Genomic DNA, 72,089 nt, shown 5'->3' on the forward strand with positions numbered 1-72,089 from the left:
TTCCTGATTTCAGGTTAAACATTTGACAATTATTAAAGCTACTCCTCACTGTTATGTCCTCAAATTATTCTGATAAGTACATATATATTAATAATTTCAATCCCATCAAATTCTTTAAAAATAATTTCAGGGTAACCCTAAGACATGTTTCTTTTTGCTTGCTTAGCATTCATAGAATCAAGGCAGGGAAAAATTAGCCAAGTCCCAAAGCCTTTGACTGTGGATCACAATAAACTGGAAAATTCTGAAAGAGATGGGAATACCAGACCACCTGACCTGCCTCTTGAGAAATCTGTATGCAGGTCAGGAAGCAACAGTTAGAACTGGACATGGAACAACAGACTGGTTCCAAATAGGAAAAGGAGTACGTCAAGGCTGTATATTGTCACCCTGTTTATTTAACTTATATGCAGAGTACATCATGAGAAACGCTGGACTGGAAGAAACACAAGCTGGAATCAAGATTGCTGGGAGAAATCTCAATAACCTCAGATATGCAGATGACACCACCCTTATGGCAGAAAGTGAAGAGGAACTGAAAAGCCTCTTGATGAAGGTGAAAGTGGAGAGTGAAAAAGTTGGCTTAAAGCTCAACATTCAGAAAATGAAGATCATGGCATCTGGTCCCATCACTTCATGGGAAATAGATGGGGAAACAGTGGAAACAGTGTCAGACTTTATTTTTCTGGGCTCCAAAATCACTGCAGATGGTGACTGCAGCCATGAAATTAAAAGACGCTTACTCCTTGGAAGGAAAGTTATGACCAACCTAGACAGCATATTCAAAACCACAGACATTACTTTGCCAACAAAGGTTCATCTAGTCAAGGCTATGGTTTTTCCTGTGGTCATGTATGGATGTGAGAGTTGGACTGTGAAGAAGGCTGAGCACCAAAGAATTGATGCTTTTGAACTGTGGTGTTGGAGAAGACTCTTGAGAGTCCCTTGGCCTGCAAGGAGATCCAACCAGTCCATTCTGAAGGAGATCAGCCCTGGGATTTCTTTGGAAGGAATGATGCTAAAGCTGAAACTCCATTACTTTGGCCACCTCATGCGAAGAGTTGACTCATTGGAAAAGACTCTGATGCTGGGAGGGATTGGGGGCAGGAGGAGAAGGGGACGACAGAGGATGAGATGGCTGGATGGCATCACTGACTCGATGGACATTGAGTCTCAATGAACTCTGGGAGTTGGTGATGGACAGGGAAGCCTGGCATGCTGTGATTCATGGGGTCGCAAAGAGTCGGACACGACTGAGCGACTGATCTGATCTGATCTGATAATTCTAGGCTATCTCATCACAGGATAGATTCTGTGTTTTCTCCCTGGAGCATGCTCTAATTCTTCTGACAGATCTGATGACACTAAAAGCGTAGAAAGCAGACACGAGGAAGATCAGCATTGTTTTAGAAGGTTTCCACCTTGGGTGAGACAGTGACTGCAGCCATGAAATTAAAAGACACTTCTCCTTGAAAGAAAACCTGTGACAAACCTAGAGAGTGTATTAAAAAACAGAGACAACACTTGGCCAACAAATGTCTGTATAGTCTAAAGCTATGGTTTTTCCAGTAGTCATGTATGGATGTGAGAGTTGGACCATAAAGAAGGCTGATTCTTTTGAACTATGGTGTTGGAGAAGACTCTTGAGAGTCCCTTGGACTGCAAGGAGATGAAACCAGTCAGTCCTAAAGGAAATCAACCCTGGATATTCATTGGAAGGACTGCTGCTGAAACTGAGACTCCAATACTTTGGCCACCTGATGTGAATAGCTGACTCGTTGGAAAAGACCCTGATGCTGGGAAAGATTGAAGGCAAGAGGAGAAAGGGGCAACAGAGATGGCTGGATGACTCAATGGACATGAGTTTGAGCAAGCTCCAGGAGACTGTGAAGGACGAGGAAGCCTGGCAAGCTGCAGTTCATGGGGTTGCAAAGTCGGACAGGACTTAGGGACTGAACAACAACAACCTTGGTTGAAGTCATTACAGGATCTCAAGTAATCAAGGACTAATATCTGACCAGGAAGAAAGTGCTGCTTTTCTTGGCTAGAGATATTCAATGGGGTTTAGAGATTCAGGTTCTCGGATTCATCCAAATCCATCCAAATGTCCCCATTCCAATTCTTTGGTTCCCACTCTTTCCTAATTAACACCGCAACTTTCACTTATTGAGGCTGTGAACTTCAGTGGTTCTGCCACCACTTTGGACCAAACTTTGGACCTCATTTTAAGGTGAGATCTCCCACTACAAGATGTAAGAGGGCCTCTTAGGGCAGCTAGGAATGAGCCATTTTTCTTTCTGATAGCTCTGCAGGGCAATCAGAAACATCCATCTCACTCAAGTCTTTATATTCCTCATTTCTATCACAATGCTTCAATAATGCCACCACTAGGTCTGCCAAAGACTTTGCTTTCAGTAGTTATTTTGTTCTAGGTGACCATGGTGAAAATGTCAGCTATCTGCTACATGGAAAATAGTATCTCATTTCCCACTGGTCATGAAATTGTCACTGCCTATAAACTCAACGAGGTCAGATAACCAATGCCACATTCTTATCTCAAGCAGCCTGTTTCCTGACTACATTTTGGTACTGAATACTTCATTATGTAAGTAATGTAATACTTACATGAAGTATGTAATACTTCACTGCATGCAATAGATATCACTCAATGTATTTCAGGCAGAAAGGGCTGTAATTCAAAGGATTAGATACTTACACTATTACTGATAACTTGGAGGAATAAAAGTCAGGAGGCCACCCACTAAGTCTTTGACTTCAAATTCCCATGACCACATCTGCCATGACTGTTATCACCACTTCCACTGCCTGCCTTCACCAACTTGGTGCCAAGATAGTAGAACATGCAGTTCAGCTATTGCCAACATATATGTCAGTAAGAAGTCTATTCATACAATTGCATTACTACAGAAAGATGGCATCCACCTCCCTTCTGCCTTTCAAAAGTTTCATTAAGTGCCTCCCTGAGGCTTCCCTGGTGGCTGAGATGGTAAAGAATCCACCTGCAATGCAGGAGTCCCCAGTTTGATTCCTGAGTTGGGAAGATCTCCTGGAGAAGGGCATGGCAACCCACTCCAGTGTTCTTGCCTGGAGAATCCCAGGGACGGTGGAGCCTGGTGGGCTGCCGTCTATGGGGTCACACAGAGTTGGACACGACTGAAGCGACTTAGCAGCAAGCAACTAGTTAACCTGAATTTGTCAGGGAGTCTGAGAAATGTACTCTTTCATCCTCCAGACTGTTAACACAAAGGGAGGAAAGGATGGAAGGAGAGCATTTCAAAGGGTTAGGAATGGATTCATAGAGTTGTTAACATCCAGCACACAAACCTAAAGATGCAGCTGGATTTCCTAAGTAGTTAATATGTGCAGAAGACTCTGGGATGTAAACTCCAAATTTCAACCCTGAGAATAAATTAGAAATTTTTTCCCCAAATCAAGTCCCATACTCCCATATGGTACTAGCTCCCATACTCCTTTTCTTTCTGACAAAAAGACCAGACACCACTTTTACGAGGGCTGGTGATAATAATTCAAGTCTAACGTAAACATGTAAACGTTGTCAAATAAATATATCTTTAATGAGCAACTATCTTTGTAACCAAATAACATCTTGAATTTTCACTATGAGAATTCAACATGGAAAATATCTGAAATTCACATATATGTATAGTTGATAAACCCTAACTATATATAATCTGCTTAGAAAAATGTTAAAATGTGTTTGGTTCCCAGATTTACTGAGGAAATTAGAACATAAATCATATTCAAAGGTGAGGTGTGAATGTCACTAACATAATACTGTGCAAGACTAATAAGCTACCCACCCTCTCATTACCAAATAGCTTGGTAATCATTCTTCTTGCAAGACTGGTTCTTAGGATAGCTACCTCACAGGGAGGAGAATCTCAGTCTAAGCCTACAGCATCAGAGATGACAAAGAATGAATCTCAACTGCACACTTTCCTTTCTCTTCACGGCAAATGAAAAAAAGGAAGAAAAAAAAAATTAAACAGAGGAAAGGAACTACCTGACTGGCTTCTCTAAAATTGAAAGAAAAGGATTCAAGGGTATGTGGAGACTGACAGTGGATACAGAACATGCCTGTAGGCTGACAAATACTCTTTACAACGCACAGTCTTGTATTTAAAGTGGGATATCCAGTAACTTCAAGACCTTGTCTTTTTAGAAATGGTTGTATTATTTAAACCTTCCCAGAGTTTTTCATCTTAGAATGGCTTTTAATGTGGACATATTCTTTGTGGAGATGTTCAGTTACAATGTGACTTTCTGATAGCTGCATTAGATTAGGTAGATAGATATCAAATGCTGTGTTTCAGCATGCATTTATTCTTAAAGAAGATACTGCTTTAAGGACAGATTCTTTGGGGAAACCTCACCTACGAGGATGCTAGTGGTAAAGAGCCTGCCTGCCAATGCAGCAGATGTAAGAAATGTGGGTTCTATCCCTGGACCGGGGAAGATCCCCTGAAGGAGGGCATGGCAGCCCACTCCAGTATTCTTGATTGGAGAATCGCCACACACAGAGGAGCCTGGTGGGCTACAGTTCATAGGGTTGCAAAGAGTCAGACACAGGTGAAGCGAGTGACACGCATGCACATACTTATGCGAATAGAAAAAATAAAAAAAATTCTAGTTGAATTTCAATTTAAGATCAGATGGATCTCCAAGAAATAAAAGTATGAAGGAAACTTCGGTCACATGTGGACATGTAAACATGTCTCTATGTTGTAAAATGAAAAAGACAAAAAAGGAGACTTAAGTTCTGGGATTTCTTTTAAACAGATAGAAGAACATTTAATTTCTCAAAAGATACAGCAAAATTTAGACCTGTAAGTGCAAAAGGACACCAAGAGATAATTCAGATCATCCCCCTGCCAGGATGGTAATTAGTCACCATCCAAATGAAGCTATTACCATCTTTTCATATGTCATAGTCCTCACCTGGTATTTGTTCTGTATGTCAATTATAACTTTTAACTTAGACTTCTGAATCTTCAGGAACACAGTTATGTTACAGCCTCCTATTATAAAAACTTAAAAAAAAAACCGCTGTGCCCTTCAACTGACACTTGTGCATTCCCTCTATATTACATCAGGAAAACCGACCTGAAAAACACTTGTGTGATCAGTGTTTTCACACAAGAAATGTTTCTACATTTCTTCCTTTTCACAAAGATCCTTCTGGTTCAGATGTCCTCCGCCTAAAATTGTTGTTGCTGTTAGTCACTAAGTCGTGTCCGACCCTTTCGCTACCCCGTGGACTATATAGCCCACCAGGCTCCTCTGTCCATGGGACTTTTCAGGCAAGAGTCCTGAAATAGGTTGTCATTTCCTCCTCCAGGGTATCTTCCTGATCCAGGGATCGAACTCACATCTCCTGCATTGGCAGGTGGGTTCTTTTAATGCTGAGCCACCAGGGAAGCCCCTGCCTGAAGTACCTAAGCTTAATTTAAGGATGGATTTTAAAACCCAGTAGTAAGGACTTGCTTTCTGAGGTTACCTGTCAAAACTGCTTACATGCTGAGTGGCAGATGATTGATTTCATCAAGCAGCTTTTGTGTTTCCTGCTCAGATGCTGTGTGCCTGGGCAGGTTGCTCACCCTCTCAGCTCTTTGACCCTATTGATCATCCAGCAAAATCCTAACTCTGAGTCACCCAGGTCTGTAGTGAGGATGCCACTTACAGCCCATACATCCAAAGTCATCTTTTTCTCAGTAAGGACAATGTTACAAATACGGCTGGCTGAGGTTAAGGCGATAATAAGGCAAGAGCTGAGAGACTGAACAGTTCAGCATGCTGTCACAGTCTACTGAAGGTGAGATTCAAAAGCTCTGCCCCAACAGTCAACACCCAAGGCTTCAACTACATTATTAACAGATATGACAGCAAAATCACCTCCATCTCTAGGTTCTCTTTCTCATTTATAGGGTATCCCTCTATGAAGCACTTCTCTGATGACTCAGATGTGTCTGCAATGCAGGAGACCCTAGTTCAATCCCTGGGTCAGGAAGAACTGGAGGAGAGAATGGCAACCCACTCCAGCATTCTTACCTGGAGAATCCCATGGACAAGGGGAGCCTGGTGGGCTACAGTCCATGGGGTCGCAAAAATTCGGACATGGCTGAGCAACTAACCTATATGAAGCAAGCTTTCAAATTAAAATATTCCTGATAAATAAAAAAGCACTGCTAGATTTCATGTTCTAAAATGTGAATATAATAATCTATAGGGAAATATTTTTGAATGCCTCAGAGTATGCGTGGAAAGGGTGAAAAAGAGAATAACTAAATTAATAATGCTAAAACTGGAACTAGTCAGCGTCCACCAGCAAAACAGAGCCAGGAGTAACACAGAAAAGAGAAGAAAGAGAGACATAGTTATCAATTCAATGGGAAAACACACTGCTAACACATCTCAATTATTTCTAGTCAATGCAAATATTTCAGAAATTCCCTATTTTCTGTGTTAGAAAACTTTTCTTAAGTTAATGACAAAGTTTTACCAGAAAGAGGATGCAATCCTCCTCACTGATTTTTACATATGAGGCATGTGTATTTAGTGGGGTGATAGAGAAATTATGAAAGCGATCAGAAAAGCCTGTATTTATTATATCTTAAAATTATCTTTGGTAAAAAAAAAAAACTTAAAGTATAGTAAAGAATGGAAGATTTAAATATCAGCACAGGAGAACTTGCTAACTTTATTTTTAGAACAAAAAACAGCACACCATTAAATAGTGTTACCATGTACACACTGCTATATTTAAAATGGATAACCAACAAGGACCTACTACTGCATAGCACAGGGAACTCAGCTCAGTATTATATAACAACCTAAATGGGAAAAGAATTTGGTAAAGAATAGATACACGGATATGCGTAACTGAATGTCTTCACTGTACACCTGAAACCAATACATTATTAGTCAACTACACTCCAATATAAAATTAAAAGTTTCTTTAAAAAAAAAAAAAAAAGCTTACATTTGAAATGACAAATGTAAGAATTCACAACAAAATGATATGTCAGGATCCAAAAATTCTTCCAAAGATACATCTAAGTTTTAAAGTAAAAATATGCTACCATGTAAAAATAAGCTTTCTGCCAGAAATTATTGACACCCAAGTTCTAGTTTCATTTCTTGTCTACATTAGAAATTGGCAGCAGGGAATAATTTAGAATATTAACAACTGAATTAAATAAATAAATATCTAGCAGATTTATATTATAACAAACTGAGTAGCCAAAAAAATCATTTTTCCCACAGCAGTAGTATATTTATTGTGCTGAAATCAGGCAGCGGGGAATGAATAGCTCTAGGGAACCAGTACAGAATGTTCACAAGATTTACAAATCTCTAGTCATTACAAACTGAGCGGTAAAAACAAAAGTGTTGAATCCTCCTAGATCAAACTATTACGTGCTGCAAATTTTCTGTAGTTCTCATGTCTGCATGCCTTGAAGGGGGAGGGGGGGAGTGTGTAATTTGAATGCACAATAAATATTTCATAGTTTACAAAGTATTCTGAAATAGTCTGCACAAACAGCATTACATCCTGCACATGCAGTTTTGATATCTTAAAGATACTTAGAAATACTCATGCCTTTTTATTTTTTGGTCACAAGATCTCTGTGCAATACCCACTAGCAATTTAACCTATGTAATAAGACATAGTACATGTTCTTTCCCAGTGAATTTCCAGTTGTGTTTTTACATTACATGAAATACTTCATTGGTAAAAAGCAAATTTAATTTTCTGGTTCTGACTACTCTCACTTTTACTCACTTTATGTCTTAGCAATTAACACCTTGTAATAATCAAGCATTGAATTTAATGATCTTTAGCACCAAGGAGTCAAGAATATCGCACCAAAACGGGTTTACACTTCGTATCTAGTTACAAATAAGATCTTGCAACTCTGACACAGAGAAATATCACTCCAAAATTAAACACATTGAAAGAGAAGGATAATTTCACAAAAAAGCTTGCTGTACGCTATTTGTAAAAAAACAAAAAAAAAAGTTAGTGAATTTGAAAGTTAGTATTAAAATTTACATTAGAGGACTCCTTGATTTTTTAATTAAAATTTATTTAATTTTAAATGTTCTTTCCAACAGAAGAGGTAGGTGTATTTCCACATATGAAAAATCGGTAACAGCCACAAATCAAAACAAGGAAAGCCTGATAAAAATCAACATATTCTCTTCTAACAGCACATAAATGTAGAACTATTTTATGATGTTACTAGTAGACACATAAATTGTTTCATGTTCCAATCAGACAGTAATCTTAATTTTCATAATATATATCTAGTAGTAACAGGAGTATTGAAAGGCTGCCTTTTAATCACAAAAATTGTTTCCCACAGTGATTTGTGCTGCAGGTCACAGTGAACTTTGAGCCACTGGACAGGATTTTACTGTAATTCTATTTTCACCAACACCATCATCATAAAGCCTCTAAGAGTCTACAAAGATCATCAGATTTTTAAAATTTAATTCCAACCAAAAGGGTATCTTCAGACTACAGGTGGAGAGACTTGATCATTCCAGTCAGCAAATGAATTCAAATGTGCACGTTTTAAAATATCTGCATTTTCAGTTTGGGACCAGAAAAGATAAGGTAACTGATTTTCATCAGTACTTAAGTTGCAATTTAGCTAAAAAAAAAAAATGCATAAAGACCGTGTTTCTGTGATCATCACACTGAAGGATGAAGAGAAATGAAAAATCTCATGCACTGTTGATGTGAATGCAGGGGGAGGGGCGCGGGGGAAGGGTCTCCAAAGTCACGTGATGATTGCTTTGGTCTGACAACATCAAGGCTGATAAAAAAAAAGTTTAAAATAAAAACTTCATAAATAAAACATCTGGGTGTTGTATTTAACACTTTACTCAATCTAAAGGTTACTAATAATACATAGAGCACATTTGCCTTTTTGCTCCCCACCCTCAAACCCTCATTTGCTTCTGTTTTCCCTGAAATCTTAAATGAAGTGGGAACTTCCTCACTGTCAACCCCAGGTAAGGCCCAGTTCATTTTACTCTCCTTTTGCTTTTCCATTTTTCTGCTTCTTGCCATTTTCTACCACTAGGTGGTTTTCGGATTTGTTCACACCATTAGCTGAAATACCATTCGTTGCTGTTTTTCCGGGTTTTGCTTTCTTAGGCTCTTTGTACGTCCGCACATAGAAGTTAAGGAAGAGGAATATGAAGCTGACTGCATAGACAATGAGAGCCCAGTGCATCCACTTGGGGAAGGGGCAGTCGGTGTAAAGGGACAGTGCTGTGTGCCCAATGGTCACGTGGAACTGAACCTGAAAAACAGAACAGCACAGGTGCGCTTACCGTGGGGAGCCAACAGCTTGTCACGACCCAGACAGGCCCGTGCGTGCCCCCAGCGCCCAAGACCTAAGAGCTCTCTGGCTCCTTCTCACGTGGGCCGCATCTCAAAACCATGTCCTCAACGAGGGCTTCCTGCTAGGACCCAAATACCCCCACCCAATGGGGTCCTCCATCCCTTTAACCAAAGGGTTCTGGTTTGTGCTGGTTTTCTGTTTCATAGGAATTATGTCTTTTGCATCTGCTGACTTCTGGACTGTCCGTCTCTTCCCTCGCGTACCACCTGAGGGTAGGGCTCCGCATTGATCCCCACGATTCCTGGGCCCTTGGCCTCTGGACCCTGGGGATTATTTTTTGGATAATGCTGAATAACATTATCTAATGAGAGGGACTATCACTGGCCTAAGAGAGTGAAGGCACTTTCGTTTTTGTTTTCCTCCCAAATATATTGCTTTCTTTCCACAAAGTTGTTAGCAAGCTGGTACATATACTTTTAAAAATACTTTTAAAAATGAGTTTATCAGAATGGTTCATTATCTGTTTTCTTATAGGAAACAGGTAAATATGCATTTTAAAATTAATGAAAAATTAATTTAAAAATTGACAACACAATCCTTTAAAAACTAAGATTCTTGGTAAAACTTAGTAGGTATTTGATAATAAGTATAAAAGGAGAGGATGGTTCTCAATATAAGAGTTTATGAATTCCATGGGGTTAATTCCATGGGGTTAAACACTTAATTTTTTACAAGGTTAACATACAAGATTCACTGCTGTGAGAACTTCTGCCTTGGAAATACACTACCCTTCACAAAATTAACACCCTATTTAAAATGGGCAATTGCAGCTTCTCTGTTAAGGATAGCATTATCAATATTATATTAAATATTATTTTAAAATTTTATCCCATATATAGCTCCAAATTTCTATCAGACTAAAAAACTTTAAAAGTTTCCCAAGGCAAAATCCAGGTTTTAGGGACTTTTGATTTCACAGTGATTCTTAGAACCTGCAACGCTGGAAAAGGGTGTGTCTGGGGGGTGACTGAGTGGGGCATCGCTCAAGGAGAATCAGGTGCAGTCTTCCCACAAAGTAGATTACAACAGTTCACATGATTTCTGTCTTCATCTCATTTTCTTGGGTCCATTTACTAATAACTGAGAGAAACGAATTATACAAACTGTGTAAACAGGTTACACAAAAACTGGAGGAAGCTTCCTGTAGCATTTTACTTACAAATGAATCCTGCGCACCCAGCACTCCCCAAAAGCTGTGCTTCCTGTTTGGGTAGCCTGTTGTTTGGCAACTTAAAACAGAGATGAATGATATTTCCAAATGTGATTCCACTGATAAAATTGTGCACATGCTATGATTAAAGCAAATTATAATAAATTCCAAGGCTTGAAGAATAGCTACCAGGCTGGTTTTGGATTTCCTGAAGATTGCACTCAGTCACCCAGATGCTACCAGAAGTCCTACTAGGGGCTGGTGCTGCGAACTGTCTGCTCTGAAGATGAACATTTGAGTATACCAAGCTCTGCTCTCTAAGGATTGTGTGTTAGAGAAATAAGAGTTCTTTGATCTTTCGTCCTTTAACTTATTTATTTTTTGGCCACATAGCGCTGCATATGGGATCTTAGTTCCCTGACCAGGGATCAAACTCACACCCTCTGCAGTAGAAGCATGGAGCCTTAACCACTGGGTGGCCAGGGAAGCTCCCCTTGGTCCCATCCTTTACCCCACCCCTTCCTTGGCTCTGTGACTTCTATACAACTTTCCTATTCTAAATGTATAGGATCTGTTCACAAGGACGGAAAAATGGGAGTAAAAAACAGAAAATTTATTTAAGGGCAGAATGAAGAGAAGTAATAATAACATTTTAAGTGGGAAAAAACTAAGAAAGAAGTTATTTTTCTAACTGTCAGACGAGTGTATGCTCCTTGGTTCTGTCTCATCCACAACAAAGATTTGGAGTGACGGACATTAAAGCGCTTGGCGTGTCACAGCTCTCGGGTCTTGGACAGACCGTGTTCTAGCTCTCAGGGTTCAAATGGACCGTGTTATAGCTCTTAGACAAATCAGTGTTACAGCTCCTTTTTATTTAGATAATAGCAGGAAGATCCATCCTCGAGGCGCGAGGGCATGTTGACCCAAAGACGCGAAGAGAACGCCCCACCATGCGGGGTGGAGGGGAGAGAGAAAGAGAGAGAGAGCCCTTTGGCTCCTCTTTTTATATGTTTTTCCCTCCCCCTGGGCCTGCCCTATGCAAATTGGGCTAGCCAAGAATGCTGTTTGTTTTACCTGAGGTCCTCAAACCTTCCTTTGTTCTATCTTTGCGGGCTTTTCCCTTCCTTGTCTTTCAGCCACTGCCATTTTGGACTCCTGTTTCCTATTCTATCAACTTCAACTCCTATCGTTGGAGCACAGAGAAAGCCAGTTTGGTAACATAAAATGGTTGAAAATAACTCAGCACTTCACAATTAATGAGAGTCTAACATTCTCAGTGTTTTAATTGAGAACTTACCAGCTGCAACATGGTCAGGTATCGTTTCCACCAGAGATATTTCTGAATCCACGGGCCGAAGGCAGCTAACCCATAGTATGAATACATAATCACATGGATGAAGGAATTTATCTGGGCTCCAAAAAATGCTTTAGAAAAAGAGGTAGTTACAAGACACAGAAATCTTTATTTAATAGGTGATAAACCATTTGAACGTAAAATAAATCAATCTACATTATTTTCCAACATTTAATTCTGAGTATAGATGAGAAATAAAAGTTGTAAAATAGTTCTAATGGACAAGCCTTCTCTTCAGATAATGCCAAATATTTTTACAGTTTAGACTCCAGCTTTTACCATATAAATAAAAATGGGTGTTCTTCAAAGTCAAAGGACTTCCCAAGTGGCTCAAATAGGCCCTAATATACTTAAGTAGGTCCTAATACTGCCAATATTATTTTTCATTCTGTTGCTCTTGGGGGAATAAAAGCCAGGGTACATATAATGGTTTAAACAGACTTGTAAATCCTTCATTATTGTCTTTACACGTGCCGATACACATAGCTACAACAAAATAGTACTCATTTCTTAGATTTCTAAATAGTTTAAAAGTAAAGTAGCAAGGTGAAGTGTAGTATGACTTGTACCCTGGGTCCCCATCAGAGGAACGGTCTGTTTCCAGCTCAGTGATGTGAATTATCTCCAATGTACAGGCATCTGAAAAGCTGGAGGCAGATCTTGGCCAAACTATGAGTTCAGATTCTCTTCAATACTGAGAAGGCTACATACAATTTCCTTTGAGTAAGAAGCAGTAGGTACACTGGGGCCTATTTGAGAACAAGAGCAGGCTCTGGGCTTGGAGAAGAGACGGAACCTTCAGATGGAGAAGTTCTATCTTGGTATCCTCTGGATCAGAACCACTAGAATTGCTCCCTCTCAAAATACTGTTTGCTACACTTGGGATTCATTTATGCTAATCTCTGGGGTAAATCTTTAGGTGTCAAAGTAGTCACAGATAAACAGCTAAAGCTCTACTTTCTTCAAATTTCTTTAAAGTGACATTAACACAGGAATAATTAAGCCTAGAAGTAAGTTATATATTTGTGTGTGTGTGTGTGTGTTAGTTGCTCAGTCATGAGCCTCCTCTTTGGGATCTCATGGACTGTAGCCCGCCAGGCTCTTCTGTCCATGGAATCCTCCAGGCAAGAAAACTGGAGGGGGCTGCTGTTAGACCAAGTCAAATTCTCACCACTCTCCACCCGACACATTTATGTAATTTAGTACCCGGGGACACATTCCTGAAGATGCTCACCCTGTCCTCCTGCAACCCACTTAATTCCAATCCACCACAACGTAAACATGGTACAGTGATGATACACGTGAAGAAAAGAGACTTGGTTGTTTTTCTTCCTCAGGATAAAAAACACCGTGTCCAAATACTCAATTCCTTTAGATATAAAGTACCACCACAGAGCAGCAGCTATCTGCAGAAAGAAAGGGAAAGCATTTTATAAACACCAGGATGATACTATCACATGGTTGTCTACTAAAGTTAAGTCTTAAGCAATTTTTACTGCACAAAATGTATGAGGCATAGAATCATTTTTGTTTAAGTGGGTGTGAAACGTAGGCATTTATTCATGGGGAAAATGATGGGAAATAAAAGAGTCCAAATCTATATCTACACTGTGCCAACAGTTCAGAGGAAATTTTCAGTCTGTTTCATAGCCGATGTCATGGGTACCAACCTGCTGATTGCAGTGCTGTGAACACTTTCAACTGCTATGATTTTCAATGTGGTAGAGAAACTGAGATATTTACTCTATAAAGGTATTTCAGTTGTTCATGCCTAGCCTATATTCCAGCCTCAGATATTCTTGCAAGTATGCTTGAGTAGCAACTGGTCTCTCTTTCTCACTTTAACATGTGCAACAAAATACTTAACCACATTATTTTTTATTAGGCAGTGAAATTTTTAAAATGATAAACTGCAATAAACACACACACGCAACAAATATTTCCTAGGTCATAAATATAATCCTGCTTACATGAGTAAGTCTTTTCTTTTCCTGAGCTCTAATTAAGACACCAGATGGTGCAGAAAGATTACATTACACGCTGAGATTAAGGATCCAAGGATCCAGTGAGAGGTGACCTCTGTATATACATTTTAAAATATTTCACAAGAATCCCACTAAAATAGTAATCTAGATTCATCTTTCTTATGTCAAGTATTTTCTATGACATCTGCCCTATATACCAACAGCAAAGGCAGCGGTACAAAACTGAAATCTGACGGTAAACCTGTGTGTGTCAGCAGTTTGGCAGATGCATTCACAGGAAGGCTTAGGCTCTTCAGAGCTGATGGGGTCTTTCTTCATTTGATAAGAGCACCTGTTGGATGCCATGGGTTTGTGTTTGTTTGGGTTTGGCTGTTCGCTTTTGAAAAACAAAATTACGATTATAAAGTGTAGGCAAGGAAAAAAAGAGAACAGCCAAAGAAAAAAATAATGTATCTACAAACTGAGAATTATTTACTGAGTCTGTTTGCATAATAACATTGTTGAAAATGATAAAGTTGTTTGAAAACAAACTTGAAATAGGGAACTACTGACAGCAACATTATATTTAATATTCACTATTATGTTAGTCGGAGAAGGCAATGGCAACCCACGACAGTACTATTGCCTGGAAAATCCTTTTAAAGTGTAACATTTTGGTGCAGTAAGGGGCTTTGCAGGTGGCTCAGCAGTAAAGAATCCACCTGCCAATGAAGGAGACATAGGTTTGATCCCTGAGTCGGGAAGATCCCCTGGAGCCAAAAATGGCAACCTACTCCAGTATTCTTGCTTAGAGAATTCCATGGACACAGGAGCCTGGTGAGATATAGTCTGCGGACTTGGACTTGACTTAGCAACAGAGTATGCAAACTCTGTCTAGAAGGGAAGAGGTCATGTCTTATTTTCCCTCTTATCTGGCACTCTAAATCAGCAATGATTCATAAACAGTAATTAACAATCCTTCTTTCTAGTTTGTGAAAGTGTTAATCGTTCAGTAGTGTCTGACTCTTTGCGACCCCATGGACTGTAGCCCGCCAGGCTCCTCTGTCCATGGAATTCTCCAGGCGAGAATACTAGAATGGGTAGCCACTGCCTTCTCCAGGGGATCTTCTGACCCAGCAATCAAACCCAAGTCTGCTGCACTGCAGGCAGGTTCTTTTGCATCTGAGCCACCAGGGAACTGAAAAGCTACATCAAGTGAGAAGATCCCTCTTAGCTACATAACAACGAATACAAAGATGAGTCTCTGAGTAAAACACTTATTCTGCCACATCTCAGAATAACAGAGAGGGAAGAAATGTTCAAATACAATCTGCTGCCACTCTTGTCCTTTCTCCTCCTAGATATCAGGTCTCACAACAGCTACATTTTTAAAGAACTGATCAATTTACGCATGCCAGAGGGCAGGCACACAATGCCCAGAGTGGTATTTTAAAAACTTTATCCCCCAAACGTTAACATGTTGTTTCACCCAAAGGGTTTATCTAAGCTCACTCCTCAAAGAAAGCAAGTCCGACAAGTTTCCTTTTCTCTCTCCAGATGCAAGCAAGACCAGTGCTCCTCTGCTCCAACCAGGAGAAGGTTCTCTAGCAACAAACCTAAACAAAGGGGCTCCCCTCAGGCAATCTCAGGTCTGAGCTCCCAGTTAACCTTTTGTTTACACGACTGCCTCTCCCCGCTTAGCTAGAAAGCCAGCTCCACAAAGGCTGGATCCCTGTCTGCCTTTCCACTTGGGCTCCCAGTACTATCTGTGTATAGCTGATGTTCAATACACATTTGTTGAATGATTAAAACCAACGTGACAACCAAAAGGGGTAATTTTTCATCAGCATGTTAAGTCTTCTAATGGGGAAATGAAGACAGAGGCATAAAATCATAAATACATTAAAGCAAGTCTTGGGTCTTGATGAATACTAGTGTTTATATTGTTGAACCCCAATGCTAAAGAGCTATTTTTTTTCAGGGCCAGCTACTACATATTATATTATTACTACATATATTATATCTAATATAAAACACACACATAGATATAACATATGTTATGGACACATGTTTAATATGAACACAGTATACAAGAGGCATTCAATAAATACTTAACAAAGTAAGATAATTTGTTTCTTCACTTGAGTAAAATGGCAATTTTACTGATGTAGGTGACTACAAAGTAAAATATGAAAACACTGTATTACTAGTCTATTTTTCTCAAATATTTTTCTCAGAAACTGGGTTTATACCTATACAAGCTGTGCTATGCCTAATTTACTAAACATTAAATCGTTTATATTTGTCTTCCTCATACTTTCTTAACAAATGAATTCAACTTCAAGAGTTTCTATTCTTGACCCAAAAAAACAAAAATCTAAAATATAATCTTTATACTAAACATGGAACTATTATTATTTTTTTTTTGAGTACTGCATTTCAGTAGTCCAACACATATTCACTCTCAAATCATCAAATGAGAAAAGATAATGGGGAAGGAAAATGGATTTTAAATTATGTAATTTTTAAAAAGTAGTTTTACTGACCCAAAACAATCCCACTATAGTTTTACCACTACATTTAAAGCATATTTTTCACAGACTAGAGACTACAAAATTAAACCAACTTCTACTGATTACCAGTATTTTTAATGTACTTACCCTGACTTCATGAACGTTATCAGAATAATCCACAGTCTGGCAAATATAGCTATATCCTGCATTATATGATCCCATGAGTAACTGGAAAAAGCAAATAACATTTGGAGTAAAGTTTTAGAAGATATAGCATTTAAAAGTACTACATACAATGTGCAAACTTCCAAAATATTTTTAAAAGCAATATTGTCTTAAAAATAAATTTCAAATGCACTAAACATTTAATATGTTGGAATTTCTAAAATTAATCATCCATCAATTTATTCTTAAGTTGAAATCTAAATTTAAAATGACATGTAAAATTTGGACTGAGACATTCTATCTATATTATAATATTAAGAGAAACTGTGATTAATCATGCTGCAAGAGTTGCATGGGTTTCTAGTTTTGAACCAGAGTGGATTGCATCTAACAAATTAGGTAAAGTAGCCAAATAAATTAAAGTTTTTTATGATGTTGAGTTTCTATAGGCTACGCTGTCAGTTAAAGAGATTTTTTAAAAGGAGCATACGGTTCATTTTCTTAGCATCACCAGTTCAGCTTGCTGGGTTCAGGTTGAACACTAATGAGGAGTCTCTTGGAAAACAAACTCCTTTCACTCTTATAACTTAAAAAGTGGTTGGGTCAGTCTAGCTTTTAGGATTTCCTTTTAAAATGCCATAGAGAATTTGTTGGTGTCCAGAAAAGTATACATTGATTAGCAGCAACAGCTGTATAACAGTTAACTCATTTTAGTTCCAACCTAAAATATTAGTACAATTATATTATGTGGTAGGATTTAAATTTGAAATCAGTATTTTACATCTGCACATTTTCATCAGTTACCAAACCTGCAACTGCTGAATGAGAAATATAAATAGCCACAACTATTTACTGAGGTCTTAATATGTTGTAAACACTATGCAAAAATTATCTCACTTATCTCTGATACTTTAGAAGATAGGTATTATGCCCATTTTATAGATGGGGGAAATGAGCCTCAAAAAAGTTAAGGAACTTCCAATGTCAGAAAAACTAGTAAGGGTTATTTTAGAATCCAGTTTGTCTGCTCCCAAATTTCACTTTAAACAAGTCTTATCCTTTATGTATGTTTCAGATTTTTGCTATCCATGCTTATGTCAATAACATAAAATTTACTCTTAGAGGAGCTAACAGTTATCTTACGGCACAACATTCCAATCGTAGTTTTACACATTCTTATTTTCTAATTTGCAACAGACCTGAGGAAGTATAAAGTGAACTTTAGTAAACCTACCTCTCTGAAGATAAAAAGGTTAAGCAAAACCATCCCGAAATTATAGAGAATGAGCACTAAACGCATCTGGAAAGGTTCTCGGTCCTTCATCCATTTTGGACCCAGCCACACGAAGAGGAGGTACAGGGTGCTTATGCAAAGTGTAGGCAGTGGAGACTGCATCAGAGGCCAGTTCTCGACGCGTTTATCTACAGAGAGGACACAAAATTCATTACATGATAAACGTTTTATCAAATGAAATTATTAGGAAGTGCCACATTTCAACTTAGCTTTCCTCTGTGACCAAATACAGATCCTTAGAGGTCCAACAAAAACACATGACATACAGTTCTAATGACGTGGACGAACCCAGACCCTATTGTACAAAGCGAAGGAAGTCAGAAAAAGAAAAACAAATATCGTGTATTAACACATATGTATGGAATTTAGAGAGACGGTACTGGTGAACCTATCTGCAGGGCAGCAGTGGAGATGCAGACACAGAGGACAGACTTGTGGACACAGGGGGATGAATTGAGAGTAGAATGGAAACATGTATGCTACCATATGTAAAATAGCCAGTGGGAATTTTCTGTATGATGCAGCGAGCTCAGGCCAGTGCTGTGTGACAACCTAGAGGGGTGAGACAGAGTGGGAGGGAGGTTCAAGAAGGAGGGGACATACGTATACCAGTGGCTGACTTATGTTGATGTGAGGCAGAAACCAACACAATACTGTAAAGCAATTATCCTCCAATTAAAAAGATATACATTTAAAAACTACATGACATTTAAACCAAAGAAACAAGACCAATTCCTGGGAGTAGCTTTTGGAAGTGAAGTTGCATTATATAAGGTACACCTTATACATTTGACAGAGAACCCTGACAACAAAGAGACGAAACAAGGTTCACTGAAAATACAGAATAGGCTTGGGATGAAATGTTAATCAAAGGTTTCACAGACAGAAAATACTTAAAGGAGAAACTTGACCTTATATTAAACGTGAAATAAATCAGCACAGTTTGGAAGCTGCTCCCTCCTATGCTAAAAGCAGGAAAAATTTAGTAAGCTGAAAAGGTCTGGAGAATGGAAGCCATCCCCTGGAACATTTCTGGATGCTGAAGACAAGAGTATGGTTATATCTTAATTAAGTTGAGGATTAAGTTAGAGGTCATTACAGTTTGATAATTTATTTAAATGGCAACCACCATATTCAAGACATTTTTCTTTTTTCTTGAGAACATGAATTTATTCTTTTCTGATGAATATAATCAACTTAAGTGCTTTTCTGTAAAGCTATAAATCATTTACCTTATGTATGTGTAAATATATATATATCTCCAATGTAACACATTATTTCATTTAAATTGAGTCAGCTGTCTTTAAATTCAAATATGTAATCTTGAATCAAATTTATAACAGAGTTTTGCCACAAATATTTCTGAGATGCATAATAATGAAATATGAGGTAGACAAAAATTTACATTATAAAAAGACACTGAAGTCAATTTTTATATTTCTAAAAGCGAAATGGCATTTTGAAGGTTGTGAATCTAATGTCTAATTTATTCTTGGTAATGCATATTATTTCTATGTTGTATTTTGAGGAAAATAATATATTTCTCAATAGTTAAAAAATTTTAGCCAGTTCCTAAAACCTAGCCTAAAGGAATGTAATTTGATTGCTCATTACAATGTCTATTTAAACTGTCAGTTTTATTAAAACTATATATGTGAAACAGCTCTGGATAAGTTAATTATCTTTCAAAATACTTTACATAAAAATAAATTAGTCTGTTTCTATATTACTGTCAACAGAAAATAAGATAGAACATGTGAAACACAAGTACAAAAATATTTAATCACATAGCTTCCAAAGTTGGGAAGTGATTTAATAACTATGGTTTCCATAAAAGAAGAGTTGCTAGAAGGGTGGGATGGGGCTTCCCAGGTGACACAGTCAATAAGAATCCCCTCGCAATATAGGAGACGTGGTTTCGACCCCTGGGTCAGGAAGATCCTCTGCAGAAGGAAACAGCAACCCACTCCAGTATTCTCACCTGGAAAATCCCATGGAGAGAGGAGCCTGGTGGGCTACAGTCCATGGGGTTACAAAGAGTCGAATACGACTTAGTGGCTAAACAACAACAAGGATGGGATACTGACTCAAAAAGAAGGAAAAAAAAAAAAAAAAAAAAACCACAAATATGAGAACAAGAATAGAAAACCCAGAGGAACTGTTTTCACTTTATAGTTTACAGTAGAAGCCTACATCTTATCTATTCATAGAAATTATGGTCTGTCACTTAAATCAAAACATATTCCAGAACTAAAAATAAACTAAAATACTTAAATGACAGGAGGGATAGTAGTCCTCTTATAGGGAGGGTAATTTAAAAGACGGTGGGATGGCTTTTGTTGAAGGCACTGTGCCACTGTGGTCTCATTAGTGGCTGGGCAGTCTTCTTTAATGTCGCTATGCTGTCCTTCTGCACTCATATCTTTCTATGTCAAAAGGCCCCTTAAAACATGGGGTATTTATCTACTTAGATCTCTATTTTTCTATATTATAGAAAAAGACTAATACAAAGCCCCTAAATCCTAAAGCTTGGCTCTACTTCCGGTCACAAGAAAAGAAGTTGCAGGGGTGTCCCACCTCCATCCACAAACTAGAGGGCTTTTCCCATGGGATAGATGCAGAGAGCAAAAGAACTCTGCTATGAGATAATCTATGTAACAAAGAAAATCACAAAGAAAGATCGATTATATTCTTTGCAGCTGAAGACGGGGAAGCTCTGTACAGTCAGCAAAAATAAGACCAGGAGCTGACTGTGGCTCAGATCATGAACTCCTTATTGCCAAATTCAGACTTAAATTGAAGAAACTAGGGAAAACCACTAGACCACTCAGGTATGACCTAAGTCAAAATCCCTTACGATTATACAGTGAAAGTGACAAACAGATTCAATGGATTAGATCTGATAGACAGAGTGCGTGAAGAACTATGGACAGAGGTTCATGACATTGTTCAAGAGGCAGGGATTAAGACTATCTGCAAGAAAAAGATATGCAAAAAGGCAAAATGGTTGTCTGAGGAGGGCTTACAAACAGCTGAGAAAAAAAGAGAAGCAAAAGTCAAAGGAGAAAAGGAAAGATCTGAATGCAGAGTTCCAAAAAATAGCAAGGAGAGATAAGAAAGCCTTCCTCAGTGATCAATGCAAAGAAATAGAGGAAAACAATAGAATGGGAAAGACTAGAGATCTCTTCAAGAAAATTAGAGATAGCAAGGGAACATTTCATGCAAAGATGGGCACAATAAAGGACAGAAATGGTATGGACCTAACAGAAGCAGAAGATATTAAGAAGAGGTGGCAAGAATACACAGAACTGTACAAAAAAGATCTTCACGACCCGGATAATCACGATGGTGTGATCACTCACCTAGAGCCAGACATCCTGGAGGGCAAAGTCAAGTGGGCCTTAGGAAGCATCACTATGAACAAAGCTAGTGGAGGTGATGGAATTCCAGTTCAGCTATTTCAAATCCTGAAAGATGATGCTGTGAAAGTGCTGCACTCAATATGGCAGCAAATTTGGAAAACTCAGCAGTGGCCATAGGACTGGAAAAGGTCAGTTTTCATTCCAATCCCAAAGAAAGGCAATGCCAAAGAATGTTCAAACTACCACACAATTACCCTCATCTCACATGCTAGTAATGCTAAAAATTCTCCAAGCAAGGCCTCAACAGTACATGAACTGAGAACTTTCAGATGTTCAATTGGGATTTACAAAAGGCAGAGGAACCAGAGATCACATTGCTAACATCTGCTGGATCATAGAAAAAGCAAGAGAGTTCTAGAAAAACATCTACTTCTGTTTTATTGACTACGCCAAAGCCTTTGACTGTGTGGATCACAATAAACTGTGGAAAATTCTTCAAGAAATGGGAATACCAGACCACCTTACCTGCCTCCTGAGAAATCTGTATGAAGGTCAAGAAGCAAAAGTTAGAACTGGACATGGAACAACAGACTGGTTCCAAATTGGGGAAGGAGTACATCAAAGCTATATATTGTCACCCTGTTTATTTAACTTATATGCAGAGTACATCATGCGAAATGCTAGGCTGGATGAAGCACAAGTTGGAATCAAGATTGCCAGGAGAAATATCAGTAACTTCAAATATGCAGATAACACCATCCTTAAGGCAGAAAGCAAAGAGGAACTAAGGAGCCTTTTGATGAAGGTGAAAGAAAAGAGTGAAAAAATCTGGCTTAAAACTCAACATTCCAAACACTAAGATCATGGCATCTGGTTGCATCACTTCATGACAAATAGATGGGGAAACAATGGAAACAGTGAGAGACTATTTTCTTGGGCTCCAAAATCACTGCAGAATGTGACTGCAGCCATGAAATTAAAAGACGCTTGCTCCTTGGAAGAAATGTTATAACCAACCTAGACAGCATATTCAAAAGCAGAGACATTACTTTGCCAACAAAGGTCCATCTAGTCAGAGCTATGGCTTTTCTAGTAGTCATGATAGATGTGAGAGTTGGACTATAAAGGCAGCTGAGTGCCAAAGAATTGATGCTTTTGAACTGTGGTGTTGGAGAAGACTCTTGAGAGTTCCTTGGACTGCAAGGAGATCAAATTAGTCAATCCTAAAGGAAATCAATCCTGAATATTTATTAGAAGGACTAATGCTGAAGCTGAAACTATAATACTCTGGCTACCTGATGGGAAGGATTGACTCACTGGAAAAGACCCTGGTGCTGGGAAAGATTGAAGGCAAGAGGAGAAAGAGATGACAGAAGACAAGACAGTTGGATGGCATCACCAACTTGATGGACATGAGCTTGAGCAGCTGCGGGAGTTGGTGATGGACAGGGAAGCCTGGTGTGCTGCAGTCCACGGGGTCGCAGAGAGTTGGACAGGACTGAGCAACTGAACTGACTATGTAACAAAGAAAGGAAGATAAATTCACCTTAAGGCGATTCTAATTTCTAACATTATACATTATTTCTTACTCTTATATACACAATTCCTACTGACTTCAAAGGCAGTTCCGAGCATCAAGCAAGGGAAAAATTAGAGAGGTGGGTCCAAAATTTCCCCCAAATCAAGAATAAATAAAAATGCCCATTCTTGGGAGGGAGTTTGGGGGGAAATGGATACATGTATGTATATGTATGGCTGAGTCCCTTTGCTGTCCACCTGAAACTGTTACAAAATTGTTAAGTGGCCATACTCAATACAAAATAAAAAGTTTAATAAAAAATTTAAAAAGAAAAAATGTTAATTGAATCATGGAGTCACAAAGAGTCAGACATGACTGAGCGACTGAACTGAACTGAATCTTCAAGAGCTCATGCTCGTTCTCAATCATGTCTTACTCTTGTGAACCAATGGACTGTAGCCTCCCAGGCTCCTCTGTCCATGGGATTCACCAGGCAAAAATACTGGAATGGGTTCCCACTGCCTACTGCAGGGGATCTTCCTGACCATTAAATACAAACAGTTCTACAAAACACACATTGGTTTTTGCAATCCTTGAATGTAAGCCTCAAACTTTGCTTAAAATATTAATTTGAATATTATTTTCCTTAAACCTGAATAGCAGGTTTACACATGACATAAATGATTGGTTATATCATCATAATTTTGTAAAACCAAGAACAATGAACTCTGAATGGTGGGAGAACTGAGGTTCTCTTTAACAGACTCTCTCAAACCACATAAAAGTTGGCATTTTGTTCAGGACTGTTACTTTTCAAAGAACTGAAATCTTTCAATAAAATAAAAGAAAGTTCTTATGGGAAAAAAAAATGCCCATATCTTAATGCACAGTGTTACTCACGGAACAGAGATATTTAAAGAGACACGAGTAAGAAGCTGAAGGTCTAGACAGGAAGAAATACCGACAGAACCCAACAGGGATAAAAGAGGTGGCAGGGGGCAGACAAGGAGTAACAGGCGCAACAGAGAAGGCATGCGAGACTCCACTAGCAGACAGGCGGGATGTTTTAAGGCCAGCTCTGTGGCTGTGGGTAAGACCTTAAGGGCACAACTTGTCCTCATTCCCTTCATCTGTAAAGCCTGATGGGGAGCAGGGAAACTGGATTAGCGCTTCTCCGACTTCAACAAGAAAAAGAATCACTTGGGAGCATAGTTACAGTGAAGGTTCTGACTCAGTAGCTTGGGGGTATGGCTCATCTTTAGGAAGATTTACTTTCTAGAAGTAGGATTGTACTTTCTAGAAGCTCCAAGTGAAGCTATGCCAATGTTCCATGGACCATCCTTGAGTAGCAGAACACTAGGTGACCCCTTGGGAGTTTTTCTTCTAACTTCTAAAAATGGCTACTTTTTACAACAACAGCAAGGAGAAGAAGGGTTCCCTGGTAGCTCAGATGGTAAAGAATCCCCCTACAATGCAGGAGACCCCAGTCTGATCCCTGGGTTGGGAAGATCCCCTGGAGGAGGAAAAGGCAACCCACTCCAGTATTCTTGCCAGGACAATCCCATGGACAGAGGAACCTGGTGGGCTACCGTCCATGGGTTTGCAGAGCTGGGACACGACTGAGCAGCTTTCACTGTTTCACAGAGAGAAAGAATGGGATTGAAGATAAGGAATACTGGGTTAAGAAAACAAGCAGTTTTTGCTGGCCAGGGACCCACTTCTCACAGCCAGAGCCCTGCACGTATTCTCCTTATATCACACTGTTCTGTGGCCATCCTCCAATGCCCTATCCCCACACCCTATGCCTCTGGTCTGACCTCTTCTTCTGAGTTTGGTGTTTATTTTTTTTAAATAATCACTTTTTATCTCTTTATTTATTGTTGGCTGTGCTGGCTCGTTGTGGCTGTACGGGCTTTTTTCCTCAAGTTGCGGCTAGTAGGGGCTACTCCGTAATTGTGGTACCAGGGCTTCTCATTGCGGTGGCTTCTCTTACTGCTGAGCGTGGTCTCTAGGGCATGTGGGCTTCGGTAGTTGCAACCCGTGGGCTCAGAAGTCGCGGCTTCCGGGCTCCAGAGCACAGGCTCAGTAGCTGTGGTGCACAGGCTTAGTTACTCCACAGCAGGTGGGATATTCCTGGACCGGAGATCAAACCCATGTCTCCTGCATTGGCAGGCGGACTCTTTACCACTGACCCACCAGGGAAGCCCTTAAATAATCTTTTGAAGGAATTAAATCCTCTAGTTACTTGAGTTACACGGGATCCAAATATATATCATGCGTATTAGAGTAAAAGAAGACATGTTTCTGGTATGCTGTCAGTACACAGTGATGGGTGGGGTTCCACACCATGAATTTATTAGGGGTGGGAAAAAAAGAAAAATTCTATTGAAACACTATCCCTCTTGCCAACACTGAAGTCAGATTCTGTCATCAAGGAATATCAAGATTCAAATGGGTTTTATGTAACATTCTTGGGAATGCTCTCTATGCAAAGCTCTTACAGGGGAGGGAGAGGGTCAGTATGGCACAAATAGCATATAAACTGAACTCTAGTTGATTCGTCATATTGTCTTCTTTCTATATTTTATTTTATTAATATGTTTACTAACATGTCTATGCCATCCTATTTTGATGATTTTGCTCTTATTTTTGAGTCTATTTATTAACAATTTTGGGCCTTCCTCATGGCTCAGATGGTAAAGACTCTGCCTGCAATGCAGGAGACCTGGGTTCAAGACCTGAGTTCAATCCCTGGGTCAGGAAGATCCCCTGGAGAAAGGAATGGCTACCCACTCTAGCCTTCTTGTCTGCAGAATTCCATGGACAGAAGAGTCTGGTGGGCTACAGTCCATGGGGTCACAAAGAGTCAGACATGACTTAGCAACTTTCACTTTCACTAACAATTTTAAGCCTTTCATGTTGCACATCCCTGAATATTCATTAGAAAGACTGATGCTGAAGCTCCAATACTTTGGCTACCTGATGTGCAGAGCTGACTCATTGGTAAAGACCCTGATGCTGGGAAAGATTGAAGGCAGGAGAAGAAGGGGACCACAGAGGATGAGATGGTTGGATGGCATCACCGACTCAATGAACATGAGTTTGAGCAAACTCTGGGAGATGGTGAAGGACAGGGAAGCCTGGCACGCTGCAGTTCATGGGGTTGCAAAGTGTCGGACATGACTTAGCGACTAAAAAACAACAATAAATTAGATGTGTAGAATTTCAGATTTAGAAATGATCCCTTTATTTTAAAAATGAGATGCATAGAGACCAAGAGACTTGCAGGAGACGGTGGAGCCCACCTTCTCAGTCACCATGCCCACTGATTTCAGGCCTAAATTATAGGCCTGAAGAATTTTTCAAATAGAACTCTGACTATCCATCATGGTCCTTAAAGGGAAAGAAAACAAGAGAGACTTACAGAAGCTCCCTGAGCAGAAAGAAGGACAAGAGATAAACACACTGAGGCTCGCACCTTCTCAGGTGCCGCATCCAGCAGACCTGGGCTAGGGTCATGATGCTCTGGAAGACACGACACCAAATACCGAGGAAAGACCAAGGATGTGTAGCTTTTGAAAGAGGAGGCCTCATCAAATACTGAGAGACCTAAAGAGGCACCAGATTTCTTCTCTATTTCCAGAGAACCCATGAGAAGGGCTTTGGCAAAATAAATTATGCCTATAAATTCAGAAATTTCTAACCATGAGGTCTCTCTTTCTATAAGTAGAAAAGCTGTCTCCTTTGGAAATGAGTTTCCCTTATTTAAGTTGTGAATAATTAAATTAATTTTAAATGAAAGTTAAGCACATCTAAAATTAAATGTTACTGCAAATCAAGTTTTGGAGCAAGGAACTTTATTTCAAAAATAAAAATTACCAAGACATATTTTAACCTCCCAGACCCTTAAGGGTTAACTTCTTTCTCAAGAAACTGTTTTCATCTAAAACACTCTGACTGTTTCACAAAGCTCATGCCAAGTGAGACTGGTTGACAAACACTAGTTTGGTCAATAATCATACAATTTTATCTATATTAAAAGGCCATGTAATGGTTAACAATTATGTGTTCAAGAGAACTCACAAGCTGTTCACTAGAAAAGAGTTCACTTTATTATGTGTAAATTACACCTTTATTTTTTTAATGGTACCAAAAATATGGTCCATCTGAAGTGGGGCTTCCCTTGAATACCTTCCCCACCAACAGTTTTGCTTATTCTTAACCTGACTTACATCTTAAAAATCACCCAGCATAGTAAATAGAACAGCCCTTCATCCCTTCTGAGCTCACTGATTGGGGACAGGTCATTTTGTCCTTTACCTCTCAAAACTCATCATCTATTAGAGGAGACAGACATGACAAATCAATTGCTTTGCAGGATTCTGAGAGCAACATCAGAGGCCAGTCTGGGGACAGGAGAGAGGTGACAAGGGCAGCTTCCGGAGCTGATGCCCAAACCACTCCTTGAAGAAAAGAGGAGAAACTTGGCAAGGAGATAGGAAGGGCGGAAGGCTTTCCTGCAGAGAGAACCATATGTATAAGGAGCCACAAATCAAGAAATAAAACACGTACTCTGGAATCTAAGCAGGCCTGAGGTAGAGGATGTGAACTGAAAGTGAAAGTCGCTCAGTCGTGTCCGACTCTTTGCGGCCCCATGGACTATACAAGTAGTCCATGGAATTCTCTGGGCCAGAATACTGGAGTGGATAGCCTTTCCCTTCTCCAGGGGATCTTCCCAACTCAGGGATCGAACCCAGGTCTCCCACATTGCAGGCGGATTCTTTACCAGCTGAGACACACAAGGGAAGCCCGAGGTAGAGGATATATACAAGGAAAGATGACAGGAAATGACTAGAGATTTACAGGTCAGATCAGACCTGGGAGAGTCTCACAAACTCTGCTGAAGAGGCTGGAACTTATCCTGTAGATAACAGAGAGATGCTTCCTTGGTTAGAAACTGGAGACCACATGTGGCTTTCAGCAGATGCTGATGGAGGCAGCAGGGGATGGACTGAAAGGGAAAGGCAGGAAAACCAGCTGGGTCAGTGGTTTTCAAGTATTTGTCTGTTGCCCACAGAAGAACCATCTGCTCATTAAAAATGTAGATTCCTAGTTTCCACCCCAGATCTACTGAATCAACATCTCTGTGGGTAGGGCTCAGTACTACAACCTTCAAATTCCCCTGCTGATGCTGATGGGTGGGGCAGCCAGCCTTGGAGACCACTACACTGTGCAAGAAATGAGTGTAACCTGGATTCAAGGGCTGCACTGCCAATGGAAAAGATAGGCAGATGTGAAAGTCACAAGAGCAAAATCTACAGGCTTGGTGGCTGATATGGATGTGAGAAGTGAGAGTGAAAGAAAAGCTTGGGGTTACTCCCAGATTTCTGGCCCGGTTGGTGGCACATATGGTGAAGTTGTGGATCTGGGACACAGAATAAAGGAAGAGAAGCAGGAGGTAATCAGGTGCTTTCTAAACCTCTTCTGTCTGAAGCACTCGTGGGACACCCAGCAGGAGGTATCCAGCAGGGTCTGGAGCTGCAGATGACTGCCAGGGCAGCAGAAACACAGAGGAGTCACTGGCAGTGAGAACCCCTCCAGGATTTCAGGTCACAAGGGAAAGAACACACAGAATGAAAGACTAAAACGAACGAAGGCTGAACCCTGGGGAACACCTAAGGGAAGAGTGGGATCAATGGCTGCGAAGCAACCAGAGAGGAAGGAAGAGAAAATAGAAAAAGACGTGAGGACCAAGAGAGGGGATGGGCAACAGACTCTATGGATGCAGGATCAACTGTTCTTTCCAACTCTTTTTAATGAGAAAAAATAACTGTCTCACAAGGTTGATGGGTGATAGTTAAATGGGTACGTTCTCAGCACACGTGGACGCCACAGGCCCTTCCTTCTGTTGCACCGTTCCCTCTGCATCTCCACACAGGTGGGTCATGTGTTAGGGATCACCTGGCAGGTGGGTCCTATGTCAGGGATCATCTGAGCCCCTCTGGCTAAGAGCCAAGCCCTCTATGTCTTCTAGGCCTTTTCTTCCCAACCTAGAGGCGTTCTCTAGGCTCTGAATATGAACTCTCAAGTCAGACTAGCAGCCTTATGACACCAGCATTCTCATTCACCAGCTGAATAAGCCCCAGCAAGCTACCCAGTCTCTCTGACTTTATGGGTGATGTTAGGGTTGCTGGGAGGAATAAGACACGACGTACACTGTCTGACAGAGAATAAGAGCTCAGTACATGTCAGCACTGTCTTTACTATTGACAATAATCAAACCACTAAATCCTCCTCTCTCCCAAGAGTTAAACCAGATTAAAGAAAAATCACCATCAGCAATTAATCTTAGCAGAAGACTATAAAGTGAGAAGACAGAATATTTTATAACATATGCTCAGCATATATATTTTATAACATATTCTCAGCATATATAACAAATTATAAAATGTGCTATATTCTCAGCATATATAATATATGCTGAGAATATAGCACATTTTATAATTTATTCAGGAAAGCAAATGCATAACAAGTCTAACTCTAAATTTTTAATTATTTGAAAAAAGTTTTTTTAAAAAAACAAAAGCATCCTTTTAAGAAAATGTAAGCCAGATTTTAATAAATAATAAAATATTTTTAGTCCAATAGTTTTGAAGTAACCCAAGTCCTTGGAAACTTCTACTTGTATACAAACAACTGTAATTAATTCTAACAACAAACTATGTATAGTAAAACAATTTTCTTAAAAAGCTCTATAGGCCTCTTCTTTCTTTGAAGGCTTATTTCTTCTAAAGCTTTTAAGAACTTGGGATTTCTACCAGTTAGAAGGAACTTTCTTCTGCAAGTAGTCTAAGCTGACAGTTGATTTACAGGGCTTCCCAGGTGGTTCAGTGGCCATCAAAAGAAAAATTAGTAAAAATTTAAAATTTTAGAAGATCCAAATTCCCAGAATTGACAAGGAAGGGCACATGGTTACAGGAGGGAATAATCTTAGTTGGGTGATGACTTGGAGAGTCACACAAAGCAGAGGGAATATGGCACCCAGGGACAGAGGGCAGGACCTGAACTGACAACAGCTGGATTCCAGCTCTATCGGTCATTTTCCAGCCCCATGACTTTGAACTTGAAACTCTTGGGCCGCAGTTTTCTCCTATGTAAAATGCGGGTGATAATGTGTGTGTGCTCAGTTACTCAGTCGCGTCTGATTCTTTGCCAGGCCATGGACTGTAGCCCGCCAGGCTCCTCTGCCCATGGAACTCTCCAGGCAAGAATATTGGAGTGGGTTGCCACTTCCTACTCCAGGGGATCTTCCTGACCCAGGGATCGAACCCACACCTCGTGCATTGGCAGGTGGATTCTTTACCACTAGCGCCACTAGATTACCCAAATCACAGAGTTGCTTTGAGGTTCAAACTGAAAACCCTCTGTAGGAAGCCACTCCAACACGAACCCTTTTTGCACTCAAAATTCACTAAACATGAATTTCTTCTGAAACTTTTAGAGCACGCTGTGACTGCCTCTAGCATGCCATGACCCTGTCCTGGCACTGTCTGCTTAACTGTGTCCCATGCCAAACAGGGCAGGGACGTGATCTCTAAAACCACAGAGGTTCCCACGGTGGCTGCACCCACAAATGGTTGAGCCCAAGCACACTGAAGGCCACAAAGTATCTAGAAAACAGCTACTATTATTACGGCTACTGTGAGAATCGACAGTCAAGACATTTTATTTTTATTGAAGTGTAGTTGATTCACAGGGCTCCCCAGGTGGCTCAGTGGTAAAGAACCGCCTGCCAGTGCAGAAGACCCAGGAGACGCATGTTCAATCCCTGGGTCAGGAAGATCCTCTGGAGAAGGACATGGGGACCCGCGCCAGTATCCTTGCCTGGAGAATCCCACGGACAGAGGAGTCTGGTGGGCTACAGTCCATGAGGTCACAAAGAATCTGCCACGGCTGAGTGACTGAGCACACACGCAGCTGATGTGCACTGTTGTGCCAATCTCTGCTGTACAGCAAAGTGACTCAATTTTATAACTATACAGATTCCTAACATTCAAGATATTTCTAAACTGCCCTTTTGATTCCTACAAAATGAGCAAGAGTCCTTGATCAATATCATTCAAAAAAAATACAAAGTCTCTGTTGGAGTGGGAAAAAAAACAAGTATTCTATATAAATCCATGCCATTGCTGTGGTTCTCTTAAATAAATTTTAATAACATTATTTTAAAATTCTTTAAAAAAATTTAAAATTTTAAAATATTTTTAAATTCTTGTTTTTCTATCATAGTACATAGTGATTGTGGTGTCAGTCTCTCAGTCGTGTCTGACTCTCTGCAACCCCATGGACTGTACTCCACCAAGCTCCTCGGGGATTCTCCAGACAAGAATACTGGAGTGGGTAGCCATTCCCTTCTCCAAGGGGAATCTTCCCAACCCAGGGAGCGAACTGTTGCACTGCAGGCAGATTCTTTCGTCCAAGCTACCAGGGAAGCTCTAGTAGGTAGTACATAGTAGATTATCAAAAACATTAAAACTCCATCCTTGTGCTATTTGAAGTGCGGTCCCAGGCTTTCCTGGTGGTCCGGTGGTTAAGAATCCACCTGGTGCAGGGGACACGGGTTCATTCCTGGTCTGGGAAGATCGCACTTGCCGAGGGACCACTAGGTCCAAGCATCCCATCTACTGAGCCCGAGCTCTAGGGCCCTCAGACTGCAACTACCGAGCCCACGAGCCCTAGAGCCCAAGCTCCACAACAAGAGAAGCCACGGAAACAAGAAGCCCGCACGCTGGAACTAGCAAGGAGCCCCTGCTCGCAGCAGTGGAGACCCAGCGCAGCCAAAAATACATACATAATTTAAAAAGAAAAGAAAGTGTGGTCTCTGCACTAGCAGAAAAGCACATCTTGGGAACTTACTTGAAATGCAGATTCTTCAGGCCTCACTCAAGACTTACTAAGCCAGAGCTGTGCTTTAATTAGTTTTCTAGGTGATTAACACATTAAAGTCTAAGAACTGCTTTAGTCTATTCAGAAGTGTAGGCCTACTTTATATAATACATAATCAAGTCATGTAATTTTGATTTGTTTGTTCCTAGAGCCTCCCTGAATAAATCAGCTAGTTTTGTTTTCTAACGACGTCTACCTCTATTTAACCTCCCATAGTGCTTAGTCGCTTAGTTGTGTCCGACTCTTTGTGACCCCATGGACAGTAGCCCGCCAGGCTGCTCTGTCCATGGAATTCTCCAGGCAAGAATCCTGGAGTGGATGGTCATTCCCTTCTCCTGGGGATCTTCCCGACTCAGGTATCGAACTGGGTCTCCTGCATTTTAAGTGTATTCTTTACCATCTGAGCCACCAGGGAAGCCCTTAACCTCCCACAGACAAAAGAAAAACTCAAGTCCAGCAACCAACTAGAGACACTGAGTAGCTTCTGGAGTATAGTCAAGACATCAAGACATCAAGAAGTATGTACTACACATTGTTCTCTGTAACTATTCACCCCTCCTTAATAAATTAGAACCAACAACTGCAAATCAACTCCATGTTTTTAACACCTGGAAGCTAATCACTAATCTTCAGGTGATATTGTTATAAATCCATTCGCCTCTAAAGACTATACAAAATAACAGTGACTTCATGGTATGCTGTACACTGAAGCATCCCAAAGAGAAACTGCTATTTTTCTGAAGAATGTAGTCAATGTCTTCCTCCAATCATTATAAGTATCATGAGGGCCAGGGCTACAGCCCTTGTTCCTTGATGTATCTCTACAACAACACTTGCAAAAACTTGCTAAAAGAAATTTTTTAATGAGCAAATGTAGATAACTGTTGTCAAGAAGAGTTTGAGAAAGATCTTATCTCTGTGACAAGGATAAACTAAATACCACCTCTTCTGGGTACCAGTCTAAAATCTGATGCTTAATATATTCTTCAAGCCAAGGAAGATTTGGGGTATCAGAGAGATGAAATAGGCAGAAGCAGAGAAGAAAGGTCTGGATACAAGTGGACAGGTCACCAGCTGAGATTTACTCTAGAAATCAAACATTCTGAAGATAGTGGAGGACCAGGGGGGTGAGTCAGGGTGATGACCAGGGGGAATGTCTGTCTGCTTTAACCCACTCTGGGCTCAGGGCAGAGGATGCTGCTTTTAGTTTGGAAGACTGCCTGGATGAACTGAAGGAAAGGGCAGCTCCTGAAGAATTCGGAGGCTGAGCTAGAAAAGACTAAGAGGTTAGAGTGTGATGGGCAGACTGGAGGGAGTGGAGGTCATCACCAGCAAGGCTTTGAGGGGTTCAATGGCCAGCGTAGAGTTTTATGAACTCAGCTGTATACTAGTCACCCAAGAGCCTGCAAGAATGAAGAGAGGAGTTAACACAGAGAAAAAAGAATTCTGGTTCCAAGTATATCTGTACAGAGAACACAAAAAAGGTGAAAAGCGAGAGAAATTATAAAATTTCTCATAAAGAGCAGCTAAAATAGGGACGGACTCAGAAGCTTCAAGGAGAAAAGGCAGTAATGCAGACAAGATGAGTGAGTCAATGTGTGATACGAGGTGCAGATCATTTACACGAAGGCTTAATTTGGGAGGGTTGGTCCTAAATGGATATTATCTGGAAGGTTGGTCTATCTGCTTAGAAAATGGGGATAGTAGAAACAAGATTGTAAAGCAGCTATACTCCAATAAACATTGCTGTTGCTGTTGCTTGGGCTTCCCAGGTGGCTTAGTGGTAAATAATCTACCTGCCAATACAGGAGATGCAAGAGACATGGGTTCGATCCCTGGGTCAGGAAGATCCCCTGGAAGAAAAAAATGGCAACCCCCTCCAGTATTCTTGGCCTGGAGAGTCCCATGGACAGAGGAGTCTGGTGGATTACAGTCCATGGGCCACAAGGAGTCAGACACGACTGAGCAATTCTTGGCCTGGAGAGTCCCATGGACAGAGGAGTCTGGTGGATTACAGTCCATGGGCCACAAGGAGTCGGACACAACTGAGCAATTGAGCACCCACACATGCTGTTGTTTAATCGGGAAGTCATGTCCAACTTTTTGCGACCCCATGGACTATAGCCTGCCAGGCTTCTCTGTCCATAGGACTTCTCAGGCAAGAATTCTGAAGTGGGTAGTCATTTCAGGATCGAACCTGCCTGGGAAGCTCCAATAAAAAAATAATTAAAAAAAAAATTTAACTGAAAAAAAATAAATAAATAAAATGGGGATAGTTACATACTAAACCCAAAGGAGTATAAGGATTAAATGTGACACATACAAAGCACTGGTCAGAGAGCTTTGCCCATAATAAATATTCAATAAATGTTCACCATGATGACTGGACAATAAAACAGTATTTGTAGGACGAGTAAGGAGGCTGTGTTGCTTTATGCAAAGGTCACCAATGAAAGACGGAGGTAAAAGATCTCAATTCCATCCCAGCTCTGTTACTTTCTAGTTGTACAGTTTTAAGTCTATCTCTTCATCATGGTGGTGGTTAAGTCACTAAATTGTGTCCGACTCTTGCAATCCCACGGACAGCAGCCCACCAGGCTCCTCTGTCCATGGGATTTCTCAGGCAAGAATACTGGAGTGGGTTGCCCCCTCCCTCTCCAGGGTATCTTCCTAACCCAGGGATCAAACCCAAGTCTCCTGCATTGCAGGCAGATTCTTTACCACTGAGCCACCAGGGAAGTCCTCTTCTAAGGACACGAAGAAACATTAAATAATACAAAGTATATAAAATTCATATCATAGCCTTCTATAATTCATAAGTCCTATAATAGAAGTTCAATAAACAGTAGTGAGTTCTACCATGTGCAGACTATATCTATATTCATGGTTTAAAAAATTACATATTCATAAAAGCCAGTGGGGGAGATTTAGGGCAGTCATAGGTCACAAGGAGAGGCAGATGTATATGCGTATGTATAATATATACTTTTTAACCATGAATTTAGATACCATCTTCATATGTTGAAACTCACTGCTATTTACTGAGCTTCTAGTATAGGATCATTATGGACTATAAAATGCTGTAATTTCCATTTTATACACCTATGTTAATGTTCACAGTAGGCATTATTTAACAACTCTATGAGAAATATCAATAACCTCAGATATGCAGATGACACCACCCTTATGGCAGAAAGTGAAGAGGAACTAAAAAGCCTCTTGATGAAAGTGAAGGTGGCGAGTGAAAAAGTTGGCTTAAAGCTCAACATTCAGAAAACGAAGATCACGGCATCCGGTCCCATCACTTCATGGGAAATAGATGGGGAAACAGTGGAAACAGTGTCAGACTTTATTTTTCTGGGCTCCAAAATCACTACAGATGGTGACTGCAGCCATGAAATTAAAAGACACTTACTCCTTGGAAGGAAAGTTATGACCAACCTAGATAGCATATTAAAAAGCAGAGACATTACTTTGCCAACAAAGGTCCGTCTAGTCAAGGCTATGGTTTTTCCTGTGGTCATGTATGGATGTGAGAGTTGGACTGTAAAGAAGGCTGAGCACCAAAGAATTGATGCTTTTGAACTGTGGTGTTGGAGAAGACTCTTGAGAGTCCTTTGGACTGCAAGGAGATTCAACCAGTCCATTCTGAAGGAGATCAGCCCTGGGATTTCTTTGGAAGGAATGATGCTAAAGCTGAAACTCCATTACTTTGGCCACCTCATGCGAAGAGTTGACTCATTGGAAAAGACTCTGATGCTGGGAGGGATTGGGGGCAGGAGGAGAAGGGGACGACAGAGGATGAGATGGCTGGATGGCATCACTGACTCGATGGACGTGAGTCTGAGTGAACTCCGGGAGTTGGTGTTGGACAGGGAGGCCTGGCGTGCTGCGATTCATGGGGTTGCAAAGAGTCGGACACGACTGAGCGACTGATCTGATCTGATCTGATGATGAAGAAATGGACTTAAACATAATGTACATTTGATATAGAAGAATAATGTTATGTATACAGGAAGCCAAGACAGAATGCAGGCAAGTAATCTTCTCACCCCATTTTCACACTTTGCTGGGCTTCTCAGAAAAAGCAGTCGTAAAACATCCTCCATGTGCTAATCTGAGAGTTCAAAGTCCAAATACCACCCTTAGTGCTATCAGTGTGGCTTTAAAAAAACTAAAAGTAAAAAAACACTGAGATACTACTGGAGTATGAGGTGTGTTTTAATGGAAACTTTGGTTAAGATCTTCTCTTGCTAACTGTTCTATTTGCTGAATATCCATAATGGATCCTGAATTCCTCTTCACTAATTAACTAATTAAGAAGTTTTTAGTTCTTGTATTATGAAGTTTGGCAAACACTTTCATAATTCACTTTGAATAAACTTTTTTTAAGGTCCTAGGCGAGTCCATAATATGGAGTCACCTTTACCTTCTCAGGCTAAATACCACTACCACTTTTTATATTTTTATATATATATATATATATATATATATATATATATATATTCATACATATGGTATATGGACTTCCCAGGTGGCACAGTAGTAAAGAATCCACCTGTAATGCAGGAGACACGGGTTCAATTTCTGGGTCAGGAAGGTCCCCTGGAGAAGGAAATGAATGGCAACCCACTCCAGTATTCTTGCCCGGGAAATCCCATAGATAGAAGAGCCTGGCGGGCTACAGTCTCAGTTCAGTTCAGTCACTCAGTCATGTCTGACTCTTTGCGACCCCATGAACCGCAGCACGCCAGGCCTTCCTGTCCATCACCAACTCCTGGAGTCCACCCAAACCCATGTCCATTGAGTCCGTGATGCCATACAACCATCTCATCCTCTGTCGTCCCCTTCTCCTCCTGCCCTCAATCTTTCCCAGCATCAGGGTCTTTTCCAATGAGTCAGCTCTTTGCATCAGGTGGCCAAAGTAGTGGAGTTTCAGCTTCAACATCAGTCCTTCCAGTGAACAACTGATCTCCTTTAGGACAGACTGGCTGGATCTCCTTGCAGTCCAAAGGACTCTCAAGAGTCTTCTCCAACACCACAGTTCAAAAGCATCAATTCTTCGGTGCTCAGCTTTCTTTATAGTCCAACTCTCACATCCATACACGACTACTGCCTGGACCTTTGTTGGCAAAGTAATGTCTCTGCTTTTTAATATGTTGTCTAGGTTGGTCACAACTTTCCTTCCAAGGAGTAAGCGTCTTTTAATTTCATGGCTGGAGCCCAGAAAAATAAAGTCAGTCACTGTTTCCACTGTTTCCCCATTCTATGCAGTCACAAAAGAGTCGGACACAATTTAGCAACTAAACAACAAATATATATACATATATATGTGTGTGTGTGTGTGTGTGTGTGTGTATATAATACTTTAGTTTAATTTCATACAACAGCCCTTACAGCACCATTAAGCATTTCAGATGCTTTTCTTTAGATTACCTCTAGTGGTATTATGACTCTGTTCAGATTTAGTATTCTATATAGTGATACTATGTCCATGAGAAAGCAGTGTAAGGTAAGGTAAAATAAGAGAAGGTACACGTCCGAGGACTTTGCCTTCTTGCTGGGCGAGCACAATGGGAAACAAGGGCGCTGGGCTAAGAGATGAAACAACCTCTTTCGATTCATTTCCACTACACTGTCACGTGCAAGTTGTTTAACTTCTAAACATGGAAAATATCACTGCCGGCCAGGCCTAAACCCCAGAGTTGTGAAGTTCTCAGTAATCCTGTAAAGCAAAATACAAAGCCAAGGCTGTAGTCCCTGTCATTTGCTACTTTCTAGCCATTTGCATGCATGTGTGCTAAGTCGCTTCAGTTATGTTTGACTCTTTGCAACCCCATGGACTGTAGCCCACCAGGCTCTTCTGCCCATGGGATTCTCCAGGCAAGAATACCATAGTGGGTTGCCATTCCCTTCTCCAGGGTACCTTCCCGACCCAGGGGTCAAACTCACATCTCTTACATCTTCTGCATTGGCAGGTGGGTTCTTTACCACTACTGCCACCTGGGAAGCCTTCTAGTACCATTTGGGTACTTTTTTAAAAAAGCAACAGTACGGAGAAGGCAATGGCACCCCACTCCAGGACTCTTGCCTGGAAAATCCCATGGACGGAGGAGCCTGGTGGGCTGCAGTCCATGGGGTCGCTAGGAGTCAGACATGACTCAGCGACTTCACTTGCACTTTTCACTTTCATGCATTGGAGAAGGAAATGGCAACCCACTCCAGTGTTCTTGCCTGGAGAATCCCAGGGACGGGGGAGCCTGGTGGGCTGCCGTCTGTGGGGTCACACAGGGTCGGACACGACTGAAGCAACTTAGCAGCAGCAGCAGCATGAATACTCTACAAAGAGAGACATTTTATGATAAACAAACAAAAAATAAAAACAGTTTTAGTGTTTTGGCAATGAACACCAAAGAAAGATCATTTCTAGAGATGCTATATTAATTTTACAACACATGAAAATCTTTTTAAAATTGTAGTAAAAATACATAACTTTACTATCTCAACCGTTTCTAAAGTATACATTTCATTAGTGTACACGTCATTAGTGTTACATGTATTCACAATGTTGTGCAACCAGCCTCCAGAACTTTCTCATCTTGTGAAACTGAAACTCTATATCCATTAAACAAGTCCCTGTCTCCCCAGCACCTTCCCAACCCCTGGCAACCACCACTCTACTTTCTTTTTCTATGAATATAACTATTTTAGGGACTTCATAATCACCAGTATTTGGTTCTTCCTGACTAGCTTCTGTTACTTAGTATAACGCCCAAACGGTTCAGCCATGCTGTGTCTTGTGTCAGAATTTCCTTTCTTTTTAAGGCTGAATAATATTCCACTGTATGCATGTATCACAGTTGATCTACTCACCCATCAGTGGATATTTGGGTTGCTCCCACTCTCGGCCATTATTAACAGAGCTGCTCTGAATATGGGTAAACAAATATACATGAAATTCTTTAACAATACATGTCTGTGCCTAAGTTTTCATCTGATAAACAAACAAAATGAAAAAAGAGACGCTTACTCCTTCAAATAATCAGTTCAAAAATCACAAATGCCTTGATGTGATCACACCTAACAACAAGAAACTGATTCCTCAGTGGATTAATGCATTTGACTTTCAAATTCTAATTAAATACAAATAAAGTATTATACTGAGTTTTTTTTAGAATTACAATATTCCATGGAGAAGAATAAATGACAAAAGTAAGATGCTTTAATACCAAAGTGCCTAACCAAAGTTAAGGAACACACAGCAAAACCATTTAATTTCTTTTGTTTTCCCTGTATGCTAAAACCTACATATTAGTAGCAATTTTACAAAAAATTTAAGCCATACTTCCAAATTTGCTAGAAATGCTCAAAGAGTACTTAAAACTGAAAATCTTTTCTAATAAGGTATGATAAAATTTGCATGTTCTATAGAAAAAAAAGTATGAAGTAAAATTAAGTTTAGACTATCTAAGCCATTGCTTTAGGAGCTATTCTGAGAATTCAATAAAAAGGCCTGAAGGGGACATGTAGTTTCAAATCTTCTCATTGTACAAGCAGAAATATGAGCCCCCTCAAATCATGAGTAACTTCTCCAAAACCATGTAAAAAGCCATCCTCAGAATAATAAAATTACTCTTTAATGTTACTGCTATTATTTTTGACAAAATAGTTAACTCTGGGTTGTTTGAGAAATACCTAGATCATCAGAGTATTACAGCAACAAACACAGTACTACATCAAAAAAACAGGGGCTTAAATATCTGTATCTCTGCGTTTTTTATTCCTTCACCTATCCCTTATGGCGCAAATAAGAGAAAGTGAAAAGGACTAAACATGAACCTGTTATTTTTAATATTTACACAGCACTGCTGCTAAGTCGCTTCAGTCGTGTCCGACTCTGTGTGACCCCATAGACGGCAGCCCACCAGGCTCCCCCATCCCTGGGATTCTCTAGGAAAGAACACTGGAGTGGGTTGCCATTTCCTTCTCCAATGCATGGAAGTGAAAAGTGCAAGTGAAGTCGCTCAGTTGTGTCCCGACTCTTAGCGACCCTATGGACTGCAGCCCACCAGGCTCCTTCATCCATGGGATTTTCCAGGCAAGAGTACTGGAGTGGGGTGCCACTGCCTTCTCCTTACACAGCACTAATAACAGTTTTACTGGTGAAGACTGGAATTGTTGCCTGGAGTCAGGTTTTCAATTACTTATCAGTATATGTTTATTTGAAATTGCTTTATCTATGTAAAGAATGTTTAAAAGCTGCACCTATATTTAGAATTTAAGAGCCAGGAGAGACCTCAGAGATTACCTGCTGCTGCTGCTGCTAAGTCGCTTCAGTCGTGTCCGACTCTGTGTGACCCCATAGACGGCAGCCCACCAGGCTCCGCCGTCCCTGGGATTCTCCAGGCAAGAACACTGGAGTGGGTTGCCAGTTCTTTCTCCAATGCACGAAAGTGAAAAGTGAAAGTGAAGTCACTCAGTCATGTCCGACTCTTAGCGACCCATGGACTGCAGCCTACCAGGTTCCTCAGTCCATGGGATTTTCCAGGCAAGAGTACTGGAGTAGGGTGCCATTGCCTTCTCCGCAGAGATTACCCAATTCAACTCAATTTGCAGATGAAAAAAGTTGACTTGGAAAAGCAAAGTGCCCACTATACACACTCACTGGTAATTAGTGGCACGTCCAGGACTAAAGCCTAAAGTCTAAACCCCAGTCCAGGGTCCTCTCCATCTCCTACACCACATGGACACCTCACTTGCACACATACCACAGTGCTTACGTGCAGATGATGAAGAGAGAGGAAGAACGGCATCTGGTTCTACATCTCTTGACAATATTCTGTGCTACTAAGTGATTTTATGGTTTGATTCCTTCATTAAATCAAGTCAACACTGATTGATTTAAGACTAACTTATGATAAAGATCATTCTTAAACTCTCCATAATTTACTGTAACCCCTTAAACTCTCCATAATTTAGTGTAATCCCAAGCCTTACTAATATTTATCAATCAGAATGTATCTGAAATTTCACTATCTGAAATCAAGCTAGATTAAGGGAGTCATGTCAAGTCAACAGATGTACAGGCACTCCCCAGTGTTGGGGAGAAAAGTACAAAGAAGGGAAAAGATAAGTAATAATGAAGGTTAAAACAGTGCAAGAAAACAGAGTCTCAGAAGAAACTGCACAAGGAGGTACATGAGCGATTGCTCAGGGTAATGGGGTCAGATGGGGCGACGAGCTGCGCTGGGTACCAGGGCTGACAAAGGCTCCACGTGGGAGGGAGCCTGAGCCGGGGCCTGGTGAAGGGCATGTGGGAAGGGAACCAGGGAAAAGGGCAGGAAAGGCAAGGGCAGTGTGACAGCCAACATCAAGTGCACCTGTTTTACTCAAGCGTGAGTCTTCCAGGTTGGCTCGAGCTGCGGGCCTGTGGACAGGGACCAGCGTAGACAGGAGAGCCGGAAACTGGGTTTTGAGAGGCTAAGTATTTCTTCCTCCCCTCTCTTCTCTAAAAGTCAAGATCCATATGATTTTGTAACATATATATTGTAATACATTCTCATCCTAAGGGAAAATGAAACAATGGCACCTTAATTGAACAGGAAAAAATGTCCTAATAAGGAAAAAGAAATAAGAGCCATCTCAACGTGAGAAAAGACAGATTCTGCTACCCGACTCTTCTCTATGTGACCACAGACGTCTAATTCGAAATAATAAGTGACTCAATAATTCAAAGATAATACTTTGGTTAACATTAAATCATTCACTAATGACATTATCACAGGACTTAGGAAAAAAACAAAACACTGAATTTTAAAAGGATGACCAACTTCTTGTGGCTCTTAAGATCACAAAAGCACTCACTGATATAATTATCTATGTAATTCTTAAAACCTTGTTTCCCAAAGCCAAAGAATCTAACTGTGTAAAACTGTGTCCCGATTCCAGTTTTAGAGCCTGCATTGTTCTCCCCTCCTGGCATTCCATCTGTGATTGGATACTTTGGCGGAATGGACGAGAGTATCAGACATTAGAGTCCAGGACCAAACAAACAAACAGACAAAACCCTACAGCAGCATGGACTTCCTGGAGGCTGCAGGGAGGCTGTGAAAAAAGGTAAGAGGAGGACTTCGTTGAAAACATGGCCTAAGGGAGACACCATGTTAGAAGATGAACATGTATTTGTCTTTCACTGTCTAGAACTTAGAATGTCTTTTCTCAAAGAAACACTGAAAATGATGAGTTCCCACACTAGTCCAAACAGAAAACCTATTTTAGATAATGACGTGAATTAAAAAAAAACAACTATACATTAGCTGTGACAAATAACAAGATCAATGCAATAATGCTGTGCTATGCTCAATAGTGCCCAACTCTTTGTGGTCCCATGGACTGTAGCCCACCAGGCTCCTCTGCCCATGGAATTTTCCAGGCAAGAATACTGGAGTGGGGCACCATTTCCTACTCCAGGGGATCTTCTTGACCCAGAGATTGAACGCTTGTTGTCTCTTGCTTCTCCTGCATTGGCAGGTGGATACTTTACCAGTAATGCCACCTGGGAAGCCCCAGTGTAACTGAATAACCTGTTTTAAGACCCATGCGCCTCTGGGGCCCAGGAAACTGTGGAACAGACCCCTGCCTATCTGAGCTGAGTTAAAACCCCCTTCCGTGAGCCCTCAAGTTTCAGCACACCTGTCTGACTCACTGGCCCTTAAACTCATTCCTAGTTTCCATGGACTTTTAGTTTTGACATCCATTTTTAGTCAACCTAATAAACACTCTCCAACAGCATCCACATCAATTTCACATGGTGAAACAGCTTAAATACTCTAAAGACAGAGCCATACACTCCTCTCACAACTCAAGACTGCCAGGCAAGTGGAAGTGGAGACACGGAGAGTAGAGGAGTTTCCTGACCTTCCCCAGGCTCCAGCGAGGCCTGACCCTGACTCTGACCACACTGCTTTGAGACCATGACAGCAAGGAAGTTGGAATGGGTGTCATCTCCAGACTTCTCAAGCTGCCTGGGATGGTGACCACTTGTCCTCATTCTATCCCAGAGCCCAGAACAGTGCCAGCACATGGCAAGTGATGAGATAAGAAGGAAAGTTTATACAAGCCTCGCTTCCAGATTTTATCATCACCCCACAAGAGGCCTCCACCCTTTTGGACCACACTTCTCCCATCTGACCCTCCAAAGTGAGGGGAAGGTCAGATAGACTGGCCTTTCACATTCTGATCTCAAGCCCTACTCATCTACCTACTTTGATCACAACTCCCAAGTAGACAACTCATTTTTCACCCAACTATAGTCTGCTATATTAGTGAACATAGAGCAGTGCCCTGCCCAGCACACATGCAATGTGCAAACATATTCATGAACAATGGCTGTTTACAAACACATGGTCAAAAAGAAACATGGTATCTCCAGAGGCAACTGGCCTTAGAGTGGACATGCTGGTTATTAACTTCCTAAGACGTTTCTTTGTTAATGCTACTAATAAGTAGCATTAACACAAATGCTACTAACACAAAATACTACTAATAAATAATTACTAAAATAATAAATGCAATGGAAAATATAGACAATTAGGGTATTTGTAAGTCGGGGATATTGACTCATCAGTTTTGAAATCGTACCTACAATTTTTCTTGAGTAGATATACACTTTGAGCCTAGGATCCCAGTCCAATGATTTTAATGTACTGATAAAATGAAAGAACAAAAGGAAAACACCACAATGACATCAGAGTACCTACTCTCATGCCACCAACTGGTATTAAAAAAGTCCTGTATCAGTCTATACTTTCCTTTATATTATAAACTAAGACTCACTTACTTGTTCAAAATATCTAAAAATAGAGAAAAATTATTTTTGCAGGTTTTCTAAGAGTACAGCTCTTTCACAGTTTCAATTCCAAGGTAAACACTATTAATTACATGGTAAAAATAACATTTTGAATGTTCATACACTGCGGGACATATTCTGCATTTGCTAGATGTGTCTTTGAAAAGCCCGGTTTTTATGCATTGCTTTGGACATGTGTTATTAAATACCGTCATTTAATATAATAGCAAAAAATTTAAATTTTTCCAGACATTGCCCTAGGGCAAAAATCTTTGGAATCATCAAACGTACTCCCCAAGTGTGTAACTATTCCTATTAGACTGCCCAAAGTAAATAGAGTTAGGCAGAAACCTTGACACTAACTTTACACTTAGGCAGACACCTCAGGGGAGAGAAATATTTAATGAACTGACAGAACAGAAAGCAAGAAGCCCACAGCTACCACGTGGGGATGAAAGCGCTCCAGGGCAGGCAGCCTTGTTCATCTCTTTCTCTCCCTGGAGGATCTGAATTCTTTCACCATACTCACCACTATTTCTCAAGACCATCTTTCTCTCTGCCCACTTTTATCTTACCCTCCTTCCAAATTCATCAACTTTTTCTTCAGCCTCATCTCCTAAGCTACTTTTCTACTTTGAAACTCCTTCACCCAGATATTCATGAAATTATAGGAAGGAGGGCCTCTTGGAATCAGTCGTATGAATCAGTCGAAGACAGGAAAGCGTAGAAGCGGGGGTGTGGCGACAGGGTGAGAAGAAATGGGGCAGCTCGGGGTTCAGACCAGCTCTTGTGCCTGAGTCTGAAATAGTCCTCCTTACACAGCAGTAAGGCAGAGCAGACTATATCCCACTAAGCCTCTAAGTTGGTTAAGAAATACCATCTACCTACACTAGGTAGCTCAAAGCAAGGAAGCAGTCTCAGGTTTCGTAAGTGGATAGCCAGAGCATGGGCAAATACCTTCCCTCTGACCTGCTAGTGAGAGGTCACTTCTTTCTGGTAGCTACTCTCATTTCTCAGGCTGGGTCCACGATACTATATTATTTTATTTGCCCTTCACAGGCCAGAGGAAAGCTTTCACATGAGGCAACTGCACGAAATTTCCCACTTCATTTGTGACTTTTTTTTTTTTTAATACTAGCATCATTAAGTAAGTAAGTAAGTAAAGTCGCTCAGTCGTGTCCGACTCTTTGCGACCCCGTGGACTGTAGCCCGCCAGGCTCCTCCGTCCATGGGATTCTCCAGGCAAGAATACTGGAGTGGGTTGCCATTTCCTTCTTCAACCAGCATCATTAGGAAGGAACTAACCATCACAGAAAGGTACATTCTACCTTTGCTCTCAATGGTTCTAAAATTGAGCCTTCCCAAAGGTGGGAAAGCCGTGAGGGAGGGCAGACAGACAGGCATGAGAAGTCCTGGGTGTGGCTGGCTATATGGAGATTGGAGGACCTTGACAATGTCTGGAGTCTGAAATATGCAAAGTGCAATTATCTGCCAACCAATTAGCGTGATGTTCAGCTCTGCACAATTGTGTAATGGGAAACCCTGATGCAATGTTTAAATAACCAAAATCACAGAGATGAAGGAAATGATACATCTCTCCCAGTTTTTGTAGGTACCGCAAAACCTCAATGGACACTATATAGAAGGGAGACTTTAAAAATCAATGACTCCATTAAAAACTGCTTTTTAACCATTTTCAAGTGCAACAGCTAATTAAATCGCTTATTTCTCACTGTCAAACTTAACATCTTCTGAAAAAGAACTTTGCTGAAGTTAAAACCGAGGCAATGCCAAGGAATCATTTTGTCTCCCACAGAAATAATTTCAGAATACGTTTTTTCCCACAACATATATCCATGAATTCATGCTGCAACCACTGCCTCTAACAACAAACACCAAACTATACAACAGACACCAAACTATAGGAATATATTTCCATTTCTAGGGAAGGGAGGCTCGATGGTAACATGTCACGTAAACCTCTTCCACTGTTGGCATGAAGGGCAGTACTGCAAAAGGACTGGCAAATGAGAAAACATAAGATCCCTCCTAAAATCCTGTTGGCCTCGTTTATTATTTCAAAATTTTGTAAACGCTTTAAACCCAAAAGTAACTGAAGCAAATAAAGAAAAAAAATGGTAAAGTATAACAACTGCCTCCCCTTAGGCAGGAAAGCCGCCTAGCTCAGTTAACTAAGGATCCCTGTCAAACTGCGACGGCGAAAGAGAAAAGTTGGTCAATTTAAGAAAATGATACCCATGCAGGCTTCTGGGACCACCTCTAGGTGCTGCTGTAGAGACCCCCCATCCTACAGATTCCCCATTTCTCTCCCGGTTGTTTTAGCTTCCCCCCCTCCCCCTGACCGCACTGCACTGCGCAAAGCCTTCGCAGACAGTCACTTGGAACCTCCGGGCGGATGAAAAAGCCTCCGAAACTAACCCCCTCCCAGGTTCAAGGAGCCGAACAATGGCTTCCGACTTTTCCTTCCAAACGATGTTGCGGACGGACAAGCCATACAAGAAAATTACGGGCAGGTGTGTCAAGGCAACCAGGAGCCCAAAAGGACAGCGACCCCCCACCCCGACCCCGGGCCCTGCTCCCCTCCCCCGAGCCCCATCACGGAATGTTCCTAAAGGTTACAGCAGACCCCGGAGCCGGAGAGAACGGTCAGAGCCCGGCAGGTGCGCGGCCACAGGGTGGGGCGGGCCTGCGCCAGGCTCCAGCTGCGATCGAAGCGCCTGCATCCGAGAAACCTGGCGAGACCCGCTGGAAGGAGCTCAAGAGGGAAACCTTGCGGGCGCCGGGGGAGGGGAGCGCCTTAACGTTCGGATCCGATTTAACCAGTGCCCGCCCGCCCGCCCGCCCGCCGGTCCTCGGACCCGCAACACCCCAACAGCCGCCGGGCGGGCGGCGGAGGGCAGTCGGGGCCGAGGCCGAGGTTCCCCCCCCGGGGGAGGATGGCGAGGATGGAGAGGACGGCGAGGACGGCGAGGATGGAGAGGACGGCGAGGACGGCGAGGATGGCGAGGACGGCGAGGACGGCGAGGACGGCGAGGATGGCGAGGACGGCGAGGATGGCGAGGCGGCGGCTTTACCTGTGATGGACAAGGTCCAGCGGTAGAACTCCACGGTGTCGTTCAGCGCCGTGGACACCGCGTTCAGGACGCTGCCCGGCTCCGAGTCCAGGAGCCCCATCCCGGCCGAGAGCGGGCGCCGGCGGCGACGCGAGGAGGAAGCGGACACCCCGCGGGAGGGCTGGCCTCGGCGGCGGCGGCCGGGGGACCCCCTTCCCCCGCGAGTCCCCCCGTCTAACGGCGGCGGCGGCGCCGCAGCTGCGTCCTCGCCTCCTCCTCGGGGCCCCGCGGCGGCGGGGACGCGGCGGCGAGGAGCCGGGCGGAGGGCAAGGGACCGTCGAGGCTCCGGGGAGGAGGAGGAGGGAAGGAGAAGCAGGCGGAGGAGATGCCGCCGCGCGCGCCGGGCGCTGCACCAGTCTGCCGCCGCGCGCCGCCGCCGCCGCTCCAGTCTTCTCGGCCGGCGTCACGTGGCCGCGCAGGGCGGAGGGGCCGGCGCGCCCCTCCTCCCGCCCGCGCGCGCCCGCGCGCGCGCCCGGGGACGGCGCAGGGATGCTGCGGCGGGGGCGGCGGCCGCGCAGGCGCCCCGGATCCCTGCTCTGGCCGCCGCGTTCGGGGAGACCCGCACGGCGGCTTCCCCGCGCCCTCTTCGCCCAGGTCACCCGCCCCACCGCATCCCCAGCCCCTTTCCCGCCTCCCTCTCCCTCTAGGCCGCTGCGGAGAAGTCTTCCGCCTGCCCACAGGTGATCTCGGATCCGCCCGGGATGCGTCTTAGAAAACAGGACAGGTGAAGGATGGGAGTCTTGTGGGCAAGGCTGATGGGCGACGTGCTTTGGTCCCTACTTGTCAATCATTTCGGTGTCCCTTGGGTTTTTGTTTTTGATTTTTGGTTGGTTGGTTTGTTTCACCTCCGCCTGCACTGATGTCACCACTATAAGGGAGATGCTGAAGTTATCCTTCTAAATAAGTAAAAGGATATTTGTCTTCTGAGCTACGGTGATGGAGAATGGACTTTGGGGAGCTAATCATTAACAAGTTAAATAATTTGAATAAATGCTCACGTTTATTGTTCGGTAGAGTCTTTTAATATTCAGGGAGTAATCAAAGCAGTGTAATTGTTAAATGAGGTTATAATAAGTAAATGAGGTCATTAGGAGAAGAAAGAGGGCCTAGAGAGGCCTTACAGTTAGAGAAGTCTGCTCAGACCTGAAGGAGTTGTGGTGAATCTGAAAGGATGATTACTCAGGAGACAAAAGACAATCTAGGCAAAAGAGGGATGACTTGTTTATTTATTTATTGTTTAGATGAGAAGAAGATAGGAGGCCACAAGATAATCTTACCCCTGAAAAGTGAACCTCTAAAAAGTACCAAAACTACACTACATTCAGTTCATAATTAGCTTCTGACATCAAATAAGACCTTTGAGAATAGTCCAATAACCTTTTCACCTACTTGATATTTAACCATGTCACCTACTTTTTGTGTAACCTTTTCACCAATTGTTGATTTAGGATGCTCCAGTTAAAGGCCACTGATGGATCAATAAATACAGGCCTTTGAGTGCAGTGTTAATTTCTTGTGCTCTTTGACAGTATTAAAATAATCTGAATACTATCTTTGTCATAGTTATTTGTTTTCCAATTGACCTGTTATATGATCTTTGATTTTATTTTATATTGGAAGCATCCTGGAGGATAAGAATTATTTTGGGTTCCTTTTCAAAGACCCAACCCAGTGCTATAAATAAGTATTTATGATGATGTCAAAATGATAATATATTTTTTCAGAACATAAAAAGAACTGTAAGTGGCAGACATTTTAAGGAGAGAAGCGATAACTAAAAGTAACTGATTTATTGTATCACACAAGTAACCAGAGTCTTCATTAAATGCTTTTTTTTTTTTTTTTGGAAATTAACCAAACAAAATGTAATTTATCAAAAAACCAGACTGAAGGTTTTTATATTGAAATTATGGTTTCTCAAGTCTCAACCTAAATTTATGTGTATCTGTCCCATTCTAGAAGCTATACAGTATGTATAAAACATCCTGTCAAGTTTGGAGAGTGGATTGTTGTTTTAGTTGCTAAGTCCCGTCTGACTCTTGTGTGACCCCGTGGACTGTAGCCTGCCAGGCTCCTCTGTCCATGGGATTTCCCAGGCAAGAATACTGTAGTGGATAAGAGTGAATAATGATCAACAATTTACTCTTCTATTTTGATGGTCTGGCAAGGTTCAGATTAGTTTGAATTTCATCTAGAAAATTGACTACTATTTCTGCATTGTGAGATCCTGAATACTTTCTATGGAGAACAGATCCCTCCCCTCTTTCGCTTTCACATTTGCAAAATCTCAGCATCTCTGCTTGTTTAATACAGTGTCAAATTCTTAAAACCATTTCAGATGGTATTTCCCCAGCCTCTTTTTTATAGTGAGGCCAACTTAAGTGCCTCTATTCACTAGGGGGCGCCTGTCACATATACAAAAATCCTAGACAAGTGATGACAGATGTCAGGCAGGGCACTTGCACGCAGGGCTTCCATGACCTACCTGGTAGAGTAGTATGTTTGTTTGCATTTATGGGCTGTCCAAACATACAACAAGAACCAGAGCCCTAGAACTTACCTCCCCTGACCTATCACCCAGCATGGAGACTGACAGGCCAGTCCTCAACTCACAAGGTGTGTACAAACACCACTGGCTGACCAAACCCAAAGTCTACCTACCCTATTTGTGCAACAGAAGACTTGCATGTCCACTCAGCTAGAGTGGCAGACATCTAACCAAGATCTTGGTGGCATTATGTCAGAACAAAATCAAATACAAGCATCCATGGTTGGTATCTGCAAAATTTTGAGAATGGAGTTCTTTCTTGGGGAATGAATATAAATACAACACAGTTACCTACAAAAACTAAAGGAGAGGATATGATTATAAAAAGATCATTTTACATAAAATAGCAAAATATATTTTAAATGTCTTCCAGCCCATACAGAGTTAAGAACATAAATCAAGCTATCCACTTTTTTCCCCTGGTGTTTCTGTATTTCCATGTTGTCAATATTGTCAGCAACCTATGCTTTCAAAGAAAGCAGAACTTAAAAATCTGTTGAGTCAGGAGTGAAAGGAAGTCTGATAAAGAGCAGTAGAGAGACCCTGAATCTTACAGAAGTAAATGTTGCCAAGTGGATCATACTCACAGAAAATGAAGAAAATCGATAGTAATTGCTGTCTATTAGTTCTAGTTTTCTGTTAATTCCACTGGCCATTCCACCCCCTACTCCATAAAGGTAAAAAAGTATGTGGTATCCATTACACCATGAAAGAAAGTGAAAGTGAAAGTTGCTCAGTTGTGTCCGACTCTTTGTGACCTCAAGGGCTATTCAGTCCATGAAATTCTCCAGGCCAGAATACTGGAGTGGGTAGCCTTTCCCTTCTCCAGGGGATCTTCCCAACCCAGGGATCGAACTCAGGTCTCCCATATTGTAGGCAAATTCTTTACCAGCTGCTGCTGCTAAGTCGCTTCAGTTGTGTCTGACTCTGTGTGACCCCATAGATGGCTGAGCCACATATATTCTTAGCTAGTTTGGAATTACAATCTTTTCCTTAAGGCACCTTTCATTAAAAATTTGTTAGGATGTTTACTTTTTTGTTACCTTGTATATAATTATTTTTATTATATGAAGTGGATATTGATTCTCCTGATAATTCTTGTATATTGAAAAAATTACAAATAAAACAGTGAAGTGAAAATCCCTCACAATCTCATCTCTCTTCTTTTTCCAATTTTTACACATCTATTGGAGAAGAAAATGGCAACCCACTGCAGTATTCTTGCCTAGAGAATCCCATGGACAGAGGAGCCTGGTGGGCTGCTGTCCATAGGGTCGCACAGAGTTGGACACAACTGAAGTGACTTAGCATGCATGCATTACACGTCTATATAAGCTCTTTTCTCTTTACAGAAATGTTTATTTTAATGCTATTCTATAATCTGCTTTCTAAAAATAGAAATCTATTTCTTAACAATAGATTAGAGCACTTTTCAATGTAAAAATACTGACTACATAATATTCCATTATATGGATATACCACAATTTATTTAGTCTCTGCAATTTAGATTGTTTACAACTTGAGCTATTATAGCAATTTAACTGTTAGTACCCCAGTATGCACAATTTTGTGAACTTGTCTAACTATATTCTTAGCATAAATTTCTACAAGGGAAATTTCTAAGTCAAGGAGCTTTAATTTAAAATTTTGGGTATCTGATGAATAAACTGTGGAAAATTCTGAAAGAGATGGGAATACCAGACCACCTGATCTGCCTCGTGAGAAATTTGTATGCAGGTCGGGAAGCAACAGTTAGAACTGGACATGGAACAACAGACTGGTTCCAAATAGGAAAAGGAATTCGTCAAGGCTGTATATTGTCACCCTGTTTATTTAACTTATATGCAGAGTACATCATGAGAAACGCTGGACTGGAAGAAACACAAGCTGGAATCAAGATTGCCAGGAGAAATATCAATAACCTCAGATATGCAGATGACACCACCCTTATGGCAGAAAGTGAAGAGGAACTAAAAAGCCTCTTGATGAAAGTGAAGGTGGAGAGTGAAAAAGTTGGCTTAAAGCTCAACATTCAGAAAATGAAGATCCCATCACTTCATGGCAAATAGATGGGGAAACAGTGGAAACAGTGTCAGACTTTATTTTTCTGGGCTCCAAAATCACTACAGATGGTGACTGCAGCCATGAAATTAAAAGACGCTTACTCCTTGGAAGGAAAGTTATGACCAACCTAGATAGTATATTCAAAAGCAGAGACATTACTTTGCCAACAAAGGTTCATCTAGTCAAGGATATGGTTTTTCCAGTAGTCATGTATTGATGCAAGAGTTGGACTGTAAAGAAGGCTGAGTGCCAAAGAATTGATGCTTTTGAACTGTAGTGTTGGAGAAGACTCTTGAGAGTCCCTTGGACTGCAAGGAGATCCAACCAGTCCATTCTGAAGGACATCAGCCCTGGGATTTCTTTGGAAGGAATGATGCTAAAGCTGAAACCCCAGTACTTTGGCCACCTCATGTGAAGAGTTGACTCATTGGAAAAGACTCTGATGCTGGGAGGGATTGGGGGCAGGAGGAGAAGGGGACGACAGAGGATGAGATGGCTGGATGGCATCGCTGACTCGATGGATGTGAGTCTGAGTGAACTCCGGGAGTTGGTGATGGACAGGGAGGCCTGGCGTGCTGTAATTCATGAGGTCACAAAGAGTCGGACACGACTGAGCGACTGATCTGATCTGATCTGATGACTGATTAACCTCCAGAATTACATCAGTTCATAATTCCACCAACATTATGAAAGTGTGCTCATTTCTATACACCCCATTATTCTTGCTGAATTTAATTATGTTTTATAGTCATTACTAATCAGATGGGCTGATAATGATACTTACTGTTGCTTAACAGTTAATCATGTTTATTGGCATTTAAGCTTCTTTCTTTTGAGAACTGCCTACTTGTATTTGTTGCACACTTTATTAGTTACATCTATTTTTCTTACTGATTTATAAGAGATTTTATGTAATAAAGTTATTGCTCTGTGTGTGTGTGCTAAGTTGCTTCAGTCATGTCCTCCTCTTTGTGACCCCATGGACTATAGCCCTAACAGTTTGCTATATATGTTGCTAATGTATTTTCCCAGTTTATTTATATTTCACTGGATTTATTATAATAATTTTTTTCTGTTTGTATTTTTTATCTTTTCTTTTTTTTGGTGGCCAGACCACTCAGCCTGTGGGATCTTAGTTCCATTTAAAATACAATGCTCAAAAAAATAAGTACCAAGAAAAGAATCTTTGAAGAAAGAGTTAAATTAAATGAGAGAGTCATAAATGCAAAGGCCTTGGTTAGCTCTGATTTCTCCTCAATCTAGAATCACATGTTTGTACTGCTTATTTATTTATTTGGCTGCACCAGGTCTTGGTTGCAGCATGCAGGATCTTTTTGTTGATCATGGGGAATCTTTTAGTTGTGGCACGCAGGATCTAGTTTCCCAACCGGGGATCAAACCCACACGCCCTGCAGTAGAAGCTTGGAGTCTTTAACAACTGGACCACCAGGGAAGTCCCTATAATAATTTTTAACTGTGCATATTGGAGGCTGGGGATAAAGCATACGTTAGGCTCACTCAAGGCTGTATATTGTCACCCTGTTTATTTAACTTATATGCAGAGTACATCATGAGAAACGCTGGACTGGAAGAAACACAAGCTGGAATCAAGATTGCCGGGAGAAATACCAATAACCTCAGATATGCAGATGACACCACCCTTATGGCAGAAAGTGAAAAACTAAAGAGCTTTCATTTTGATGAAAGTGAAAGAGGAGAGTGAAAATGTTGGCTTAAAGCTCAACGTTCAGAAAACTAAGATCATGGCATCCAGTCCCATCACTTCATGGCAAATAGATGGGGAAACAGTGGAAACAGTGGCTGACTTTATTTTGGGGGGCTCCAAAATCACTGCAGATGGTGATTGCAGCCAAGAAATTTTTAAGACACTTACTCCTTGGAAGGAAAGTTGTGACCAACATAGACAGCATATTAAAAAGCAGAGACATTACTTTGCCAACAAAGATCCATCTAGTCAAGGCTATGGTTTTTCCAGTAGTCATGTATGGATGTGAGAGTTGGACTATAAAGAAAGCTGAGTGCCAAAGAATTGGTGCCTTTGAACTGTGGTGTTGGAGAAGACTCTTGGGAGTCCCTTGGACTGCAAGAAGATCCAACCAGTCTATCCTAAAGGAGATCAGTCCTGGGTGTTCATGAGAAGGACTGATGTTGAAGCTGAAACTCCAGTACTTTGGCTACCTGATGCAAAGAACTGACTCATTTGAAAAGACCTGATGCTGTGAAAGATTGAGGGCAGCAGGAGAAGGGGACAACAGAGGATGAGATGGTTGGATGGCATCACCGACTCAATGGAAATGAGTTTGGGTGGACTCTGGGAGTTGGTGATGGACAGGGAGGCCTGGCATGCTACGGTTCGTGGGCTTGCAAAAAGTTGGACACGACTGAGCGACTGAACTGAACTGAACTGAGGCTCACTCATCACCACCTCCACCAGAATTATGAATCAGAATGGTTTTTCAAACTGTGTAACTTCTGGAAATTCCGATCTACACTTCTAGGAGCAAACACTACTCCCTTCCCAAGAATCTCAGCTCCAAACATCTTGCACTGAATATTCATTATTTTGAGATCCCCAGTACGTACACCCAGTCTAGACTCTTTTATAGATCAGTGCTCTTGGTCCTATCTCTCTTCACATAGCTATACTTCAAGGCCATATTGTGCATTCAGGGACATAGTGATGAGTGCCAAAGCACAGTATTGCTCCCAGTTCTTCTGGCTTGGTTATAATCCAGAAAGATTCTATCACACTCAACTGAGTATTTCTAGGTTTACGGTTCTTTCATTTACTACATCCTATAATATCACCATCTTCCCCAATGATATAGACCTTGACCATGAAATCTGATGATAAATGGAAAGTGTTAAGGAGAACACTTCTTCACCTTGCTCTCACCTTCCCATTACTGACAGTCAGTCTGGTTTCATCATAGCAGAAGACAAAAGAGACCCCTGAGAGAAAACCAATTCACGTGATAAAGAGACTGGCTGAATTTCAAGGACTTAGTATTGAAAATCTGACTCTTGATTCCAGGCCAGCATTTAGCTGACTGCAGAAGCCATCTTTCACCAGCCATCTTGATATTTATTCTGGGGATGCCTTCAGGAAAATGGCCATATGTGACTGAATTTAAAGAAAGTTGCTAGTGATGAGCTAAAGTGTTTGGGGCCCAGCAGCTATTCAGTAGGACATTCGCAGGAGAAGAAGAACTGCAGAAAAGTGAATGACCTCCCTTAGACCTTGGAGAAACAGCTGTGACCCTGAAGAATCCATGGACAAAATTAAAAGGCAAAGCTGAAGGAAAGTCTTGGCTTCTCTACTGTCATTTATATCTGCTCCCCTTTCTCATTCTTTTTCACTAGCTCCTCCTCTTCTTTCTGATCTTTGAATATCAGAATTCTTATATTACACCTCCTGCCTTTTGATCCATTCTCATGGCATTGGTTGCCATCTTTGTATAACTCCCAAATGTGTATTTCCAGTGTACAGCCTTCTTTCAAGTTCATAAATCTCACAGCTTGTGTGGTACTTTGTCTTTGATGGGCTTCAGGCGTCTGAATCTGAGATGTTAGAACACATTTCCCCCACGTCTGTTCTTGCTTCATCTTCTTTCATTACTACACATGCTCCAACCCATCACCGACACTTTACCCTCCCTTACCATCCATATGCAATCCATGACCAAGTCCGATCACTGCTACTGCAAAACGTATCTTGACTCCTTCCACTTCACTCAGCTCCACTGCATACACTTTAACCTAAGCTTCCATCATCTCCTCCTCGCCTTAATCACTTCATCCACCCCTTATCTGCTCTCTCTGCATGCATTTCTTTCCTCCTTCTCACACAGCAGTTTAAATACTCTTTTAAAATTGCCCATCAGATCATGGAAAATGATGTATCTGATAAGGAGTCAATAACCAAAATATACAAAGAATTCAATATCAAAGAAACAAGCTGATTAAAAAGTGCTGAAATTTGACAGAAAACAAAATTCTGTTAAGCAATTATCTCTTAATTAAAAAATAAATAAATTTTTAAAATAATGTAATTGAAAGAAAAATAAAATTCAGAAGTCAGTAAAAAAATAAAAGTGAGCAGAGGATCTGAATAGACGTTTTTTCTGAAGACGACATACAGATGGCTGACAGGCACATGAAAAGATGCTCAACATCTCTATCATCAGAAAAATGCAAATGAAAACCACAATGAGATAGCACCTTGCACCTGTGAGAATTGTTATCAAAAAGACAAGAAATGCAAGGGCTGGCAAGGATGTGGAGAAAAGGGAACCTTTGCACACTGTTGGTGGGAATGTAAGTTAATTCAGTCACTATGGAAAACATATGAAGGTTCCTCAAAAAATTAAAAATAGAACTGCCATGTGACCCAGCAATCCCATTTCCAGGTATTTTTCCAAAGAAAATAAAAACACTAGTTTTATTGCAGCATTATTTACAATAGCCAAGATATTGAAGCAATCTAAGTACACATCAATCAGTCCAGTTCAGTTCAGTCGCTCAGTCATGTCCGACTCTTTGTGACCCCATAGACTGCAGCACGTCAGGCTTCCCTGTCCATCACCAACTCCCACAGCTTGCTCAAACTCATGTCCATAGAGTCAGTGATGCCATCCAACTGTCTCATCCTCTGTCGTCCCCTTTTCCTCCTGCCTTCAATCTTTCCCAGCATCAGGGTCTTGTCCAATGAATCAGTTCTTCGCATCAGGTGGCCAAAGTACTGGAGTTTCAGCTTCAGCATCAGTCCTTCCAATGAATATTCAGGACTGATTTCCTTTAGGATTGACTGGTTGGATCTCCTCACAGTCCAAGGGATTCTCAAGAGTCTTCTCCAACACCTCAGTTCAAAAGCATTATTTTTTGGCTCTCAGCTTTCTTTATAATCCAACTGTTACATCCATACATGACTAGATGAACCTTTATTGGCAAAGTAATGTCTCTGCTTTTGAATATGCTGTCTAGGTTGGTCATAGCTTTTCTCCCAAGGAGCAAGCGTCTTTTAATTTCATGGCTGCAGTCCCCATCTGCAGTGATTTTGGAGCCCAAGAAAATAAAGTCTGTCACACCCATCAATAGATGACTGGATAAAGAAGATGTGTATGGCTAGACAGATGATATAGCTATAGATATAGATGGGCTTCCCAGGTGGTGCTAATGGTAAAGAGCCTGCCTACAATGCAGGAGTCCAGGGTTCAGTCCCTGGGTTGGGAAGATCCTCTGGAAGAGGGCATAGGAATCTACTCCAGTATTCTTCCCTGGGGAATCCCATGGACAGGGTAGTCTGGTAACTGCAATCCATAGGATCACAGAGTCAGACACAAGTGAAGTGACTTAGCATATATGCACACACGGATAGAGATATATCCACGCACACAGTAGATTTATTATTCAGCCATTAAAAAAAAGAATGAAATCTTTATATTTGTGACCACATGGATGGACCTAGAGGGTATTATGCTAAGAAAAATAAATCAAATTTAGAAAGACAAGTTCTGTATGATTTCACTTATATGTGGAATCTAAAAGCAAAACGAAAGAAAAAATGTAATAGAACAGTCATAGATACAGAAAACAAATGTGGTTACCAGAGGGGAAGGGCATAAGGGATGAGTGAAATAGCTGAGGGAGATAAACTTCCAGTTACCAAAAAAAAAAAAAGAGTGACAGGGATTAAATGTAAAGATGGGGAAATACAATTAATAATATTGTAACAACTTTGTTGGCTGACATGGTAATGACATCATGGTCATAATTTTGTAATGTATAGATATATTGACTCACCTATGTTATGCACCTGGAAATAACATAGTCTTGTAGGTCAATTCGGAAAAGGCAATAGCAACCCACTCCAGTATCCTTGCCTGGAGAATCCCAGGGACAGAGGAGCCTGGTGGGCTGCCGTCTATGGGGTCGCACAGAGTCGGATGCTACTGACATGACTTAGCAGCAGCAGCAGTAGGTCAATTATACTTCAATAAAAAAAAAAAAAAAGGAGACCTACACTAGCTAACACAATACTGAAAAAGAACAAAATTGGAGAACTTACACTGCTTGATTTCAAGAGTCACTGTAAAGCTACAGTAATCAAGACAGTGCAACACTGAGAAAAGGATGTATACATAGAACAATAGAAAAAGTACCCCAGAAAGAGACACACAGATATCCTCAACTGATCTTTGACAAAAGTACAAAGGCAATTCAATGGAAAAGGAATAGTCTTTTCAACAAGTTGTTCTGGAAAAAATTGTGTCCATATACAAAATAAAACAAAAACCATACATCTTTCACCAGAATTAACTCAAACTGGATCACAGATCTAAGTGTAAAATGTAAAATAATAAAACTTCTAGATGAAAACATAGGATATAATCTAGGTGACCTTGGTTGCAATGATGAGTTTTTAGATACAACACCAAAGTCACAATCCATGGAAAAAAAATTAAGAGGCTGCCCTGTCAGTTCAGTGGTTAAGACTCTACACTTCCACTGCACGGAGCATGGATTCAGTCCTTGGTCAGGGAACTAAGATCCCACATGCCACATGGCACAGCCAAAAACAAACAAACTGATAAGTCATTAAAATTAAAAACTTCTGCTCTGTTAGAGACTGTTTAGAAAATGAAAAAACAAGCCACAGACTTGGAGAAAATACTTGCAAAACATTTTTCTGATAAAGGACTTGTATCCAAAATATAAAAAGAATTCTTAGCATTCAACAAATCCTTAGTATTCAACAATAATAAAACAATTCAGTTTAAAATTAAGCAAAAGAATCAGACACTTCACCAAAGAAAATATACAGATGGTAAAGAAACATGTCGGAGGCTCAGTATCATGTGTCATTAGAGAACAGCAAATTAAAACAATGAGATACTACTAAATGCCTATTAGAATGACTAAATTTAAAAAAAAAAAAAAAAGGAAAAGAAAACCTTGGTAACACCAATCGCTGGTTAAGGTACACATTAGACGAAACTCTCATTCACTGGTAGCAGAAATGCAAAGTCGTACAGCCACTCTGGAAGGCAGTTTGGCGGTTTTTTACAATGCTAAACATAGTCTTACCATGCAATCTAGAAACTGTACTCATGAGTATTTCCCCAACTAATCTGACAATTTATGTCTACACAAAAAGCTGCACATAGATATGTATAGCAGCTTTTTCATAACCACCAAAAACAGAAAGTAACCAACCTGCTCTCCCATAGATGAATGGATACAGAAATTGTGGTACATCCATACAGTGGAATATTATTCAGCAAAACAAAGAAATAAGACATGAAAGACATGGATGAAACTTAAATGTATATTGCTAAGTGAAAGAAACTAGTGTGAAGAGGGCTACACACTGTACAATTCCAATTATTTGACATTTCTGAAAAGGCAAAACTATGGAGAAAGTAAAAAGATCTGTGGTTTCTGAAGGGCTCAGGGAGATAGGAAGAGGCTAAATATGTCTAGTACAAGGAATTGTGTGGGTGATATACTCTTGTATATGATACTGTGATGGTAGATAAATAGCACTATGCATTTCTCACAATCCATAGAGCTTTAGAGCAAAGAGTTGAGCCTTAATATATTATTCATTTAGAAGGTTGGGGAATAGCAGGATGGAATACAGGCTGTGACAAAAGAATGTAACTGTATTACAGAATGTATGGAACAACCACATTGAAGAGGGTCAGGGTAAAATTTGCTGCCCTAGTAGATTTGGAAGTGAGTAGAGTCTATAAGTGGAGAAGGCAATGGTACCCTACTCCAGTACTCTTGCCTGGAAAATCCCATGGACAGAGGGGCCTGGTGGGCTGCAGTCCATGGGGTCGCTAGGAGTTGGACACGACTAAGTGACTTCACTTTATTTTTTCACTTCCATGCATTGGAGAAGGAAATGGCAACCCACTCCAGTGTTCTTGCCTGGAGAATCCCAGGGATAGGGGAGCCTGGTGGGCTGCCATCTATAGGGTCGCACAGAGTCGGACACGACTGAAGCAACTTAGCAGCAGCAGCAGCATAGTCTATAAGACTAAAGGCAAAAGGAAATGCTCATAGGCAATGTACTCTAGTTGCTAAGGTTGTTTCCCACAGGAGTACAAGTCCACAGTTCTGATGCTGCTATATGAGTCCACTGGAACTGAACAATTAAGTAACTGGATGGAGAATAGCATGAGCCAGGTTTCTCATTGTTGAAGTGGAAGCTTATAAATAAGCAAGGAAAAGATTATTATAAATTAGCCATGGGGTGATAGAGTTGGAGAAATCCATATAAAATCATTATTAGCTTAATTTATTGATAGAGATGTGTATATACACATGTATCTTTGCTCTGTCAGCTTCGAGGGCTTAGAGGCACTGACACCCTTCTGGCAACAAGCACACTTAGTACCCAGATTTTGGTTCCTAACACTATTCTCCTATCAAAGTAAACAAAGATAAAATGACCGATTCTAGGACTGGGGTAGGAATGTATAAGATGACCCCCGAACATCTTTTAGTACCAGGAAGTCATGAAATCCTCAAGAAAAGAAATACAAATTGGTGTGAGTTTTGACAAAGGGACACAGGAAACAACTGGAAGAGCTCCCAGTGCCCAGAGCTGGAACACTTTGAGTGAAAAAATAGAGAAAGTAGTATTGCCTTGTAACCCAAAGTGTAAAATAAGATCCATGAGTCCAAACAGATAGAAGTGATTGAACAAATAAATATAGGGGGAAGAAGAGAGAAATCCCTTGCAGAAGAATTCTAAAAAATTAGGTAGCTATTCCCCACTCGATGGGATGGGGTATAACACCCCACTCCCTAAGTGAGGGCTGCTTGTAGTAACTTCTTTCCAAAGAGCACAATGTGGAAAGGGAAGAAAAAAAAAGTAACTTTTTGTTAGATAAATCTGACAAATACTACCTAAGCTAGGTGATCAAGGTCAACAGTGACAGTGATAAGAAAGATTGATAATATGTACCCTTGCTTTGATGTGATAAAAATAACATTTTACCTCTGTGGTCTTATTCCCCCAAGCCTATAACCCCAGTCTAATCATGTGAAAAACATTAGGTGAATTCCAGTTGAGGAGTATTCTACAAAAAAATAGCTTGAAAAAGTGAAGTCGCTCAGTCGTGTCCGACTCTTTGTGACCCATGGACTGTAGCCTACCAGGCTCCTCCATCCATGGAGTTTTCCAGGCAAGAATACTGGAGTGGGTTGCCATTTCCTTCTCCAGGAGATCTTCCCAACCCAGGGATTGAACCCAGGTCTCCCGCATTGTAGGCAGATGCTTTACCATCTGAGCCACCAGGGAAGTCAAAATATCTTAGTTCTCCACAAAACTAAGTTCATCAAAAGCAAGGAAAGTTTGAGAAACTGTAACAGACAAGAGGCATTTAAGGAGACCTGAAAACTAAAAGTAACATAGTATTTTGGATGGGATCCTGGAAAGGAAAAAGAAACACTGAGAAAGTTTGAATAAAGTACTGACTCAATATTGGCTTAGTAACTGTGACAAATATGCAATATGAAAATGAGATGTTAATAATAAGGGAAACTCTGCGGGGTGTATATGAGAACACTGTACTTTGCAATTTTCATTTATATTCAATCTATTCTGAAGAATAAAGATTATTTTAAAATCATCAATAAATAAAATGTGAAAAATAATTATAGCCTTTTGAAATCATTTCAATTATGTGGTTTATCTTAAAAGAAATAACTACCAAATGTATCTTACGGTATAATCAGTTGAATTTGGTACCTAAGCATACATACGTTGTGAGATTTAAATGAGATCAGACATGGAAAACAGTATGACCACTCAAAGGATATTGGTTGCTCTTCCTATTGTAGAAGCTGATTACTCAGGTGTAATCCACAAAGAATCAACAATGCAGCAAAAAGACAAGTAAAACAAGTATAATAAAGGGTAGTAAGTGATGACTAACGACTCTTCCTTTGCCAACTGTGTAACATTGGAAGATGAGTTAATCTCACCGCCTCAGTCTCTGGCAGCCCCAGTAAATGTAGTAATAAAAATATTAATCTCAATGACACCATTGATGACAAATTGCTACAGAAGTATGCTGAGGGGCAATAGAAACAACAGGATCTCCTAACCTAGACTGTGGATATCACTGGTTTTTCTAGAAAAGATAGAAGCTAAGATATATGTCATGAATACATGTTAAACTAATTTATATACAAACATTCAGTGAGTTTCTACTACATATATTAAGCTCTACTTAATTTTTTGGAACTCAAATCAAGAGTAATTTCACATTACTGCCCATCACATCTCTGCCTTCTATAACTTTTACTTTTCTTTTAAATGTTTGACATCAGTCAATTTTATATCTAGAATCAACAGGCATTCTTTAAAGAAAAAATGTCTTTGTAAATTGGACAGTGTTCTCCCTAGCCAGAGCATGTATAGAATAAAATTGCAAGGGTTTAGCAGTGAATAGGGCCTAAACAATCATAAAATTATTCCTAGTTTTAAACTCAAACTAGAAATTGAAAGAAACATTATTTTCTCATGCTCTACTGAGATCATTTTTACCAAGAAACTAAACTGTCTGTGAGTCATAAGGTCTATTGGGTGGAGCTAATTTAATTGATCTGCAATGTCACAAATTTTAATTATCAAAAATGAATCAGATTCAGCAACATTTCTAATATTACCTATCTATTTTGGTCCAGAATAATACAAAAGATTTCCAAATAAAGGATGATACATGAATTAGTATTGGGCACAAAATCCTCAAAGCTGTGAAATAACCAGTTTCTTGGTAAATTTCTGGTAGTATGAATTTATTTATTCCTTTTTGATCTAGAGTAAGTAAGAACAAGACCAAAGGAAAACAACATAGTTTGATCATATTTTGTTAGATTCCTAACTAAGACAGTGCTCATTTTACTGATAGAATTTTTCTTTGGCACTTCCTTTGTATGCAACAGATCACAGATTTTAGGAGCAACTAGGGGACTTCTCTGGTGGCTCAGTGGTCAAGAAACTCTATCCACCTACCAATGCAGGCGACATGGGTTTGATTTCTGGTCTGGAAAGATTGCACATGCCACGGAGCAACTTAGCTAGCACACCACAACTACTGAGCCTGTGCTCTAGAGCCCGGGGTCTGCAGCAGGAAAGCCACAGAAATAAGAAGCCCGAGCACCACAGCTAGACGGAAGCCCCCACTTGCTGCCACTAGAGAAAAGCCCGCAGCAATGAAGACCCAGCACAGCCAACAAATACATAAGTAAATAATTTTTTTTTAAAAAAAGAGCAACCAGGAAGATAGAGAGTATGTTATAATGGAAAGCATCCTGGTCCCGGAATTAGGAGGCCTCAGTTCTGTTTTTATCTCTGGCCCTAAGATGTGTGGGCGTGGACAAGGCCCAAGGCCTGGACAAGAGTCTCCTTAAGGCTCTTCTTATCTGATAAATGATGATAATACATTCCTTATCTTCTTCAAATAGTTGTTGTGTGGGTCGAACGAGATAAAGATCATTAGAGTTAAATTATGACATTTTACCAGTGAAATTGTTATCAATGAATATACTTTAAAGAGAATAAATTCATCAACAGATATTGAAAAATGTTTTAAAAAGCTATTGTGATATACCTCTCTTCATTAACAATTGAATTAAGTAACCACAGAAAATGTTCTAAATTTTACTTTGTAGGTACAAAATAGAAATGACCATTGCAATAGCTAGTTAGCAATAGTTAACCATTGCTAACTATTTCTTCCTGTGGGGGAAAAATTATAGCCCTCTGAATACTCTATAGTATATTCTCATGTTGAGAAAACCACACCCAAAACAAAGACAATTAAAAACAATTATATAGATTGACCACCACAAATGTAATTTTAGGTAGATTAGCAATGTTAATGGTTAGTACAGTTCCTAAAAAGAATAATATGAGCTACATTCTCTAAAATTTGATGAAATACTGTATTAACATTATTTTCTCTCATACAGAATTATCAAGGGATTATATTGGGAAAAGAAATTATAAATTTTCTTTGGAATTGTATCTGTCTCCTTACAGCAAATACCTTTCTCCCTTGCCTTTATATCATGCTTTCTCTCCATGTCATTCGAAGAAGGCAATGGCACCCCACTCCAGTACTTTTGCTTGGAAAATCCCATGGACGGAGGAGACCGGTAGGCTGCAGTTCATGGGGCCGCTACGAGTCGGACACGACTGAGCGACTTCACTTTCACTTTTCACTTTCATGCATTGGAGAAGGAAATGGCAACCCACTCCAGTGTTCTTGCTTGGGGAATCCCAGGGACGGGGGAGCCTCCTGGGCTGCCGTCTATGGGGTCACACAGAATCGGACATGACTGAAGTGACTTAGCATAGCATATCCATGTCATTTCACTGCAGGTGAGAGAAATATACAATTCCTCTAAGAAGTCATCTAAAAAGGAGAGGCCAAGAAATGCTACTTATCAGTTCTCAGCTTCCTAGAAAGTGAAAGTGAAAGTAGAGTCGCTCAGTCCCATCTGACTGTTTGCGACCCCATGGACTGTAGCCTACAACGCTCCGTCCATGGGATTTTCCAGGCAAGAGTACCGGAGTGGGTTGCCATTTCCTTCTCCAGGAGATCTTCCCAGCCCAGGGATCCAGTCTGGGTCTCCCGCATTGTAGGCAGATGCTTTACCATCTGAGCCACCAGGGAAGATAGTAGACAAAGATGTCACTGTAGTTCAGTCACTAAGTAGTGTTCAACTCTTCGTGACCCCATGGACTCGAGCAAGCCAAGCTCCTCTGTTCTTCACTATGTCCCGGAGTTTGCTCAAATTCATGTCCATTGAGTCAGTGACACCATCCAACTGTCTCATCCTCTGCTGCCCCCTTCTCCTCCTGCCTTCAATCTTTCCCTGCATCAGGGTCTTGTCCAGTGAGTTGGCTCTTTGCATCAGGTGGCCAAAGTATTGGAGCTTCAGCTTCAGCAACAAACCTTCCAATGAATATTCAGGACTGATTTCCTTTATTTATTTTTTTTAATTTAAATTTATTTATTTATTTATTTTTTGGAGGCTAATTACTTTACAATATTGTAGTGGTTTTGCCATACATTGACATGAATCCACCACGGATGTACATGTGTTCCCCATCCTGAACCCCTCTCCCACCTCCCTCCCCATCCCATCCCCCTGGGTCATCCCAGTGCACCAGTCCCAATCACCCTGTATCATGCATTGAACCTGGACTGGTGATCCATTTCACATATGATAATATACATGTTTCAATGCCATTCTCCCAAACCATCCCACCCTTGCCCTCGCCCACAGGGTCCAAAAGACTGTTCTATACATCTGTGTCTCTTTTGCTGTCTTTCATACAGGGTTATCATTACCATCTTTCTAAATTCCATATATATGCATTAGTATACTGCATTGGTCGGAAAAGGCAGTGGCACCCCACTCCAGTACTCTTGCCTGGAAAATCCTATGGACTGAGGAGCCTGGTAGGCTGCAGTCCATGGGGTCGCTGAGAGTCGGATACGACTGAGTGACTTCACTTTCACTTTTCCCTTTCATGCATTGGAGAAGGAAATGGCAACCCTCTCCAGTGTTCTTGCCTGGAGAATCCCAGGGACGGGGAGCCTGGTGGGCTGCCGTCTATGGGGTTGCACAGAGTCGGACACGACTGAAGTGACTTAGCACCAGCATACTGTATTGGTATTTTTCTTTCTAGCTTACTTCATTCTGTATAATAGGCTTCAGTTTCATCCACCTCATTAGAACTGATTCAAATGCATTCTTTTTAATGGCTGAGTAATACTCCATTGTGTATATGTACCACAGCTTTCTTATCCATTCGTCTGCTGATGGACATCTAGGTTGCTTCCATGTCCTGGCTATTGTAAACAGTGCTTCGATGAACACTGGGGTACACGTGTCTCTTTCAATTCTGGTTTCCTTGGTGTGTATGCCCAGCAGTGGGATTGCTGGGTCATAAGGCAGTTCTATTTCCAGTTTTTTAGGGATTCTCCACACTGTTCTCCATAATGGCTGTACTAGTTTGCATTCGCACCAACAGTGTAAGAGGGTTCCCTTTTCTCCACACCCTCTCCAGCATTTATTGCTTGTAGACTTTTGGATAGCAGCCATTCTGACTGGCGTGAAATGGTACCTCATTGTGGTTTTGATTTGCATTTCTCTAATAATGAGTGATGTTGAGCATCTTTTCATGTGTTTGTTAGCCATCTGTATGTCTTCTTTGGAGAAATGTCTGTTTAGTTCTTTGACCCATTTTTTGATTGGGTCCTACCTCCTTTCAAAGACAATGGGCTGCCTTTCTGGGTGCGTTCAATGTTCTTTCAATGAATTTGTTGGGGGAGAAAGTGGTCTCCCCGTCCTATTCCTCCACTATCTTAGGACCTGATAGCCTGATTTCCTTTAGGATTGACTGGTTTGATCTCCTCTCAGTCCAAGGGACTCTCAAGAGTCGTCTCCAGAACCACATTTCAAAAGCATCACTTCTTCAGCACTCGGTCTTCTTTATGGTCCAACTGTCACATCCATACATGACTACTGGAAAAATCATAGCTTTGATTAGACTTTTTAGGCAAAGTGATGTCTCTGCTTTTTAACATACTGTCTAGGTTTGTCACACTTTGCTTCCAAGGAGCAAGCATCTTTTAATTTCATGTTTGCAGTGATTTTGGAACCTAAGAAAATAAAATCTGTCTCAGTTTCCACTTTTTCCCCTTCTATTTGCCATGAAATGATGGGACTGGATGCCATGATCTTCATCTTTTGAATGTTGAGTTTTAAGCCAGCTTTCTCACTCTCCCCTTTCACCTTCATCAAGAGGCTCTTTAGTTCCTCTTTACTTTCTGCCCTTAGACTTCCATTATCTGCATATCTGAGGTTGTTGATATTTCTCCTGACAGTCTTGATTCCATCGTGTGATTCATCCAGCCCAGCATTTCCCATGAGGTACTCTGCATATAAGTCAAATAAGTAGGGTGACAATATGCAGTCTTGTCGTACTCTTTCCTCAATTTTGAACCAGTCGGTTGTTTCATGTCTGGTCCTAACTGTCGCTTCTTGACTCACAAACAAGTTTCTCAGGAAACAGGTAAGATGTTCTGGTACTCCCATTTCTGAATTTTCCAGTTTGTTGTGATCCACACTACAGTCAAAGGCTTTAATGTAATCAATGAAACAGAAGTAGATTTTTTTTGGAATTCCCTTGCTTTATCTGAGATCCAATGAATGTTGGCAATTTGATTTCTGATTCTTCTGCCTTTTCTATCCCCAGCTTGTACATATGGAAGTTCTTGGTTCACATACTGCTGAAGTCTAGCTTGAAGGATTTTGAGCATTACCTTCCTAAAGTGTAAAATGAGTGCAATTGTACATTTGAACCTTCTTTGGCATTGTCCTTCTTTGGGATTGGATTGAACACTGATCTTTTCCAGTCCTGTGGCCACTGCTGAGCTTTCCAAATTTGCTAGCATATTGAGTGCAGCATTTTAACAGCATCATCTTTTCTGATTTTAAATAGCTCAGCTGGAATTCCATCTAGGTTTGTTCTATTATTTTATTTCCTATTTATATATTCTATTTCCTATCACAGCCTTGACTTCACACTCCAGGATGTCTGGCTCTAGGTGAGTAACTACACAATCATGGTTAACTGGGTCATTAAGACCATCTTTGTACGGTTCTCTTGCCACTTCTTCTTAATTTCTTCTGCTTCTGTTAGGTCCTTACCATTTCTGTCCTTTATTGTGAACATCTTTGCATTAAATGTTCCATTGGTATCCCGAATTTTCTTTGAGAGATCTCTAGTCTTTCCCATTCTATTATTTTCCTCTATTTTTTGGCATTGTTTTCATATGAAGGCTTTCTTATCTCTCCTTGCTATTCTCTGAAACTCTGCATTCAGTTGAGTATATCTTTCCCTTTCCCCGTTGCCTTTTGCTTCTCTTATTTTTTCAGCTATTTGTAAGGCCTCCTCAGACAAACACTTTGCCTTCTTGCATTTCTTTTTCTTTGGAATGGTTTTGGTCACTGCCTCCTGTACAGTGTTATGAACCTCTGTCCATAGTTCTTCAGGCACTCTATCAGATCTTATCCTTGAATCTATCCATCATCTCTACTGTATAATCATAAGGGATTTGATTTAGGTCCTACCTGGATGGCTTAGTGGTTTTCCCTACTTTCTTCAGTTTAAGCTTGAATTTTGCAATAAGGAGTTCATGATCTGAGCCACAGTCAGCTCCAGGTCTTGTTTTTTACTGTCTAGAGCTTCTCCATCTGTGGCTATAGGAACATAGTGGTATTGACCATCTGATGATGTCTATGTGTACAGTCTTCTCTTGTGTTGTTGAAAAAGGGTGTTTGTTATGATCATCCTGTTCTCTTGACAAAACTCTGCTAACCTTTGTCCTGCTTCATTTTGAACTCCAAGGCCAAACTTGCCTGTTATTCTAGGTATCTCTTGACTTCCTCATTTCCCTCAAAGGGAAAGAGATACTTCCTCATTTGACTTCCTCATTCCAATCTCCTGTGATGAAAAGAACATCTTGGGTTTTTTTTTTTTTTCTTTTTGGTGTTGGTTCTAGAAGGTATTGTAGGTCTTCATAGAACTGGTCAACTTCAGCTTCTTCGGCACTAGTGGTTGGGGCATAAATTTGCATTGGAAATAAACTGAGATCATCCTTTCATTTGTAAGACTGCACTCAAGGACTGCGTTTTGGACTCTTTCATTGACTATGAGAGTTACTCCATTTCTTCTAATGGATTCTTGCCCACAGTAGTAGACATAATGGTCATCTGAATTAAATTTGCTCATTCCCATCCATTTTAGTTCACTGATTGTTAAAATGTCAGTGTTCAATCTTGCTATCTTCTTCTTGACTATGTCCAATTTACCTTGATTCATGGACCTAGCATTTTAGGTTTCTATGCAGTATTCTTCTTTACATTTGACTTTACTTTCACCACCAGACACATCTACAACTGAACACTGTTCCTGCTTTGACCCAGCTGCTTCATTCTTTCTGAAGCTATTAGTGATTGCCTTCTGCTCTTCCCCAGGAGTGTATTGGACACCTTCCAGTCTGGGGGTGCTCATCTTCTGGTGTCATATCTTTTCGCTTTTTCATACTGTCCATGAAATTGTCAAGACAAGAATACTGGAGTGGGTTACCATTTCCTCCTCCAGTGGACCACATTTTCTCAGAACTCTTCACTGTCTGTCTTGGGTGGCCCTGCACAGCATGGTTCACAGCTTCATTGAGTTACACAACCCCTTTCACTACCCCAAGGCTGTGATCATGAAGGGGCAGATGTGAGTAACAGTCCTCAAAAGAAGCCTTGATTGGAACTGATGAACTGGCGAACTGTGTAAGGGAATCTCTGGACAATCCCAGGACTGTTCATATGGATAGCATATGAATATCATAAGAAGCAGTTGCTTAATTTACATATTTACAATACATTGTCTTAAAGAAAGCAACAATCAAAGAATGCTGTTACTGGTCCCAGGATGAATATAACAAATCTATTAAAAATAACATTGGGGAGAAAAAAGAAGACTTGACCTGCAGTTTCATTGAGGGGTTAAAAACACAAGAAAATGCTCATATTTTAGAGGAAATAACTGGGAAAGAAAAGAGAGAGGGCCTTAGAGGAGGATTGATTCCTATTTGGTAATAGGTTTTTAAGGCAGGGGTCCCCAGCCTCTGGGATCTAATGCCTGATGATCTGAGGTGGAGCTGATGTAATTATAATAGAAATGAAGTGTGCAATAAGTGCAATATGCTTGAATCAACCCAAAACCAAGCCCACAGCCAGTCTGTGGAAAAATTGTCTTCCACAAAACTGGACCTTGGTGCAAAAATTATTGGAGACCATTGATTTAAGAGTAGGGACAGTATCCTATTCATCTTGTATGTATCTTATTCTTGTATGTGTGGTAGCATGGACAGTGCCTGACAATGAGGACGTGTTTGATATAGATAGCAAATGTTGAATGGATGGGTGGATGAATGGATTGATGTATGGAGAGATGGATAGTAGATATAATAGATTTACTTAGAAAATATAAACTAAAACAAGGTATCACAATCTCTTTCAGACCTGTTAATTAGGCAGGATTGAAGATGAAGCAGGAATAATAGCTAGGCACTTGAACATGTGAACACCTATCCATCTCTTGTCTAATTACCCCTGCCAGTCTCCACTCTCTTGATGATCATTTGGCCAATATAAAGGGGACTAAAGAGTAAAGCTAAATAGAAATAAAGTCAGTAATAATGAGAAGGAAAAATATTATGACAACAAAACAACTAGAACCAAACAATAATTGATTGAAATGTGTAAATTCTGAAATATGCTTTTTATGCCCTGACTGGGTATCAGTGTTACAGTATCTGTTCTCCTGGATAGTATGCAGCAGAAATAAGAGATATTCTATGAACTGCAGTTGAGTAGTAAAAAGAAAAAAAAAGAGATGCTAATGCTCACATACCCACTATTTTGATATTCCTAATTGGCGCTTCCTATTTTACAGGCTTTAATTAACTTATTACATATAAGATATGAATGTAAGTAGCTTACATCAGTGGAGTAGGAAATGGCAACCCATTCTAGTATTCTTGCCTGGAAAATTCTATGGACAGAAGAGCCTGGCGGGCTACAGTCCGTGGGGCTGCACAGAGTTGGACACGACTGAGCATGCACACATAGCTTACATCAGAGGTAGCAAAACAAAGTTCCTACAACTTCCATCAAAGTAATGTAAATAAGAGACTTTCTGGTGGTTCCGGAGAAGGCAACAGCACCCCATTCCAGTACTCTTGCCTCGAAAATCCCATGGACGGAGGAGCCTGGTAGGCTGCAGTCCATGGGGTTGTGAAGAGTCAGATATGACTGAGAAACTTCACTTTCACTTTTCACTTTCATGCTTTGGAGAAAGAAATGGCAACCCACTCCAGTGTTCTTGCCTGGAGAATCCCAGGGACAGAGGAGCCTAGTGGGCTGCCGTCTATGGGGTCGCACAGAGTCGGACATGACTGAAGCGACTTAGCAGCAGCAGCAGCAGCTGGTGGTCCCGTGGTTAAGAATCCACCTTGTGATGCAGAGGACTTGGGTTTGATCCCTGCTTGGGGAGCTAAGCACCACAGCTAAGGAATTCACGTGTCTAGAAGACACAGCAGAAGACCATGACACAAGAAAGACCTGAGGAAGCCAAATAAATAAGTAAATTAAAAAATATATATAATGTAAGTAAGTGACAGTTTTGTACCTTTTGACATAAATGCTCACCAATGAATGTAGAAGGGATGAGAGGATTAGAAAAATCAAGATTTTCCAACCGCCCTAGTAATAATTGATTCTAACTTGTTATCCATGTATATTAAAATTATTAGTTGAAGAACTGTTTAACTTTCTGACAGTCTGGTAGTTAAGAACTAGGATGCCACGTGCTATGCAGCATGGCCAAAAAAAAAAAAAGAAGTGCAGAAGAACTGTTAAGGAACAGGTTAGTCACATAATCTGAAATATCACTTCACCAATCACAATCAGATTAATTACAAAGCAGAAAAGTAAGTTTTACAATGGAAAACTGCAGATAATCTTAACAAATGATGACCAATCTTGGGACTGACTGATGCCATGTACCTTCTGACATAAAGCACTGAAAGACCAACGAGTATGTAACACGATGTGGCCCCACGTCTCTGGAAGGGCAAGGGGCTCCATATTTCCTCTTCACAAGGTCCTCAGGGGAACTATTAGATTGAGTCATGAAATGTGAGAGTAAGTTGTAGGAGTCAGTCTGAGCAAAATGTATTAACAGCAAGTATTTCAGGAAATTGTGTGTCCCCTCAGAAAGCTGGCGTTCATCTGGAAACACTCCTCAGCTGCCTGAGGAGCGGTAGCATAACATTTTTGCATGACACTCACAGCAAAAATTTCCGTGGGCTCTGGGGCCAATTCACATATCTCTGTAGCAGGATGACAAGAGCCAGTACCCTGCTTCAAGTGCTCACATGCATGCTAAGTCACTCAGTCGTGTGCAACTTGTTGTGACCCTATGGACTGTAGCCCACCAGACTCCTCTGTCCATGGGATTCTCCAGGTAACAATACTGGAGTGGGTGGTCCTGCTCTAGGGGATCTTGCCGACCCAGGGATCAAAACTGCGTCTCTTATGTCTCCTGCATTGGCAGGTGTGTTCTTTACCACTAGTGCCACCTGGGAAGCCACACACACATCCCCCCAAATGCTCACATCTCCCATCAAAAGCTCACTGATGAGGTCCTTCCCGTTGACTTTGAACATGACATCATTTAACCAAGAAACGTATCCTGGGCTGATGCCTCTTAAGCTTTAATATGTACACAGGCCCCTTGGGGGGGGAGGTCTTGTTAAATTATAGATTTTGATACATACTCTGGCATGGTATTCAAGAGTTTGCATTTCTAACAAATTCCTAGGTGATGCTGATGTTGGTTGGCAGACCACACTTCTGAGGGTACCACCCATCTCATTTCTGCCTTCACAAACAAAGTGATTACCAGTGATTACTGCTGAAACAGGCCTGATTTAACCAATTCTATCAGTTGCCATAAAATTATAATTGTTCTGACTAAAAGACTTGCATTTGAGTTTTCTTGAATAGTGTTTCAATTGTATAAATCAAACTGATTTTTAATCACTAAAAAATATGTATATAATTCTGTAATAGTCTACTATATGGTTGA

At 40.9% G+C, this 72,089-nt stretch overlaps 1 protein-coding gene across 1 annotated transcript; it reads right to left on the minus strand.

Moving 5' to 3' along the window:
• Positions 1 to 6,713: 6,713 nt before the first annotated feature.
• On the minus strand, positions 6,714 to 47,654 carry ELOVL4 (ELOVL fatty acid elongase 4). The gene is made up of 6 exons (XM_061427277.1): positions 46,669 to 47,654; positions 17,839 to 18,026; positions 16,587 to 16,667; positions 13,197 to 13,368; positions 11,906 to 12,033; positions 6,714 to 9,356 (listed from the first exon to the last, which is right to left on the minus strand). The coding sequence occupies exons 1-6, from the start codon at positions 46,766 to 46,768 to the stop codon at positions 9,081 to 9,083; spliced, it is 945 nt and encodes a 314-aa protein (XP_061283261.1). The 5' UTR covers positions 46,769 to 47,654; the 3' UTR covers positions 6,714 to 9,080.
• Between the last annotated feature and the right edge of the window lie 24,435 nt (positions 47,655 to 72,089).

The sequence above is a fragment of the Bos javanicus genome, chromosome 9 (assembly GCF_032452875.1).
Source record: "Bos javanicus breed banteng chromosome 9, ARS-OSU_banteng_1.0, whole genome shotgun sequence".
Classification (NCBI taxonomy): Eukaryota; Metazoa; Chordata; class Mammalia; order Artiodactyla; family Bovidae; genus Bos; species Bos javanicus.

Excerpts from the sequence above, each read along its gene's own strand:
- ELOVL4 (XM_061427277.1), bottom strand. The coding sequence starts at position 46,768 with ATGGGGCTCCTGGACTCGGAGCCGGGCAGCGTCCTGAACGCGGTGTCC. Across the intron at positions 18,027-46,668 it reads CTGGACCTTGTCCATCACAG|ATAAACGCGTCGAGAACTGG; the intron begins GTAAAGCCGCCG and ends TCCTCTCTGTAG. Across the intron at positions 12,034-13,196 it reads GTGGGTTGCAGGAGGACAGG|CATTTTTTGGAGCCCAGATA; the intron begins GTGAGCATCTTC and ends CTTTTTCTAAAG.